The following is a 59264-nucleotide window of genomic DNA, read 5'->3' on the forward strand; positions in this document are numbered from 1 at the left end:
TTGTAGAAACAGGGGGTCTTGCTATGTTGCCCAGGCTGGTCTTGAACTCCTGCTCTAAAGTGATCCTCCTGCCTCGGCCTCCCAAAGTGTTGGGATTACAGGCGTGAGCCACGGTGCCCGACTCTCAGCCCATGTTAATTATGCACTTGCTTTGTGCCAAGAATGCTCCCTGAACCTCTCCCAACTACAGGATTCCTCCCATCTTACAGACAAGGAAACCGAGGCACAGCCAGAGGCACTCTCTCTTTGGAGGACAGGGTGGGAGGATCAGAGAGAGCGCATAGCAGGTCTCAGGCCAAATCCTGCCTCCTACTTCCTTCCTTTTGAGCTTCGTCCAGTCTGGGCTTGCTCACTGGGGTCTGTACAGCCTCAAGGTCAGGAACACGGGCCCTGGTTCCCTGAATGTCCATCAGGACCCAAGACTGTCCACTGGGCTCAGACCTGCTCCCTACTGCAGTCCGCTGTTACTGCTTCTGTCCTGCCCTCCCCAGCGGGCCACTCTTGCACACCTGCACCAAAGGCCACCCTCCTCCTGGGGCTCCCAAAGCTGCCTGGTACTACTGGGGGTTTTGCCCTATAGTCGGCACTCTTCTAAGTGTGTGACCTCCCGCAGATATCCAGTGAGGTGAGTTGCAGATGAGCTAACTGAGGCTCAAGTCCTGTGCTCAAAGTCACACAGCCAGTGGCGGCCAAGCAGGCTCCTCACTCAGGCTTCCTATCTCCACTTCCTGGCTTCCAAGAACTTTGTCCTGCTCACAGCTTTCTCCCTGCTACGTGGTATACAGTAGATACTCAATGTTTGTAGGTTGACTAATTGCTTCCTCATTGAACTAACAACCTTCCATCACTTTGCTTGGGATGCCCATTCCTAGCTTGCAAACTCCTACTCATACCTCAAAACCCCATTTATAATGCCCCCTCCTTAGAAAGTCTTCCTGACTGCTTGGGAAGACTCCTGGCATCCCTTTCTGGGCTTCTGTAGTCCTCCTCCCTCCCTGTAGCCCACCTCTGAGCCCATGGGGCTGGGGTGTCTGTGTCTGGTTCTTTCTCTCCCAGAATGGCCCTGTACAGGTTGAGCGCAGTGCAGGGAGGGAGGTGCATTAGGTCTCTCATATCCACCAACCTTCTCTTCCTCCCCTCTCTGGCAATGCAAAGGATACTTCCTGGGGCAGGAAAAGGTTTCGTTTTTTATTTTATTAGAAAATAAAGTGTTTATTCAAAGAATGTTAAAAGGCCAGGACCTGTGTGGGGTTGGCATGAGGGGGAGGAGCGAATCTCGGGCTCAGCCAGGCTGGGCATGGTGCTCCTCTCCGTGGAGTCTGGGCCTCAGGGAGGCTGGGGTGGGAGGCCCCAGGGTCCGGCAGGAGGGCAGGGAGCGGTCAGCCAGCACCAGGGCGCAGTGTAGAGTTGGGGCGGCAGCATTTGCAGGTTCAGCAGCTCACCAGGTACATCCCTGTGGGGGCGCAGCTGTGAGGGGGAGGGGTGGGGAGGAGGGGTACGGGAGGGGTTCCCCGGCTCTGATCCTGGGATGCTTCAGTCATCCTTGTCCTCTTCAAAACACCCCCGTAACTCATAGTCCCTGCTGCCACTGGGCCCCAGGAGCCCCTTGGTGGGGGCAGGAGAACAGGGCGGGGCTGGAGGAGGGAGTGGCAGGGGGACTTCGGGCTCCCTGGCTCGGATCCTTTCAAGGACGTCCTCCAGTGGCCAGCCCCAGATACACAGGGCCCTGACTCCTTGCCCACCTGTGCCCCCATCTGGGGTCTCCTGGCCCCAACACCCACCTATCCTTCCCAAGGATCCCCATACCCCAATCCCTCCTCATACCCCGGGGCTTGCCCCCGTAAGGTCCCGGCTCCTGAGGTCACCCAGCAGCAGGGCTGGGGAGTACCTGTGGCAAACCTCCTCTTCACCAGCGACATGCGGTAACCGCTGCCCACCAGTTCCAAGTCCACGCCCGACAGAGTGGCCCCCTCGCTGGTGAACTGTGCGGCCACGGGGCTGGGTGTGCTGGGCCCTGAGAGCGGCTCCCAGCTGGCAGAGAGGCGGCCAGAGCCTGGGGAGACCTGCAGTCAGCTGTGCCCTGGCACCGGCCCCCATCCCAGCTGTGAACCATCCTCTTTGGCCCACACCTGAAGCCCTTTGTTCTGTGGCCTTCATGTACCCCATCAGACCTCCCTTCAATCCCCTGCATCCATCTCTCCTGGCATCATTGGGCTTTGGCTGGCAAGGGAGTCCTGCCTCAGGGCCTTTGCACCTGCTGTGCCTGGCCATTTGTCCCTGGGACACCCTCTCCTCCAGTTTTTTTTTTTTTTTTTTTTTTTTTAGAGACAGGGTCTGGCTCTGTTGCCCAGGCTGGAGTGTAGTGGAGCCTCCAACTCCTGGGCTCAAGTGATCCTCCCACCTGGGCCTCCCAAAGCACTGGGATTCCAGACCTATGCCACTGTGCTCGGCCCTCCTCCAGCCTTTTTTTTTTTTTTTTTTTTTTTTTTTTTTTTTTGAGACAGAGTCTCACTCTGTCACCCTGGCTGGAGTGCAGTGACACGATCTCGGCTCACTACAACCTTCACCTACTGGGTTCAAGCGATTCTCCTGCCTCAGCCTCCCAAGTAGCTGGGATCACAGGTGCATGCCATCACACCCAGCTAATTTTTATATTTTTAGCAGAGACAGGGTTTCACCATGCTGGCCAGGCTGGTCTTGAACTCCTGATGTCAAGTGATCCACCCGCCTCAGCCTCCCAAAGTGCTGGGATTACAGGCATGAGCCACTGCACCTGGCCTTTTTTGTTTGTTTGTTTTTTAGAGACAGGGTCTGGTTCTATTGCCCAGGCTAGAGTGCAGTGGTACGATCATGGGTCACTGCAGCCTCCAACTGCTGGACTCAAGTGATCCTGCAGCCTGGGCATCCCAAAGCACTGGGATTACAGACCTATGCCACCCAGCCCGGCCCCACTCCAGCTTTTTAAAGACTCCCTCAATGCCCATACTTGCCGGCCCTCAGTATGTCCCCAATTCTTCCCCAACATAAATAAGTGCCTCCCACCTGACCCCAGTCCCTCCCACCCAGCCCTCATGCACAACCACAGCTCACCCCCTGCCTCGGACACATCTGGAAGCCTCCAAGTGAGCCGCTTCTCCTCCAGGTTCCTGGCAGAGAAAGAATCTTAATCAGGGCTTCCCCAGAGAGGATGCTGAGAGCCCACGGTCCCACTTCAGCTGCCTCCTGGCTGTGTGACCCCAGCAAACCTTCTCCCCTACTTCACCTCATTTCCCCATCTGTGAAATGAGGGTGAGATATGGAACAGCTGTGGAGCCACACAGCCTTGCAGCACTTTTATGTGTGTGTGTTTTGTTTTTTTGAGATGGTGTCTCCCTCTGTCACCCAGGCTGGTGTGCATTGGTGTGATCTCTGCTCACTGCAGCCTATGCCTCCTGGGTTCAAGCGATTCTCCTCCCTCAGCCTCCTGAGTAGCTGGGGTTACAGGCGCCCACCACCATGCCTGGCTAATTTTTGTAATTTAGTAGAGACAGGGTTTCACCATATTGGCCAGGCTGGTCTCGAACTCCTGACCTCAGGTGATCCACCTGCCCTGGTCTTCCAAAGTGTTGGGATTACAGGCATAAGCCACCATGCCCGGCTTCCTTGCAGCACTTTTAGATGACGCATTCTGTCCTATAAGGCTTCTTCACAGCAGACTACCTTTTTTTTTTTTTAATTTAATTTTTGTTTTTTAAGAGACAGTTGTCACCCAGGGTAACTCCCTGAAGCCTCAACTCCTGGGCTCAAGCAATCCTTCTGTCTCAGCCTCCCGAGTAGCTGGGACTACAAGAGCACACTACCACGACTGACTACTTTTTAAAATATTTTTTTGTAAGGCTGGGCGCAGTGGCTCATGCCTATAATTGCAGTACTTTGGGAGGCCGAAGCGGGTGGATCACCTGAGGTGAGGAGTTCGAGACAAGCCTGACCAACATGGTAAAACCTCACGTCTACTAAAAAAATACAAAAATCAGCTGGGTGTGGTAGCAGGCACCCGTAATCCCAGCTACTTGGGAGGCTGAGGCAGAGAAAATCACTTGAACCCGGGAGGCGGAGGTTGCAGTGAGCTGAGATCGTGCCACGGCACTCCACCCTGCACGACAGAGCGAGACTTCATCTCAAAATAAATTAAATAAATAAATAAAATATTTTTTGTAGACATGATGTCTCACTATATTGCCCAGGCTGGTCTCAAACTCCCGGCCTTAAGTGATCCTCCCACCTCAGCCTCCCAAAGCGCTGCAATTACAGGCATGAGCCACCGCACCTGGCACTCATAATATCACCCTTAGTGCTAAGCAGGGTGGGCTCACAGTTAACGCTCAGGCCGAGGGTGCACCCTTTAATCGTTGCATCAAGGAGAAGGTCTGGGGTTATGGGGGAAACTGCTGAGTTTTTCTTGGCCTCCCGCACGCCCTCACCAGGTGGCAGCCGGCTGCAGGCGGACGTTGGTCACAGGCTCCCCCACAGGCAGCAGGATCTGGACGTTCGTGAGTGGTGTGGGCACAGCCGTGGCACCAGGCCGGTAGCCGTACTCCACTGAGACCTGGGTGAGGGTGGCCCCACACTGCCAGTGGGCACTGAGCTGCAGAGGCACAGACTGGGGACCCGGGCGGGAGAACTAGGAAGAATGAGAATGGGAGAAAGGACACAGCTTGGGCCATCCCATCTTGCCACACCATGCGCTATTCAACCACCCTGACCCTGCCATGCACGCACCGCCCCAAGGGGGCCTAATCACAGGGAGATTTGATGAACGAGAGGCTGTATTACACCAGGTTTCCAGCAGGGGGCAGGAGAGTGCCTCATTCTAACAAAGTCTCCCAGGGAAGTTCAAGTGTAAGGTTCCCGGGCTGGGCTGCTTCTAGTTCATATAAAGATGCTATCTGCAACAGGGGATGCATGCTCTCCCACACTGCCTACTCCTCCACCGTTCATTCCCGACCCACACTGCCTACTCCCTCCAGCTCATCGGCTCTCACAGATTGGATCTCTTGAGGTCAGGAATTTGAGACCAGCCTGGCCAACATGCAGGCGCCTCCATGTCTGCTGCCGGCTCACCGTGTCCCCAACTCCACCACCTCCTCCCGGCCCCATGCGGGTGGCGCACCTGGTATCGCAGCAGCACCACGTTGTAGTAGGAGGCGGTGGGGTTCTGCTCTGCCTGGCGCTGCAGGGCCTCGGTCAGAGCTGCCATGTTGAGCCAGAAGTCTTTGGTCTCAGGGTCACTCTGGGAGGGGTCACTGCAGAGACCCGGACTGATCACCCCAATCCTCGGGACATGCCCTCCCAGGGCTCCCAGCATTCAATCTACCCCTTCCTAAAGATGCAATTTCCTGGCCCACCCTGGGCCTAGCAAAGCCCTACCTGGGTGGTTGTGGTGGGGGCAGTAAAGGAGGGATGGAAAACAAGGATCAGAGACGGCAAGTTACTTGCCCCACGCCACACAGCAAATCCCAGGAGGTAGCTGGGTGTGGTGGCTCATGCTTGTAATCCCAGCACTTTGGGAGGCTGAGACGGGTGGATCACCTGAGGTCAGGAGTTTAAGACCAGCCTGACCAACATGGTGAAACCCCATCTCTACTAAAAATACAAAAATCAGCCAGGCATGGTGGCACACGCCTGTAATCCCAGCTACTCAGGAGGCTGAGGCAAGAGAATCACTTGAATCCGGAAGGCAGAGCTTGCGGTGAGCCGAGATCACGCCACTGCACTCCAGCCTGGGCAACAAGAGCAAAACTCCATCTCAAAAAATATAATAATAATAATTAAAAAAAAAAAAAAAAACCAAGCCAGGTGTGGTGGCTCACGCCTGTAATCCTAGCACTTTGGGAGGCCAAGGCGGGCAGATTGCCTCAGCTCAGGAGTTCGAGACCAGCCTGGGCAACATGGTGAAACCCTGTCTCTACTAAAATACGAAATAAATTAGCTGGGTGTAGTGGCACGTGCCTGTAATCCCAGCTACTTGGGAGGCTGAGGCAGGAGAATTGCTTGAACCCGGGAGGCGGAGTTGCAGTGAGCCGAGATCACGCCATTGCACTCCAGCCCGGGTGACAGAGCAAGACTCCGTCTCTACAAAAAAAAGAAAAAAAAAAAATTCCCAGGAAGCGGGAATTCAGAGTCCAGAAGCCCCTGACCCCCAGCAGCCTCCGAGGCCCTCTCCCACTGCCCATCCATAGTACCTGAAGAGCAGATCGGCGTTGGGCTGGAAGTGCTCAATAGGGGTTGTGTGTACAAGCCGGAAGCTGAGGACAGGTGGGGGTGGGGTCCCGCTGAACACACGCACGATGCCAGCAGGGAAGGTCATGGTCAGCTCCCCAGTTACTCGAGCCAGGCAGCTGGGGAAGGATGAGGGGACTGGGTGTTGGCTTAGGGCTCTCCCTGGTGCCTTATCCTCCCCCTTCTCCTGGTTTCACTGGTGCCTGTGGCTCCCCAGACTCCTCGGATCTAGGATGGCCCTGATGATCCCCCGTATCCTTTCCCCCAACCTCCTCTTTCGTTCCTGCCTGGACAGGAAGAATCCACCCTGGGCTGAAGGAGGCAGGAACATCTCCTTCCCTAGTTCCTTCCCTTCTAGGCCACCAGGAAGCTCGAATTAAAATGTTCAGTTTTTTAGCTATCCTTTGCTTGGATTTTTGATCGGACACTCTCCTCTTCCTCATGGTTTGACTTTCAGATCTTTTCTGCTGAAGGCCACCCCAGTATATATACCTGCCCTCTGCTTGTCCCTAACCCACTCCCTTACCCCCTTACTGGGCCTAACTTCTAGTATTACTCCCTTCATCTCAATGCCCACGGCAGCCTTGGAGTCTACAGCAATGCCTAGCCCTGCTTAAATGCTCTCCTATGGCTGGACACGGTGGCTCATGTCTATAATCCCAGCACCTTGGGAGGCTGAGGCAGGTGGATCACTTGAGGCCAGGAGTTCGAGACCAGCCTGGCCAACATGGTGAAACCCTGTCTCTACTAAAAACACAAAATCAGCAAAGTGTGGTGGCATGTGCCTGTAATCCCAGAATTACTCGGGAGGCTGAGGCAGGAGAATCTCTTGAACCCAGGAGGCAGAAGTGGCAGGGAGCCGAGATCATGCCACTACACTCCAGCCTGGGCAACGGAGTGAGACCCTGTCTCAAAACAAACAAACAAACAAACAAAAAGTACAATAATTTAGTTGGGTGCAGTGTCGCGCAACTATAGTTCCAGCTACTCGGGAGTCTGAGGCAGGAGAATTGCTTGAACTCAGGAGGTGGAGGTTGCAGTGAGCTGAGATTGCACCACTGCAATCCAGCCTGGGCAACAAGAGTGAAACCCCGTCTCAAAAAAAAAAAAGGCCCTCCTATGGCTCCACTGCCCTCAGGACAGGGGCCTGGTCACTTGGCTCAGTGTTCAAGGCTCCTTCACCATAAGACACCATGAAGCACATCTGAAAGCTGTCCCTGCTGGACCTCCCCAACACAGACTCCCCACGGGCCCTGTCTGCCCATCACCAGGTACCTGGGGCTGTGGCCACGGAAGTAGGCGTGGACATACTCTGTGAAGGCTGTGGCTATGGGCAGGGCATCCTGGGAGCCCAGGACCACAGGGCTCGGACCCCGGGAGACTCCTGGGGATGGTGGGGAGGTGATGGGGAACAACGGATAGACAGCATGAATATAGGCTCCAGGCTCGAGACTCCCCCAGCCCAACCACACCTCTGCCAACAGAGAAGCCACCCACCCAGACCAGAGAAGGTGACACTGAGGCCCAAAGCCAGGCCCAGGACCGCCCTCACGTACCGTGTCCTGTCTGGGATAAGAAGCTGGGCCGTTCCAAGGCAGTGCTGGGGGCTGAAGAGCCCAGTGGGGAGGGGCTCAGGGAACGAGACTGAAAGGGAAAGAGACAATCTAGGCTGTGAGTGCCCCAGGACCAGTGCCCAAAAGCTGACCCCAGAGGCGACCCCTAGCCCAGCTCCTGCCATGCCCCCTCACCTACCAGGTCCCCGTTGCTACGTGTGAGAGGGCAGGACACCTTCCTAGAGCGAAGTCTCCTGGGTGGGGCTGCCAGGCCCTCCCTGGCTGTGGGGTCAGCAGGTGCAGGCATCAGGTCTGGGAGCGAGTACAAAGAGGCACTGCTGAGATGCTGCCCGGAGCCTCTGGGGCCTCCCCAGGGGCACAAACTCGGCCAAAATCTTAGGAGGTGGGCTTTTCTGCGGAGACCCCCAATGAGTCTGAAGTCCTGGGGTTGCAGAAAAGGTGCTAGACAGGACTACGGATACTGTCCACACCCCTGACCCTCCCAGAATGGTGGCCCAATAAGGGGTGAGCTCCCCATCACTGGGGGTATGCAAGCAAGCACTGAAGGCTTAAGACGCAGGCATGCTGTAAGGGGGATTCAGCAGAGGATTTTTAGCCAACATTCAGCCATTCTGTGACCTCTACCCTTTCCGAGAACCTGACTGCAGCCACCTACTGTGGTCTGTGTCTGAGTCTCATGCCTTTAACACCCAAGCTCCCCTCCCTCTCCTGCTTCCTCAGGGTCCTGGTTCTGTTCCATCTATGAACGTGCTCCCTTGCTTGCCTACCTCCCCTCCCACCTACCTCCCCTCTCACCTGTACCCCAGGCTGTGCTCCCCCCTCTACCCGACTTTCTCAGCCTCAGCACTGCGGGTATTTGGGGGCTGGACCATTCTCGGGGGTGGGGGCTGCCCTGTGCACTGCAGGGTGCTGAGCAGCAACCCAGGCCTCCACCCACTGAATGCCAGGAGCACCACTCCTGCCTGGTAGTGACAACCAAAAATGTCTCCAGACACTGACAATGTCCCCTGGGGGGCAGAATTTGCAGGGTTGGGTAAGAGCCTCTGCTCAGGCCGGGCTCGGTGGCTCACACCTGTAATCTCAACGCTTTGAGAGGCCAAGGCAGGCAGATCACCTGAGGTCAGGAGTTCGAGACCAGCCTGGCCAACATGGCGAAACCCCATCTCTACTAAAAATACAAAAATTAGCCAGGTGTGGCAGTACGCACCTGTAGTCCCAGCTGCTTGGGAGGCTGAGGCAGAGAATTGTTTGAACCTGGGAGGCAGAGGTTGCAGTGAGCCAAGATCACACCACTGCACTCTAGCCTGGGCAACAAGAGCAAAACTCCCTCTCAAAAAAAAAAAAAAAAAAAAAAGAGCTTCTTCTGCCCCCACTCTGTGGTCTCCACCCACTCAGCTCTCCCTTGAACGGGCTCCAGCCTGGCTCTTTCCTTTGGAGGGTGCCAGGCGCCCTTGTTGACACTACTGGGGACCTCGGGTGGTCACAGCCCACAGTCCCTCTGACTCGGGGGCTTCCCATTCTCCTCAGGCAGCCCCCAGGAGCCCATCCCGCCACTCTCCCCCCATCTCCTGCTGTCCTCTTGTCTCCAACTCCTCTGGGCTCCCCAGCTCTGTCCTCTCCTCTGCTCTCTCTGGGCGGCTGCACCTCCTGTTTTGATGTCGTCTTCAGGGAGGGGGTGCTCTGACCTGACCTTCCCCACACTCAGGGTCCACTGTGCACCTGACACCTAAAGGCCCAGCCTCAACGTCCTCCACCCCTCCCTGACTCCACCCCTTCCCCATCCCCCTCCCTCCCTTGACTCTGCTCCTTCCCCATCCTCCTCCCTCCCTTGACTCCGCCCCTTCCCCATCCTCCTCCCTCCCTTGACTCCACCCCTTCCCCATCCTCCTCTCTTCCTTGACTCCGCCCCTTCCCCATCCTCCTCCTCCCTTGACTCCGCCCCTTCCCCATCCTCCTCCCTCCCTCGACTCCGCCCCTTCCCCATCCTCCTCCCTCCCTGACTCCGCCCCTTCCCCATCCTCCTCCCTTCCTTGACTCGCCCCTTCCCATCCTCCTCCCTCCCTGGACTCACTCCTTCCCCATCCTCCTCCTTCCCTTGACTGCACATTCCCCATCCTCCTCCCTCCCTTGACTCCGCCCCTTCCCCATCCTTACTCCTCCGCCCTCTCCCCTGCAGCGACCTGTCCACCTGCTTCTCCCACTGCCACCCTTACCCCCATCGCCTACTTGCCTCCCTGGTTGCCTTCCCAGTCTCTGGTTTCTGACCTCACTCCCGAAGCTGCCAGAGGGAGCCTGTGACCCCTGAGTCAGGTCCCGCCCCTCCCCTGCTCATGGCCCTCAGCGTTACTCAGGGTTAACATTCACAAGCCCTCCCTGGGCCCATCAGGCCCTTCCTGGTCCCTGCCTTCTCTTCTTCCTCCTTCCCTCATCACCCCGTTCCAGCAGGCAGACCTCCTTCCTGTTCTTCAGACAGGCCTAGCGCGCTCCTGCCCCAGGGCCTTTGCAGGGGCGTGCCCTCTGCCCAGCACGTCTTTCCCCTCATGTCCACGTGGTTCTCTCCTCACCTCCCTCAAATCTCAGCTCAGATGTCCCTTCCTCAGGGAGGGCCCCCACCTGGCACCCGCTACCGCCTGCCTTGCTAAATGTCCATCTCATTGTTGTCTCTGAAACGGCGGGAGGTTCTGCCTGCCTGGTCCTGGCTGTGTCTCCAGCAGCCTGATCAGGCCCTGCCCACAGCAGGCGCTCAATCCCCCGCCCAGGGTTCCAGCAACTCTCAGGCCTAGGCCCGCTGGACTCACCTCCTCCGGCCAAGGCCTCCAGCCCCCAGGGGCCTGGAGACGGGGCGAGGGGCTGCGGCGAGTCTGGCAGAGGCGGTGCCCGGATACCCCTGGCCTCTGGGGGTGGCGCCCTACAGCTGGGCGGGCTCTGCGGGGTGCCTGGGCGGGGGACCCAGGAATCTGGGGAGGGGCCAGGTGCCGCGTGGGACGGAGAGTCCAGGCCGGAATCCTCCACGTTTTCGGGCGACGAGGAGAAAGGGGAGGGGCTGGAGGTGAAGCCCAGGCTGCTAGAGCCTTGGGGAGGGAAGCGGGCGGTCAGCTCCGACCCTCGCCCACTCAGAGTCCCTGCCCATCCTCCTGCAGGCCACGGCCACGTCGAGGGAAGGTCAGGGGGGCCCCCATTCAAAGTCCTTGTGCACGCCCCCAAGGCTACACCTTCTGGTGACTTCCCTCTCCACAAATGTCAGGCCCATCCACCCGGTCACCGCCCACTGGCCAAGGCCCCGCCCTATCTATGGCCCCTCCCACCCGCACTCTGGCCCCGCCCACCCCTACACGGACTAGTCCTCCCTCCAGCCTGGCCTCCAGGGGACCTGATTGGCCTAACTTTGCAATGGCCCCACCCATCCTCCCTCCGGCCACACCCAAGCCCTCCAATCCCTTATCCCCATCACCTGTAAAATCTTCGTGGTCAAAGGCTGACTCCAGGGGCGGCCCAAAGAGGTTCTTGGACATCTGCTCCTCTGACTGCAATCTCTCTGCACAGCTAGAGAGGGTGAAGCCAAGAGGGCTGCTTCTATTTTTCCCAAGCCTCATCCCACCCTGGGGCCTTTGCACATGCTGTTCCCAGTTTTTTTTTTTAGACGGAGTCTTGCTCTGTCGGCCAGGCTACAGTGCAGTGGCACGATCTCAGCTTGCTGCAACCTCCGCTTCCTGGGTTCAAGCGATTCTCCTGCCTCAGCCTCCAGAGTAGCTGGGATTACAGGCACCTGCCACCATGCCCGGCTAATTTTTGTATTTTTAGCAGAGATGGGGTTTTACCATGCTGGCCAGGCTGATCCCAAACTCCTGACCTCAAGTGATCTGGCTGCTTTGGCCTCCCAAAGTGCTAGGATTACAGGTGTGAGCCACTGTGCTCAGCCTGTTCCCAGTCTGGAGTTCCATTTCCCCAGCTCTCTTCATAGCCACTTCCTGGCTCCTCTTTGGGGCTTAGCTCCAAGTCACCCCCTCAGGGAGGTTCCCATCCCCACCTCAAGGGAAGTCACCTCCTCCTGTCTTCCCATGTCGGCTTTAGTTTCTTCGTAGCACTTAGAAGTATCAAATATGCTCTAACTTATTTGCTTTTTTTTTTGTTGTTTTGAGACATAGTTTCCTCTTGCTGCCCAGGCTGGAGTGCAATGGCGCAACAGTGGCTTACTGCAAGCTCCGCCTCCCACGTTCAAGTGATTCTCCTGCCTCAGCCTCTCGAATAGCTGGGATTACAGGCATGCGCCACCACGCCTGGCTAATGCTGTATTTTTAGTAGAGACGGGGTTTCTCTATGTTGGTCAGGCTGGTCTCAAACTCTCGACCTCAGGTGATCCACCTGCCGTGGCCTCCCAAAGTGCTGGAATTACAGGCGTGAGCCGCCATGCCTGGCCTTTTGCTATTCTTAAAATCTGAGTCATTAGAATGTGACTCTGAGAAGGGAGACCTGTCTCAGAACCCAGGCCCTAGAACAGCACAGGTACACAGTGGGCACTCAATAAATGTACATCAAATGAATGACTAAATGGTCCCTCAAAAGCCAGCATGGGCCAGGCACAATGGCTCATGCCTGTAATCCCAGCACTTTGGGAAGCCGAGGTGGGCAGATCACTTGAGGTCAGGAGTTCGAGACCAGCCGGGCCAACATGGTGAAACCCTGTCTCTACTAAAAATACAAAAGTTAGCTGGGCGTGGTAGTGGGTGCCTGTAATCCCAGCTACTTGGGAGGCTGAGGCACGAAAATCGCTTGAACTCAGGAAGTGGAGGTTGCAGTGAGCCGAGATCGCGCCACTGCACTCCAGCCTGGGTGACAGAGTGAGACTCTGTCTGAAAACAAAAACAAAAAAACCCCAGCATGATGTCAACTCCCAGCCAGGACAAGAGAACAGCAGGCAGGGACATGGGGAGGCGGAGGGAGGAGGTGGGGACAGCTGCCACCTGCCCACTCATGTGGAACCCACCTGCTGGTTCTGGGGGCAGACCGAGGTCTCTGGGGTTTCCCAGCAGCGTCCCCTACAAGAGATGCACCTCCTTGAGCCTTTTTGTCACCCTGTCTGCAATGCTCCCCACTCCACAGACCAAGGGACCGAGGCTCGGGGGTGTCCACCCAGTTGTCCAAGGTGATCAGCAAATCAGGCAGACATGGATTCAAGCCTGAGCGAGCCTGTCTCCAGATGCTGGCTCCTCCTGGCCCCAGCTACCCCTTTCAGCTCTCACTTAATTTCATAATGACCTCATTTTACAGAAAAGGAGACTGAAGGTCAGTGTGGTTAAGCAGCCTGCCCAAAGTTACAAAACAGAGCTATGATTCAAGCCCAAACCCATAGCCTCCCTTCCTTAGGATCCTCCCCACTCTGAAGACCAAAGGCTACTCACGTGAAGAATGGCGTTTCATGGTGCCCTGTGGACAAAGTGGGCAACATCACACACGAGTGCATCCAGCCAGCCTCTCCAGCAACACCCAGGGCACCCCTCCCATGCCTCACCCCTGGGCCAGGAGGAAGGATGAGGCTGCCCGCAGTGGCCCTGAGCTGTGCCGCTGCTGCCTCGGGGCTGCAGGCTGGAGCCCGGGCCGGGGCGGGCTTGATGTGCACGTAGAACTTGCGGGGCTCTTCATCGTCGAAGTCAGAGTCGCTGGACGAGAAACGGGAGGGCTCGGCCGTGCGTGGGCTGCAGTCAAGGTCCAAGCCAATCCCAACACAAGCTTTCCCCCAGTCAGCTCTCCAATCCAGCCTTGTCCCTCCCTGCTCAAACCCTTTGAGGTCCTGCCCAATCCCATCGCTCACCATGTGCCACCTTCAGTCCTGACACCATGTCCCACCAGCACTCCCATCCCCCAGCCAAGCCTTTGCACAAGCATGCCCAGACCTAACTGGCAAACTCCTATTCAGCTGCAAAACCCCAACACTGGTGCCCCCTCCTCCAGGAAACCTTGCTGGCTCTCCTTTTCTCTCTCCCTCTTGCCCAGTGCTGACCCCATAGAGTGGGTGTTTTCATTTAGGTTGGCTTCATCCACAAGGGAGACTCTCTCCAGGATGTACACAGAGAGAATTGCTGAAGGTGGACTGGTTATTGTAGACTATTTTGTCCTTGCTGTGCCAACAACTGCCCCCAGGGGGTGCCAGAAGGATATTGTTCTGGGTCACATCAGGCCGGACAGTGAAACCTTCTTCATCCACCTCTGGACATGTCTAGGGGAGTGGGGGGCAACAGTGAATCAGGCTCCCCACTATGGAACCTTCCATCTCACCCTGCCAACCGCCCCCCGCCCCGCCCCCAGGCCTTGACTCAGACCTCAAAACCAACCCTGATGGCAACAACTGTCTTCCCCAGGTGTGTGGGCAGGTTCCTGGGACAAACTGAGCTTCGGCAGGGACATTATTCACACCCACGTAGTCCACGGGACTTTGCAGCTGAGGTGGGATATGAACCCAGCCCCCAGGCTCCAGCCTGCCCCTCAATCTCGGCTCTTTAGTTTCCAGTAGGGATCCGGACTCTAGGAGCCAAGAGTGGGGTCAAACTCCTTCCGCTTGTAGCCCAGCCTGACCCCTCCCACATCACTCACCCCTGAATCGGGCTCCAGGAAATCTCTGGGGATGGAGGAAGAGATGTTGGTGTCAGCTTCCGCAGCCCATCTGGTGCCCCCTGTCAGCCCCCAGCAGGGGACATGGAAGCTGGGGCAGCTCCTAGGCTGTGATATTGCCCTGAGCTAGCCCTAGAGGCGGTGGGACCATGGGGCTTGCTTGGGGAGGGGGTTGAATCTGAAGTTAGCTGAGTAGAGAGTGTTCTCAAACAGCCTGGGAGGGAAGGAATCCTGGAACTCATTTGAAGGGCTGCCTTGTAAAGGTAGGGAAAGTCGGGGCTAGCCTTGGCAAACAGAACAATCCTGGGCCAGCTTGGGCAGGGAAAATGCTAGGTTACTCTGGGACAGGCAGTTCCTGGCCTAACCTGGCAAAAGGAAGAATTCTGGACTAGCTTGGGCAGCGGTAATATTGAGCTAGCCTGGGGCAGAGGTACTCCTGGTCTAGCTCGGGTAGAGGGAATCCTGGTCCAGCCTGGAATATGGATACTCCTGGGCTATCCTAGGAGGGGACTTCTGGGATAGCCTGGGCAGGGGAAGGGATCTCGGGCTAGCCTGGGCCAGACCGGGCAGGGGTGCTTCCTCACACAGCTGCAGGTGGCTCTGGCTCCCGCTCCCGCCGGCTTAGTCCCGGAAGGCGAAAGGCCTTGGATCCCCGCAAACGTTTCATCGCTGAGGATAGATTGGGGGGCAGCTGAGCACTGTGAGCCTCCTTTCACATTCAGATCAGCCTCCCTCACCCCCACGGTCCAGCCTGGGCATCCAGGCCCAGACGTACTTGCCTTCCTGCAGGGCAGCCGCACTGTATGCCTCGAAGTCCAGAGGTCCTGAGATGGGAGACGGAAACTCAACTGAGGGGCTGGGCACGGTAGCCCATGCCTGTAATCCCAGCACTTTGGGAGGCCAAGGCGGGCGGATCACCTGAGGTCAGGAGTTGGAGACCAGCCTGGCCACCATGGTGAAACCCTGTCTCTGCTAAAATTACAAAAAAGTTAGCCGGACATGGTGGCAGGCGCCTGTAATCCCAGCTACTCAGGAGGCTGAGGCAGGAGAATCGCTTGAACCCAGGAGGCGGAGGTTGCAGTGAGCCGAGACTGCACCGCTGCACTCCAGCCTGGGCGACAGAGTAAGACTCTGCCTCAAAAATATAAAAAAAAATTAGAAAAAAAAGAGAGAAAGAAACTAAATTGAGGGTGGGGAGACTGGGCTGGAAAGGGTAGTACACTTTTGGCCACAAAATGGCACCTGGATCTGAACTCAAGGTCCCTCAGGTTCCCAGACAAGAACCAGCCCCACATCACCAGGAGTGGGATGGACCAAGGGGCTGGTCTGGTTCCAGCAGGGCAGTGCCACCGTAGGGGGTGACATGAGCTACTTCTACATACTTCCAGCATTTGTGGCTGGAACTTGGGTTGGGTCGGGGGATGGACCATGCATCTGTGCAGTGGGCTGGGCTTTGAGTGACAGGATGAAGAGTGGGAACTCTCTCCCAAGAACAATGGGGAGCCATGGAAGGTGTGTGAGCAGGAGGACACAACAGATCTGGGGCCTGTGAAGGGCAAGAGTGGGGCCCCATGCAGGAAGGGGTGACCTGAGCCAGGGCTGAGCCAGAGAGACAGGAGGGAGAAAGAACAGATTTTGCTGGTTAACAAGACTTGAGGACATAAGTGTATACCAGCATTTAGTGAGTGCCTACTGTGTGCCTGACACACCCTTTGCCCTTTACCTGCATGAAATCACTGAATATTACAACATTATTAACATCCTCACTTTACAGATGAGGAAACTGAGGCTCAGAGAAGTCAAAGCACAGGTCCTAGGTCACGCAGCAAGTGATGAAGACTCAAGCCCGGGTCTCACTTTAAAACTTTTGCTCTTAACTCCTCCCCAGTCCTGCATCTGAGCATTCGCAAATTGTTCTTTTGCTCAACAACCCTCAATGGCTCCCCTAGGCCCTGGGGATGAAGTCTGAACAGCTGAGCCTGGCATTCAAGCCTCCTCTGGGATCTGGTTCAAAGAGATTTACACATAAGATCAGGCTGGAGAGCTGGACTTGTCAGCAGCCCACTCTTCCCATGAAGAAACCAAGGCCTGGTCATGCACAGTGGCTCATGCCTGTAATCCCAGCACTTTGGGAGGCTGAGGCAGGCGGATCACCTGAGGTCAAGAGTTCGAGACCAGCCTGGCCAACATGGTGAAACCTTGTCTCTATTAAAAATACAAAAAAAAAAAAAATTAGCTGGGCATGGTGGCACACGCCTGTAGTCCAAGCTACTCGGGGAGGCTGAGGCAGGAGAATCACTTGAACCCCGAGGCAGCAGTTGCAGTGAGCCGAGATTGCACCACTGCACTCCAGCCTGGGAGACATAGGGGGACTCCATCTCAAAAAAAAAAAACAAAAAAAAAACCAAGGCCCAGGGAGGTTCAGTTTCCTGCCTCTGGAGTCCTGCTCATTAACTGCAGCTGTGGCCCCAAAGTCCAACCCCCAATGGCTGCCCTGACTCACCTGGCTTCTCCCGGCCTGTGCCCTTACTCTCTGCAAACTTCCTGAGTAGCATCTCCACGCTGATGTTCTCGATGTTCTGCTTAAATTCCTCATGCACCTGTGCCAGGTGGGCAGGGTGTGTAACTGGTCAAGGCCCCTTTGCCCAGCAGTGACCCCAGCCTCATTCCTCACACCTGCCTGACTCACCTGCCCAATCTGCACGTGCGTGTCCTCCACCGAGTGAGCATAGGAGCCCAGCAGTGCCTTCATGTGCCTCAGGTGTGTCTCCTCCATGGCTTGGAAGCGCTGAAGCAGGAGGGGAGAGGCAGGTGGAAAGAAGGTCAAGGCCAAGAAGGAGTGGCCATGTGACTCAGCCTGACCAATCAGAACACCCTAAGCCCTTGGCTCAGTGATTGATTTGGGGAAGGGCCAATGAGAGTCTGCCCTAGGACTTTTGTTGAATCTACAGGAAAAGATATTTCCATTCCTGAGCCAATGCACTGATGGAATGTAAGTGGGGGTTGCTGGTGCCCAGTTTGATGCACACATGTGCATGCATGCACACACATGCACACACACACACACACACACACACACACACACACACACAAAGGGCATGTCTGCCTGGGAGTGATGTCCCCAGAGAGGAAAACAGACTTAAGAAGCATAAATGGTGGTCAGATGTGGTGTATCATGCCTATAATCCCAGCACTTTGGGAGGCCAAGGCGGGTGGATCATCTGAGGTCAGAAGTTCAAGACCGGTCTGGGCAACATGGTGAAACCCTGTTTCTACTAAAAATACAAAAATTAGCTGGGCGTGGTGGCACGTGCCTGTAATCCCAACTACTAGGGAGGCTGAAGCAGAAGAATCACTTGAGCCCAGGAGGCGGAGGTTGCGGTGAGCCAAGATCACGCCACTGCACTCCAGCCTGAGTGACAGAGAGACCCCATCTCAAAAAAAAAAGAAGCAGAAATGCACAATTTCCTGCCAGCACTATTTGAGCAAATGGATTCAGCTATGACTGAAACCTCCACAACTCAAAAATAAAACCTTTCAGTTCCCTGAGTTTGTCAGTTTTTTTAATTTTATTTTATTTTATTTTTATTTATTTTTTATTTTTTTGAGACGGAGTCTCGCTCTGTCACCCAGGCTGGAGTGCAGCGGCACAATCTCGGCTCACTGCAAGCTCCGCCTCCTGGGTTCTCGCCATTCTCCTGCCTCAGCCTCCCGAGCACCTGGGACTACAGGCGCCCACCACCACGCCCGGCTAATTTTTTTGTATTTTTAGTAGAGACGGGGTTTCACCATGTTAGCCAGGATGGTCTTGATCTCCTGACCTCGTGATCCACCCGCCTCGGCCTCCCAAAGTGCTGGGATTACAGTTGTGAGTCACCGTGCCCAGCCTTTTTCTTTTTTTCGTATACACCTGTCGGTTTGAATGAAGGTTTCTATCACGTGTAACTTGAAAAAAGTTCTGATTCCTAATCCTGAGTTTCCAATCTGCTTTTATTTGTTTATTTTATTTTTTCAAGACAGGGTTCCACTCTATCACCTAACCTGTAGTACAATGGCTCGATCTTGGCTCACTGCAACCTCTGCCTTCCGGTTCAAGTGATTCTCCCGCCTCAGCTTCCTGAGTAGCTGGGATTACAGGCACCTGCCACTACACCCGGCTAATTTTGTATTTTTAGTAGAGACAGGGTTTTGCCATGTTGGCCAGGCTGGTCTCAAACTCCTGAGCTCAGGTGATCCTCCTGCCTCGGCCTCCCAAAGTGCTGGGATGACAGTTGTGAGCCACTGCACCCTTCCTGGGATTTCTGCGGTCCATAACCTCCAGGGCAAAGGCATGTGTGGGTCTTAAAGGTACAGATGCCTGGTTCTTACCAGGGCTGAGTCCAGCATCTTCTGCTCAAAGTCAGCTCGGGCTGAGTTGTATTTTTCCACTGAGCGCCGCAGGCTCTCTGCTGCCTTCTTGGTTTTAGTCTCTGCCTACAAAGCACAGGGAGGAAACAGGGATGGGAGGGGGACACTCAGGGGGCTTCCCCCAGGTCCCATCACCTGGCAGGTGAACTCCTCCGGGTACCTAGGGTGCGATCACCCACAGGTTCCAGGACCGTCGCTCTGGGACGTGTTTCCACTCTCTGATCAGGCAGCCCCTCTGCCCCACAGCAAATTCCTCAGAACCCCCCGCTTTGAGCCCACCTTGTCCATCTCCTTCTGGCTGGTACTCTCCCTCCGCAGCCGCTCCTGGTCCATGCAACGGTTCAGGTAGTTCTCGCGGGACTTGGGTAGGAGCTGGCTGACGCCCGAGAGTACCTGCACAGCATCCAAGGTGCCCACCACTTCCTCCTTGCACTGTGGGGTAGGAGGGGATTTCATGGGTAGACTGTGAAATTCCTGACCTCCCAAACACTCCATGTGATGTCAGCTCCACAGTCTTTTTCTGTGTGTGTGTGTGTGTGTGTGTGTTTTGTTTTGGTTTTTTTTAGACAGAGTTTCGCTCTTGTTGTCCAGGCTGGAGTGCAGTGGTACAATCTCGGCTCACTGCAATCTCTGCTTCCCGGGTTCAAGCAATTCTCCTGCCTCAGCCTCCCAAGTAGCTGAGATTACAGGTGCCCACCATCACACCCGGATAATTTTTTGTATTTTTAGTAGAGATGGGGTTTCACCAAGTTGGCCAGGCTGGTCTCTAACTCCTGACCTCAGGTGATCTGCCCACCTTGGCCTCCCAAAGTGCTGGGATTACAGGCATGGGCCACCACGCCCGGCCTTCGTGTGTGTTTTTAACAGCAATGGGGTCTTGCTATGTTGCCCAGGCTGGTCTCGAACTCCTAGACTCAAGCAATCCACCTGCCTCAGCCTCCCAAAGTGTTGGGATTACAGGTGTGAGCCACCATGTCCGGCCTGTACATTTTTCATTTCAAAACATTTTTAACTTTTAAAAAAAGTACTATTTACACATGGTTCATATTTCAGAAAGTTGTAAGGGGTAAGCCAGGAAAAAGCCTCCCATATATGGGCCCTCCAGCCTATAAGTCCCCAATTATTACTGTGATACTTCTCTAGAAATAATCCGCATATGGATAAAGATGTTTGTTCTAACCCATGTTTTATGACAAACAGTGGTAGACTGTGTTGCTTAATTCACCGTTTTGTGTGTGCGTGTATGTGTGTGTGTTTGTGTGTGTGTGTGTTTTTTTAGACGGAGTCTTGCTCTTTCACCCAGGCTGGAGTGCAGTGGCACGACCTCAGCTCCCTGCAACCTCTGCCTCCTGGGTTCAAGCAACTCTCCTGCCTCAGCCTCCCAAGTAGCTGGGATTACAAGCACGCACCACCATGCCCGGCTAATTTTGTATTTTTAGTAGAGACAGGGTTTCACCATTTTGGCCAGGCTGGTCTTGAACTCCTGACTTCAAGTGATCTGCCCGCCTCGGCCTCCCGAAGTGCTGGGATTACAGACATAAGCCACTGTGCCCAGCCTTTTTTTTTTTGTTTTTTAAGAGATGGGGTCTCACTATGTTGCCCAAACTGGTCTCTAACTCTTAGGCTCAAGCAATTCTCACACCTCAGCTCAGCCTCCCAAGTAGCTGGGACTACAGGCGTGCACACCACACCTGGCCTGCTTTTACCACTTAAAAATTCACTCCTGGCCAGGCACAATGACCCATGCCTGTAATCCCAACATTTTGGAAGGCTGAGGCAGATATATTAGATGTTTGACCAGCCTGGGCAACACAGCAGGACCCCTTCTCTCTCTCTCTCTCTTTTTGTTGTTTTGTTGTTTTGTTTTGTTTTGTTTTGTTTTTGAGACAGAGTCTCACTCTGTTGCCCAGGCTGGAGTGCTGTGTCACAATCTCAACTCACTGCAACCTCCACCTCCCAGGCTCAGGTCATTCTCCTGTCTCAGCCTCCTGAGTAGCTGGGATTACAGGTGTGTGTGCCACCATGTCTAGCTAATTTTGTATTTTTAGTATAGACAGGGTTTCACCATGTTGGCCAGGCTGGTCTGGAACTCCTGACTTCAAGTGATACGCCCGCCTCAACTTCCCAAAGTGCTGGGATTACAGGCATGAGCCATTGCTCCTGGCTAGCAAGATCCCTTCTATACAAAAAATTTAAAAATTAGCAAAGCCAGGCGCGGTGGCTCACACCTGTAATCCCAACACTTTGGAAGGCTGAAGTGGGCAGATCACCTGAGGTCAGGAGTTCAAGACCAGCCTGGCCAACATGGTGAAACACTGTCTCTACTAAAAATACAAAAAATTAGCCAGGCGTGCACCAGCACGCCTGTAATCCCAATTACCTGGGAGGCTGAGGCAGGAGAATTGCTTGAACCCAGGAGATGGAGGTTGCAGTGAGCTGAGATCGTGCACACTGCACTCCAGCCTGGGCAACAGAGCAAGTCTCCATCTCAAAAAAACAAAACAAAACAAAAACAAAGTATTACCAACTCCCTTTTTAAACAAGAGTTAAAAACATGCAGATTTTGGAACTCTGTAAAGGCAATGCATCTATGATTCTACAATTCTAAGCTTTGGATATTGTGGAATTCTAAGAGTCTAAGACGGTTCTTCCAAGATTCTAGGTTTATAAGAGTGTAAAAATAGTAAATATGAATATCTATCTTCCAATGCTTTAAAACAGCTGTTGGCAAATATTTTCTGTAAAGGGACAGATAGTAAATGTGTTTGGCTTGATAGAAACATTTGACTCTGTAGCTGCAGTGCCAAACAGCCACAGATGACAGGCACATCAATGGGCATGGCTGTGTGCCAATAAAACTTTATTTACTGGCACTGATATGTGACTGTCATACAATTTTCACATGTGGTGAAATTTTATTTTTCTTTAGATTTTTTTCTAACCTTTTAATAATGTAAAAACCAGTGATAACCCATCTCTCTCTCTCTCTTTATTTATTTTTTTTTTTTGAGACAGAGTCTTTCTCTGTTGCCTAGGCTGGAGTGCAGTGGCATGATCATGGCTCACTGCAGCCTCGACCTCCCATGCTCAAGTGATCCTCCCACCTCAGCCTCTTGAGTAGCCGGGACTACCGGCATGTGCCACCATGCCTGAGTAGTTTTGGGTGTGTGTTTTTTTTTTTTTTTTTTTGGTAAAGATGGGGTCTCCCTATGTTGCCCAGGCTGGTCTCAAACTCCTGGAGGATCCTGGGCTCCAGCCATCCTCCCGCTCAGCCTCCCAAAGTGCTGGGATTATAGGCATGAGTCACTACACCAGGCCCAAACATTTTTTAAAAATTAGCCAGGCATGGTGGCGTGCACCTGTAGTCCCAGCTATTCTGTGGGGGCTGAGGCAGGAGGTTCGCTTGAGCCCAAGTGTTTGAGGCTGCAGGGAGCTCTGATCACGCCACTGCACGTGGGTGACAGAGTGAGACCCTGTCTCTTAAAAACAAACAAGCAAAAAAAAACCAAAAACCCTTCTTAGCTGTACAAACACTGGTGGGGGGTGGGCAGGATTTGGCCCATGGGCCACAGTGTGCTAACTCCTGGTCTGGAATTTTGCAAGTTTGAAATTCAACAATGCTCAGGTCCGTAAGACCCTGGGCTTGACGTTGTGGAATTAATGGAATTCTCGGAAGTGGACACCCGCAGGTTATAAGGCCCCAGAAGATCTGGGGTCCTGTGAGCTGTTGGTGTTTCACACCCACCCAGCCGCTGGGCGGCGCCCACGACACACACCTTCTTGTGGGTCTTGAGCTGTTCCTCGCCGTAGCGTAGGACGTCCTTGATGAGATCCTGTAATTTCCGTGTCAGTTCCAGGTGGCACAGCGCCAGCTTGTCCGAGGAGACGCGGAAGACCTCCCAAAGCGGGGCGAAGGTCCTGAGGGCAGGCAAGGTCACACCCAGGGTTTCTCAGGCTCACCCCACCCCGAGACAGCGCTGGCACTGGCTCAGGTATGTGCTGTACGCTGAGCCCTGCTAAACATGAATGAATACTAATTCATTTAATCTCCATGGCAGCTGTAAGAGGCGGGCCTGTGACAGATGGGGAAACTGAGGCATAGGGAGCTCTATAGCTCTTCCCAAGGCCCCTCAACAAATCAACATTAGAGCTGGAATTTAAACCCAGGCCCTGGTAATCCCAGCACTTTGGGAGGCCGAGTTGAGCAAGTCACTTGAGGTCAGGAGTTCCAGACCAGCCTGAGCAACATGGTGAAACCCCCGTCTGTACTTAAAATACAAAAATTAGCTGGGTGTGGCAGAAGAATCGCTTGAACCGGGGAGGCGGAGCTTGCAGTGAGCCGAGATCACACCACTGCACTCCAGCCTGGGTGACACAGGGAGACTCAATCTCAAAAAAAAAAAAAAAAAAAAAGGCTCACGCCTATAATCCCAGCACTTTGGGAGGCTGAGGCGAGCAGATCACAAGGTCAGGAGATTGACAGCATCCTGGCTAACATGGTGAAATCCCGTCTCTACTAAAAATACAAAAAATTAGCTGGGTGTGGTGGCAGACGCCTGTAGTCCTAGCTGCTCGGGAGGCTGAGGCAGGAGAATGGCGTGAACCCGGGAGGCGGAGCTTGCAGTGAGCCGAGATCACGCCACTGCACTCCAGCCTGGGCAACAGAGTGAGACTCTGTCTCAAAAAAAAAAAAAAAAAGAGTGTCTAAGACACCACATGCCCCAACCAAGTCAATTTGGCCTGCCCCACTCAGCAGAAGCCCCGTCCAGCCTCCCCCCACCTTCTCCTCCTGCTGCCTCCACTTCTGCCCTCCCCACAGAACTTTTGCCTCATAGCAGCCACAAAGAAAATTGCAAATGCCATCAGGGGACCACATTATGTGTTTTGTTTTTATTTTTGTTTTTTTTTTGAGGCAGGGTCTGGCTCTGTCACCCAGGCTGAAGTGCAGTGGTACAATCATGGCTCACTGCAGCCTCCATCTCCTGGGTTCAAGCCATCCTCCTGCCTCAGCCTCCTAAGTAGCTGGGACTGCAGGCACATGCCACCATGCCCGGCTAATTTTTGCAGTTTTAGTAGAGACAGGGGTTTCTCCTTGTTGCCCAGGCTGGTCTTGAACTTTTGGCCTCAAATGATCCTCCCACCTCAGCTTCCCAAAATGCCGGGATTAAAGGCTTGAGCCACCACACCCAGGCATAAGGTTCATGTAGAGTCATTTGTGTGTCAGGCCCCTGAGGCCTCGCCCTGCCATCTCCTCTCCTACTTCCTTTCCACGTTCCCCAAGCCCTGCAGCCACGCCAGCCTCCTCACTCTTCCTTAAACATGCCACGCCTGTCAACTCAGGGCCTTTGCACTGGCTGAGCCACTTGCCCGGGTCTCTGTCCCTCAGACATCCCCATGGCCAGCCCCTTTCTATTAAGGTCTCAGCTCAGGGAGGTCGGGCCCACCCAGAGAAAGCGCCAGATCTCTCACACTCCTATCTCATTCCCTTCCCAGCACTTTTTTTTTTCGAAACGGAGTTTTCGCTCTTATTGCCCAGGCTGGAGTGCAGTGGCACGATCTCAGCTCACTGCAACCTCTGCCTCCTGGGTTCAAGCGATTCTCCTGACTCAGCCTCCTGAGTAGCTGGGATTACAGGCACCCACCACCACACTCGACTAATTTTGTATTTTTAGTAGAGACGGGCTTTCACCATGTTGCACAGGCTGGTCTCGAACTCCTGACCTCAGGTGATCCGCCCACTTCAGCCTCCCAAAGTGCTGGGAGTACAGGCATGAGCCACCGCACCTGGCCCCCTTCCCAGCACTTTTTGCCTCAGAAAAAAAATGTTTTTGTTTGTATTTAACATCTCTCTTGTCACGCAACCCAGATGTACATTGCATGAAGGTGGCTGGGGTTTTATCTGTCTGGGTTGCTGCTGGTGCTTGGCACACAGAAGGCACTCAATAAATATTTGTGGAATGAATGAATGAGCTAGTGTGTGAATGAATGATATACGTCCCTCTATCCAATTAGCCCCATAATCGAGGTGGATGACACTCTATTCTACATGCCCCGAGTGTGAAGCGATGTCCACCAAGGAGGAGGCTCCCAATGTCCCCATGTTGGTGACCCCTACCCCACTCACCCCATGGGGGTCCCGTTGCTGGCCAGCTTGGAGAGTTTTGCCATCGCCTTCGAGTAGGTCTCCTCGATGGTGGCCCTGGGGAGGAGAATGAGGTAAAGATGGAGAAACTGCCCGGGTGCAGTGGCTCACGCCTGTAATCCCAGCGCTCTGGGAGGCCGAGGCGGACGGATCACCTGAGGTCAGGAGTTCAAGACCAGCCTGGCCAACTTGGTGAAACCCTGTCTCTACTAAAAATACAAAAATTAGCCAGGCGTGGTGGTGCATGCCTGTAATTCCCAGCTACTCGGGAAGTTGAGGCAGGAAAATCGCTTGAACCTACGAGGTGGAGGTTGCGGTGAGCTGAGATCGTGCCACTGCACTCCAGCCTGGGTGACACAGCAAGACTCCATCTCAAAAAAAAAAAAAAAAAGATGAAGAAGCTTTCAGACACCGTTGAGAGAGGCACTACTCCTCTGGGCCTCAGTTTCCCCATCTGAAACACCTTAGCAGTGACTTTCCATGATGGGGCGAATGACACAACCCTCTGAGGGATGTTTTGAAAATTCATAGAAGATTTTTTCTTACGTAATGTATTTTATTAACAACAGTAGTAGGCCAGGCATGGTGACTTATGCCTGTAATCCCAGCACTTTGGGAGGCCAGGCAGGAGGATCACTGGAACCCAGGGGTTCAAGACCACCCTGGGCAATATAATGAGACTCCTTCTCTACAAAAAAAACTTTTTTTTAAACTTAGATAGGTGTGGTGGTGCACGCCTGTAGTCCCAGCTACTCAGGATTCTGAGGTGGGAGGATCGCTTGGGCCCGGTATGTCGAGGCTGCAGTGAGGTATGATCAGATCACCCTGGGCAACAAAGTGAGACTCTGTCCTCTATCTCCAAAAAAAAAAAAGCAGGGTGCATTGGCTTACGCCTGTAATTCCAGCACTTTTGGAGGCTGAGGCGGACGGATCACCTGAAGTCAGGAGTTTGAGACCCGCCTGGCCAACATAGTGAAACCTCGTCTCTACTAAAAATATAAAAATTAGCCAGACGTGGTGGCAGGCACCTGTAGTCTCAGCTACTTGGGAGGCTGAGGCAGGAGAATCGCTGGAACCCGGGAGGCAGAGGTTACAGTGAGCCGAGACTGCGCCATTGCACTCCAGCCTGGGCAACAAAAGCGAAACTCTGTTTAAAAAAAAACAAAAAACGTCAGATGTGGTGGTATATGCCTATAGTCCCAGCTACTCGGGAGCTGAGGTAGGAGGATCCCTTGAACTCAGGAGTTCGAGGCTGCAGTGAGCTATGATTGGGTCACTGCACTCTAGCCTGGGGAACAAAGCGAGATCTTGTCTCCAAAAAAAAAATTCCCACCGTGAGTAGGTTATATCATCCTCTTTGGAGGAGGGGAGCTTTCGAAATCAGGTGATTGTTGTTTAAAAGGAGATATGGGCCTGACCGGGTTGAGAATCCGTCATTTCCAGGATTTTCGAGCCCCTCTGGTTCCTGGAATCCCCAGGGTTCTAGCCCCTGACCATGCAGGGAGTAGCCATGAGGTGGGCGTGACTACAGTATGGTGGGCGTGGCCTCTGGTGGATGTGGCTTGGGGACCTCACCTCTCCCGGATGAAGTCCGCCAGCTCCTTGGTGGAGATGGGCCCCTGCTTCACGCTGTGGTACAGGACCTCAAAGCCATGATTTTTCTCGCCCTGCAGGGGATGGGAGTAGAGACTGAGAAAGGATGGCGAGGACATCATAGTTGCTTAGCAACGGGGGCGTGGCCAAGGAGCAGAAGTCCATCCCCTTGGCTGTAGGGACTCGTTCAGGCCTGAGCGAATCAGCTTGCTGCATTTCCCCTGGGCCATAGGGATTGTCTATGGACCTTAAATTTGTCCAATCAGAGAGAAGCCTGGGATTTTCTTTTTGTCCCGTAGTTGCTGGGGGGGGAATCTCATTTGTTCCATGTCTTTGTCTCCTTCTGTCTTTGTGTCTCTGTCTTTCTCTCTGTTTTTCTCAGTCTCTCTACCTGTTTCTGTCTCAGTCTCCTCCCCTTTTCTCTTTGTGTCTTTCCATAAATGAGGAATTATGTGGCTACAGGGGATACTGCAAGTCAAATGGAAACCGCGAACCTTAGAAAGAAGCTGACCCAGAGGGCTTTTGTATTTAAAAAAAAAAAAAAAAAAAAAAATGTGTTGAGCTGGGCGCGGTGGCTCACGCCTTAATCTCAGCACTTTGGGAAGCCAAGGTGGGTGGTTCACTTGAGGTCAGGAGTTCGAGACCAGCCTGGCCAACATGGCAAAACCCCGTCTCTACTAAAAATACAAAAATTAGCCAGGCGTGGTGGTGCGTGCCTGTAATCCCAGCTACTTGGGAGACTGAGGCAGGAGGATTGCTTGAGCCCAGGAGGCAGAGGCTGCAGTGAGCTGAGATCCTGCCACTGCACTCCAGCCTAGGTATCAGAGCAAGACTGTCTCAAAATGAATGAATGAATGAATGAATGTAATAAAAATAAAAATAAATTGGAATAGGTCACGCCTGTAATCCTAACACCTTGGGAGGCTGAGGCAGGCGGATCATGAGGTCAGGAGTTTGAGATCAGCCTGGCCAACATGGTGAAACCCTGTCTCTACTAAAAATACAAAAATTAGCCAGGCATGGTGGCGCAGCCCTGTAATCCCAGCTACTTGGGAGGCCGAGGCAGGAGAATTGCTTGAACGCGGGAGGCAGAGGTTGCAGTGAGCCGAGATCGCGCCATTGCACTCCAGCTCTGGGTGACAGAGTAAGACTCTGTCTCGTGGCGGGGGTGGGGGGGTGGGGGGAAGTGTGTATATATATATATGCATGAAAAGAAGTCAAATTGTCTCTCTTTGCAACATGAACTTATGTATAGGAAGGCCTAAACACGCCACCACAAAACTCCTAGAACTGATAAACAAATTCAGTTAAGTTGCAAAATACAAATATCAACATATGAAAATCAGTAGCGTTTCTATACACCATTAATACAATAGCTGAAAAGAAATCAAGAAAGTGATCCCATTTACAATAGCTACAAAAAAGTGTGTTAAATCGAGTTGCTGGATCAAACCAACCCTGAAAGCCATATTCCCCCATAATCATTCGATCTTATAAGCCAATACAGTCCCCGTTGCTTAAGTCACTGTAGTTGTGTTTTCTGTTCTTGTCAACATGGAAATTCCCTCTATGAGAACCCAAAGTAGGGTCCAGGTTTGAGTTCTCTCCCAGGACCCAGCAAAGCCCAGCACAGAATGAGAGATAGAAAGGGCATTTGAGTTTGTTGAATAAATGAACAAATGATTCTGCTGTTACCTGCTAGTGCCAGTGGGAACTGAGCATTTCTACCCTGGTGCCTGAGAATGCCTTGCACAAAATCTCTTTACTCCAATTTCTGGGGTTGTCATGGTCGGGGAGGCCAGGGCTGCACTGTGTGACCCCGGCAAGTCACTGCCTCTCGCTGAGCTTTTAGCAGCTCCTCATTAAGATGGGGCAGGGAGGTTAGGCGCAGTGGCTCATGCCTGTAATCCCAGCACTTTGGGAGGCTGAGGCAGGCAGATCACTTGAGGTCTTGAGTTCGAGACCAGCCTGGCCAACATGGTGAAACCCTGTCTTTACTAAAAATGCAAATTAGCCAAGCACGGTGGCAGGTGCCTGTAATCCCAGCTACTGAGGAGGCTGAGGCAGGAGAATCACTTGAACGCGGGAGGCGGAGGTTGCAATGAGCCAAAATCATGTCACTACACTACAGCCTGGGAGACATCCGCCTCTTACATGGGGATGATACAAGCAGCAAGATAATCCATGTCAATGCTCCCCAAAGCCCCAAAGGCCACTCTAGCTTTTGCTAATTCGTGACATTAGTTATTAATAGTTAGCATTTGTTTTAAATTTGCCTATGTTTCTTCCCCAAAGACATTTATGTAAAAGGGCAACTTTTTCTGCCAATCTCAATGGAAAATTAGGACCCTTTGCCGCATGAAAGGAGTAGGATAAAATGAGGCAACAACTATATCTTAATGCCAGCCAGATTCTGTCATCTGGGAAAGGCATCATGCCTGAACACTACTAAGCTGTCTATTAAAAATGGTAATCAGGCCGGACGCGGTGGCTCACACCTGTAGTCCCAGCACTTTGAGAAGCTGAGGCAAGCAGATTATCTGAGGTCAGGAGTTTGAGACCAGACTGGCCAACATGGTGAAACCCCATCTCTACTAAAAATACAAAAATTAGCCAGACGTGATGGCAGGCGCCTGTAGTCCCAAGTACTGGGGAGGCTGAGGCAGGAGAACCGCTTGACGCAGGGAGGCAGAGGTTGCAGTGGGCCAGAGGTTGCAGTGAGCCGAGATCCTGCCACTGCACTCCAGCCTGGCTAACAGAGCTAGACTCTGTCTCAGAAAAAAAAAAAAGAGGTAATCAGCTGGGGTCTGAGGGAACTAGGGACATTTTAGCACCAAATCAGGTCTTGTAATAACACTGGAAGAGAAGGCTTGTGGAGGGATCTGATGCCATTTAAGTCCCAACACACATCAGTGAAGCCATCCCTCTGGCAGCATTTGGCCGGTTTTCCATAAATGGTAGTTTCCTGTGCCCTCCTCCAACCTGCTGGGTTCACCCTCCCAGGTACCTGGAAGCTTGAAAGTTACATATATTTTTCTATGTTTGAGACAGGGTCTCGCTCTGTCTCCCCAGCTGGAGTGCAGCGGCACAATCATGGCTCACTGCAGCCTCAAATTCCTGGGCTCAAGAGATCCTCCCACCCCAGCCTCCCAAGTAGCTGGGACCACAGGCATGTGACACCATGCCCGGCTAATTTTTTTTATTTTTAGTAGAGACAGGGCCTTACTATGTTGCCAAGGTTGGTCTCGAACTCCTGGACTCAAGCAATCCTCCAGTCTCAGCCTCCCAAAGTGCTGGGATTACAGGCGTGAGCCACCACACTTGGCCAGAAGCTTGAAGGTTAAAGCCAGAAGTCACTGCTAGATAACGTTTTCTGCTGCATCAATGGAGAAACTGAAGCCAAGACTGGGGCAGACCCAGGTCAGCCTCAAGCCCAAATCTCCCAATGGTCACACTTCATTCTAGAATCATCGATGGGTCCCTATCGCCCACCAGATGCTTAAGTCCAAGTCCATGGCCCGGAATTGCCGCTCCAGCCTCATCTCCTAGCTTCTTCCTAGTCTCATCCACAAAACCGCAAAGAGCAAAGACAGGCAGTGCCTTTCCATCACCACATTTTGTCCAGGCTATTCCCGCCATGAGCTCTCCAGCTTGCATGTCCTTCCACCCATTCACATCCTTCCACTTCCCAAGGATCATTGCCACCTGCTCTAGAAACTTCCCTAACCCTGCTCAACCCCCTCCCCACTTCACTGTTGCTCTCTCCAGCTCGCCAGGAATATATTTTCTCTTTTTTTTTTTGAGACGGAGTCTCACTCTGTCGCCCAGGCTGGAGTGCAGTGATGAGATCTTGGCTCACTGCAAGCTCTGCCTCCCAGGTTCACACCATTCTCCTGCCTCAGCCTCCTGAATAGCTGGGACTACAGGTACCCGCCATCATGCCTGGCTAAGTTTTTGTATTTTTAATAGAGACGGGGTTTCACCGTGTTAGTCAGGATGGTCTCGATCTCCTGACCTTGTGATCTGCCTGCCTCGGCCTCCCAAAGTGCTGGGATTACAGGTGTGAGCCACTGCACCTGGCTTTTTTTTTTTTTTTTTTTTTTTTTGAGACTGGGTCTTGCTCTGTCATCCAGGCTGGAGTCCAGTGGTATGATCTTGGCTCACTGAAACCTCTGCCTCCCAGGCTCAAGGGATCCTCCCACCTCAGCCTCCCAAGTAGCTGGGACCACAGGTGCGCACCACCACACCCAGGTAATTTTTTGTATTTTTAGTAGAGACAGGGTCTTGCTATGTTGCCCAGGCTGGTCTCAAAGTCCTGGGCTCAGGCGATCCGCCATCTGAGCCTCTCAAAGTGTTTGGATTACAGATGTGAGCTACCGTGCTCTGCCTATATTTTCTCTCTTCTTGTGTTTGGAATTGTACTTTCAAAGTTCAAGTGTCCAATCTCCTTATACGCACAGGGTCACTTTGGGTTGGTGACTTCGTCTCTCTGGCCTCAGTTTCCTTCCTTATGTGACAAGTGGGGACAACAACAGCACCCAACTCCCAAGGGTCTTGCTGGGATGAGGCTGGCACAGTGCTGGCCCCAGGAGATCCTCGGGTGAGGCTGCACCAGGCACCACCGCCCAGGCCAGCATCTGGGTCTGACTCAGAGCCAACTGCTGGCCCGTTTCCCAGACCTGGCAAACCCCCAGCGGCGTCTGCCTCCCTTGGACTAGGCTGGCAGCCGAGGGTCCTAGGAGGGGCTGTCTCAGGTCTGTCTCTCCCACCAGAACTTCTAGACTTCAGACTTGCCTCTGTGCCAGCCAAAGTGTGGTCTTTTTTTTTTTTTTTTTTTTAAGACGGAATCTCACTCCATTGCCCAGGCTGGAGTGCAGTGGCACGATCTCACTGCAACTTCCACCTCCCAGGTTCAAGCGATTCTCCTGCCTTAGCCTCTCGAGTAGCTGGAACTACAGGCTCACGCTACTATGCCCGGCTAATTTTTGTATTTTTAGTAGAGATGGGGTTTTGTCATGTTGGCCAAGCTGTTCTCCAACTCCTGACCTCAGGTGATCCACTTCCCTCGGCCTCCCAAAATGCTGGGATTACAGGCATGAGCCACTGCGCCCGGCCAAGAGTGTGGTCTTTGTAACAGCTTGTTTATGTCCCTCTCCTGCTCACACTTCCCCCATGGCTCCCTAGTACACTTCATGCTTCGGCCCTGCCCTGGCGCGATGAGACTGGGGCATCCCTGTCTGGCTTAATCTCCGCTGATGAGAGCCTCCTTTGAGCCATCAGGGCCCCAGCATCACCCAGCAAAGAACCAGGCTTCTGTGGCGGCTTCAATACTAGCAACTGATGACAGATGTCACAGGAGGCCTCCCTGAGTCTGGGGGTGTGTGGGGTGTATGGGTTGGGAGTGGCGGTGCAGGAATTTCATCCCTTTTTCCCAGATGGGGAAACAGAGGTTCAGGCAGGCAAAGTCATTTGCTCAAGGGCTTCCAGCAGAGTCAATTCGAATCCTGAACTCAAAGCTCTTAACCATTCTCTACCAGGATATCTTTGGGTGGGGTGGGGAAGTCGGGGGCGGTTTCTATTTTCTCTTTGCTGATCTGAATTTTCTGCAGCGAGCCTGCACGCCTCACGCAATTAAAAAGGATTTAAAATAAATGTAGGTGCCACTGTCAGGGTTTCAAAATGCAGGTGACTTTTGATCCTCAAAACAGTCACCTCCATTACACAGCAGTACTAACAGGAGCTCAGAAATGGGTAGCCCCTCACTGGGGTCACACAGCCTTTCAGGGGCAAATCGGGGAGTCTGACCTTTGGAGAGAGGGCAGAGGTCACACCTCTGCAGGTGGCAAGGGAGTGCGGCCCCTTTAAGAAAGCAAGTGCTTTCAAGAGGAGCCCCAGCTGGGGAGGGAGCAAGGGCAGGAGTGGGGCTTGTTGCCAGGGGCAACCAGTCGCCTAGCAACAGGCTTCCTCACTGCAAGCTCAGGGCTTGCAACTGGGGAAGGGGCTTTCGGACCTGGTCCTTCCCTGACTCCTGGGCCCTCCCCGTTCACCCATCCTCTGTGGCACCCTGTTAGCCTGGCTCTGCAGGAGGAGTCCCTGTTCCCTGAACTTGCCACTCAATGTCACATCTCTGGTCTTTTGCCCAGGCTTTCTCACAGCAAACACGATTCTGTGTCCTGGTTCCCACTCTAGGACCCCCAAGGCTGGGTTCAGCCCTGGTCCTGCAGGGCTGAAGGTGTCTAAGCTGGCTCTGGGTCCCCCAGACTGGGGACTCCTCCCTTGGGGCTGGGGCTGGGATGGATTCTCTTGGAGGCCCCAGCATCTCCTAGAGCTGGCAGGGGATGAGGTCACAGTGGCAGGGAGAGAGGAAATGAATGAATGAAAACAACTCTGTCTTACTCAGCAGCCCTTGGGCTACAGTAGGTGATCTCCAGCCTGGACAGTGGAGGGGTGCACAGGCCATGAGAGGCCAGGTCAGGAAAACCCCCCAATTCTCCAGGATGGGAAGGGGGTGGAAATTCCCTGGCTGGAATGACCCTGGGTCCTGGAAGTTCAGTTCGGCCCTGGGTTTGAGCACTGACTCTGCACGTTTTCATGGGGCAACTTCAGGTTGCCCAGATGTTCCCACTCTGGGCCTTGGTCTCCCTATGACTTGCCCAAGGTTGTAAGGCCTGTGAGGTCTGGGGTGGGTGTGGATTCAAACCCAGCCTGACTCTTCTCACTTTAACTTCCATCCCTTGCAGACCCTCTACCTGTCCAAGGCTCTACCCACAACTCACCCAGTCCCCCCATCTCCATAAAAGTCCCCACAGCCCTGCCAGCATCTCCCGCCAAAATAAGAGTGGGTCTTACCCAAAAATGCTCCCCAAAATACGACATCCTGATGGTCTCTGTGGAGACCCCTGCAGGCCCCGTCCAGTGCCTGTGTGAAGAGAGAGGCAAGTTTGAGCTACAGAGTCATTGCCAGTGTGGGCTTAGTGGGGGGAAAGTCCCTCCCTGTAGAGGAAGCAGAGAAAGGATGAAGGAGGAACTGAAAGCTCCAATGCTAAGAGCATGCCAGGACCCCTGAGATAATTCAGCCCCAGTGCTGGTCCCAAGTAGCTCCAGTAGAGGGGAACAGAACAAGACACAGATGCCCCCAATTCCACAGAGTCAGAACTGGACTAGGTGGAGGGACAAGAGCTGAGGGAGTCTAGATTGGAGGAGGGGGCATGGAATGTGGGGTTTTTAGGTATGTACAAGAGTTCATAGCAGTGGGTAGGAGCAGTGCTGGATGACCCCTAACCTTGACAGGAAAGCTCTGATCCACTTCACAGATGGGAAAACTGAGCCCTCCCCTCCCCAAGAGGGGAAGCCACTTGCCAAGATCACACAGCTAGGAAGGGACAGTAGATTTGCACTCTGGACTGGCTGAGCCGAGACCTGAGCTCTCAGCTCCACTCCAGGCGGCTCCTGCAGGAAAAGGGTTTGAAGAGAAATAGATGTCGAGGCTGTGATCAGCCATATGGGGGTTGGGGTCCCTGAAGTGTCCCTGAGGGTCCCTTGGGGTCTTCTGAATTCCTCTAGGACAGTCCCCACCTTTTGCACCCTCCTGGGAGTCAGAGCTCACTCCTCACTGTGATGACCCAGCTGGCAGTGCTGCCCCCACGAGTCCCAACCCTGCCCTCAAAAGCCAGTGTTCACCTGGTGTCTGAGTCACTGTCCAGCTCTGTGCCTCAGTTTCCCCATCTGCAAAATAAAAAGGAATGCTTAGAAGAGATCTTGCCGGGGAGCCCCAGGTGTCTCTGCACAAGAGGCTGGGTCAGGCCGCCCGGCAGGGGATGGACAGGCAGTGTCCTTGGCATGTTCTAGAGGCCAGGCTTGTCACTGGAGCCTGCAGGCCTCATGCATAATTCATGACCCCACAGGCAGCTTGGTAGCATCTGGGAACCTGGGAGGCACAGTGGCAGGAGTGACAGGGACCTGCGACCACAGGATGGGGAAGCTCCCAGGGCCTCCCTGGGAAAGGACTGAGCAAGACCTTGGGCAAGGCTGCCCCTCTCTGCGCCTCAGTTTGCCTAATCTTGAAAGTTAGTTTAGGCTAGGAGTGGTGGCTCACGCCTGTAATCCCAGCACTTTGGGGGACTGAGGCGGGCAGATCACTTGAGGTCAGGAGTTTGAGACCAGCCTGGCCAAAGTGGTGAAACCCTGTCTCTACTAAAAATACAAAAATTAGCCAGGTGTGACGGCGGGCACCTGTAATCCCAGCTAGTCGGGAGGCTGTGACAGGAGAATCGCTTGAACCCGGGAGGCGGAGGTTGCAGTGAGCTGAGATGGCGCCACTGCACTCCAGCCTGGGCGACAGAGTAAGACCCTGTCTCAAAAAAAAAAAGAAAGAAAGAAAGTTAGTTTAATTGGACCCATTATCATTGAGCCTCCAACCCCGGGACTTCTGTGAGTCACCCAAGACCTCCCACTTGCTCACCCAGACTAGAACAATGTCAGGGTACCTGAGGTGATTCAGCCCCGGGCCTGGCCCTGCAGGAGTCCCCAGTCTAGAGAGACAGAGCTGGACACAGATATCCCCGTCCTGCATGGTCAGGGCTGGGCCAGATGAAGGGACAAGGTCCAAGAGAGGCTAGACTAAAGGAGGGCTCATGGGAGTTGGGGTTTTAAAGCATGAATAGGAGTTCACTGGGCAAGGAATTATTTGTTTCAACAAACATTCCCAACCCTGCACTAGTTAATGACAGGGCCCCTGAAAAACTTCAGTCCCCACTGCAGCCCCTTAGGAAACCTAGTTTGGTGGCAGGGGTAGGGTGGTGAGCATGCTACATTGACATCCCGAGGGGAAAAGCCCTAAATTTCTGTATCATTTCTTAGCTTCTGTCCATGACCAGGACCCTAAGCATCTCCAAATCTCTTAGAGCTGTGCTGACTGGCATGGGAACCACTAGCCCCATGTGGTGACTTAATTTTTTTTTTTTTTCGGAGACAGGGTCTCGCTCTGTTGCCCAGGCTGGAGTGCAGTGGTGCAATCATAGCTCACTGCAGCCTCGACCTCCCAGGCTCAAAGGAGCCTTGAATAGCAGCCTCCTGAGTAGCTGAGACTACAGGTTAACACCTGAATACTTTTTGTATTAAGTTTTTTAAATTTTTTAATTTTTTAATTTTTTTTGGAGACAGGGTCTTGCTCTGTCACCCAGGCTGGAGTGTGCAGTGGCACGATCACAGCTCATGGCAGCCTCGACTTCCCAGGCTCAAGTGATCATCCCGTCTCAGCCACCTGAGTAGCTGGGACTACATGCCCAATTAATTAAAAATAATTTTTTTTTTTTTTTATAAAGACTAGGTCTCACTAGTGTGGCCCAGGCTAGTCTCGAACTCCTGAGCTCAAGCCATCCTCCTGCCTGGGACCCCCAAAGTGCTGGGATTACAGCCATGAGCCACAACCCCTGGCCTTAATTTTTGTATTAATTTTTGTATTAATGTTAAACCAAGTAAAATGAAATACAATTGGCTGGGCGCAGTGGCTCATGCCTGTAATCCCAGCACTTTGGGAGGCTGAGGTGGGTGGATCACTTGAGGTCAGGAGTTCGAGACCAGCCTGGCCAACATGGTGAAACCTCATCTCTACCAAAAACTACAAAAATCAGCAGGGCGTGGTGGCACACACCTGTAGTCCCAGCTACTTGGGAGGATGAGGCAGGAGAATCGCTTGAACACGGGAGGCAGAGGTTGTAGTGAGCCGAGATTGCCCCACTGCACTCTAACCTGGTTGAAAGAGTGAAACTCTGTCTTAAAAAAAATAATAATTGAATAAATAAATACATAGATACATACAATTATATGTCCAGCTCCTCAGCTGTGCCAGCCTCTCTTCCAAGGCTCAGTAGCTACAAGGGGCTGGTGGCTGCTGTATGGGATGGCACAGATGAGAAAGTCCTACGGCCAACATTGTTCTAGAAGATCCCAGGAACCAAGGAGCCCAAGTTCCCCAGAAACCAAGAATCTCACTACTGTTTTTACAGTTTCAATTAGGTTGCCTCACCCCACCTCTGGCAGACAGATACACACGGAGCACCAGTATGTGTGCGACCCTGTACCCAACTATTCACACGTATCTGCTTATCCAGTCTTCATGCCATGTCCTCAGAGGCAACCCCAACTTTATGAGGGAAACCGAGGCACAGAGAGATCAGTCATTAGTCCCGGCTGACTGTGATTTTGCCCCTGGTCTGTCTGCCAATGACCTCCTGTTTGAAACCATCATGCGTGGCTCTCTGGGTTTCCAAGCCCCCCCTGCTGCCCCCCTAACCCAAACCACCACTCACAGCTGGAGTAGGGGACGGGGGGCACGGCAATGGGTGGCCCCGTGCAGGCTTTGGCCAGCCCAGGAAGTGACACTTGCTACTTCTCCTGAAACCCAGGCTCCGGGCAGGGGGGCCTCCCCTCTGTTCCTGAGGGGGGCCAAGGAGAGATGATGGGTATCTACTGGCCAGGGCTCAAACTCACCGGACAGGGTAGCGAGTGGGATGGGGCCCCTGTCTGATGGGGCAGGCGCCAGGAGACAGCCACGAGGCCACTTCCGTCAGCACCAAGTTGGAGGCTTGTGTGCATGGCGGGGGGGGGGACAGGAAGCTCACCCCGCCCCGCCTACCATCCAACCGCCACCTTTCCTCCCCCGCCCGATCAGCACCCGTGGGACCTCCCTGGAACCACGTAGGCCATGGGTGAGTAAACAACAGGCGCTTGAACCTGGAGCCCCCCAGCCTGAACCTGGAGCTGTTCTTACCAAACAAATATTAATCATGGCAATTGGGAAATAACTGAGCACCAACCCTGGCCCAGGCATCCAACATCTCGCCATTCCGTGGTGGGCCGATACCCGCTTCACAGACTGGGCAAACTGAGGCTCAGAGAGGGAAATGCGCTCAGAAAGGGGAAGACATGGCCAGGCGCGGTGGCTCACACCTGTAATCCCAGCACTTTGGGAGGCCGAGGTGGGCGGATCACGAGGTCAAGAGATCGAGACTATCCTGGCCAACACGGTGAAACCCCATCTCTACTAAAAATACAAAAATTAGCTGGGCGTGGTGGCCCATGCCTGTAGTCCCAGCTACTCGGGAGGCTGAGGCAGGAGAATCACTTGAATCCGGGAGGCAGAGGTTGCAGTAAGCCAGGCGTTGCAGTGAGCCGAGATCGCGCCACTGCACTCCAGCCTGGTGACAGAGCGAGACTCCATCTCAAAAAAAAAAAAAGAAAGAAAGAAATGGGAAGACATTTTTGTATTCATGAGCCCTTTCCTTCACTACAAAAGAAATTTAAAATTATATTTTAGGTGGTAGCTGATGCCTGGAATCCCAGCACTTTGGGAGGCCGAGGCAGGTGGATCGCTTGAGCCCAGGAGTTCGAGAACAGCCTGGGCTACGTGGTGAAACCCCATCTCTACTAAAAATACAAAAGTTAGCTGGGTGGGGTGGTATATGCCTGTAATCCCAGCTACTTGGGAGGCCGAGGCAGGAGAATCGCTTGAACCCGGGAGATGGAGGTTGCAGTGAGTGGAGATCGAGCCACAGCACTCCAGCCTGGGCGACAGAGAAAGACTGTCTCAAAAACAAAACAAAACAAAACTATATTTTACAACTACATTGACATAAAGACAAAAATATTAATATTATACACAAAAATGTTTCCTTCAACCCAAAAGTTCATTTTTTTTCCCTTCGGATTTTAAAAGAAGTGAAAACATCAACCTAGGGACCCCTAAAAGCACTGTGAGCCTGAGACATTGGGCATTTTGGATCTGATGGAGAAGTCAGCCCTGCTAGAACCCAAGTCTCCCAGCCTGTACAGCACCAGCGCAAAGCCCAGAGATGGCCGGAGATTTGCCCAAGGTCACACAGCACATTGCCAGCTGACTCAGAGGTCCCCATCCTGCCTTCCCAGCACCAAGTCTTGCAAACCTGGCGCTGAGACATGTGAGCAGCCCCAGAACAGATAAAACAAAGCAGGAACCACATCAGCAACAAAGGCAAGACCCGAGCTCCCATCCTGGGAATCGAGTGGTGCCTGGCTGGGTGGCCGGAGCCACTGACGTCTTGCCTGGTGACCTTGGGCCACTCCTGACCTTCCAGGATCTGGCTTCCAGGATCCTGGGAAACAGGATCTCACATTTCCCTCTCTCTTGGACCCCAGTGTATGTACAGTAAGGCCAGTAGCAAGGGTTTTCTCATCCTTCCCACGGACCAGTCACTTGGTTCAAGCAGGTACCATGCTGTTTCAATGACCCACTATGTCATGTCTCTCCTCTTGGCCTCGCCACCTGGGCTGCGATCATTTAGACAATCTGGCTTGATTCTCACCACCGCACCTCAAGGCAGTGTCTTATCTCAACCAGCACCACGATGGGGAAACTGAGGCACACGCACCAGGTCACACAGTGACTTGGGCCGCCAAGTGGGAATCTGAGCCGGGGATTCTCAGGAATTTTCTGTCCTCCCCATGGGTCCCCTCCCTCTTCCTCAGTTCATTTGGCAAACATCTATTGAATGCCTACTGTGTACCTAACTTTCCCGGGTGCTGGAGCCTCCTCCTGGTCAGCTGTAACCCGATTTAAAGAACACTAATACTGTCATTAATATTATAATAATCATGTCTGTATTTACAGAGCTTCCTCCTCCCACAGACTCCTCCAATCTTCCCAGAGGAATTCAGCCCATTTCACAGAAGAACAAACCAAGGCACCAAGGGAAAAACACACACACAGGTAGAGGCAAATTCAAACCTGGGGGTGTCAGACTCCCAGTCCCGTGCCCACCGCTGGGAGGGTGCTCCAAGGGACAGGGGATGAGTTGGCCTGGCAACTCCTACCCCCTCCTGCCCAGGACCTCGCCCGAGAACAGGTTCGCCCCTGGCGTGGGTGATGGTATGTGGGTCAGGGTGTGCCCTAGGTGGCCCCACTGGTGAGAGCAGGGCAGCGATGCCCCGTCCCAGCCACTGCAGCTTGGTCCTATGTTTTACTCCCTGCCCCCATGCCCTCAGCCCCAATATCAAGAGTGTCATCATCAATCCATTTTGCAGTGCAGTAAACTGAGATTGAGAGGATAGCAAGGCACTGTGGGAGGGTCTCCAAACCCAATGCTGTCTTGACCCCAAACCACCCACGTGTTAAGCAAAAGAGTGAATCACCATTGGACAAAATGTGGGCTGGGTGAGTTCAGAATCTGTAAAATGCAGGGTCTGAAGCTCCCAACCTCAATTTTCAAAAGAGGAAACCGAGGTTCAGAAAGGTGCTGTCACCTGCCCAAGGTCACCAGTGAAGCAGGTCCATTCCACACTGCCTCCTGGTCCCCAGTGTGGCTGGGGCAGGTGACTCGGGGGATAAAAGGCAGATGGAGGGGCCCCCCACCCCCCAAGCCTCCTCCGCACCCCACTCGCAGCCAGCCTCTGGCAAGATCCTAATTTACCTCGATTTATTTTAATCCCCAGGAACAGATGCTAGCTGTACACCCCGCCCCTCAGTAAAAGAGGGACCCCCCCCAAGTCCAGGCTCCAGGCCCTTCAAGGCCTGGCCTGGATGAACCGTGCCAGGCAGGGGGCCCCACACTGACCTCCTCCCAAAATTCCAACCTTGGGGTCCCCACAGAAGATGCCAGTGAAACGCCCCCCACCCCATCCTTCAGGTCGGGGACTGGGATGAGGCAGGTTAGAGGAGGGGCCAGGTGACCCCCCAGCTCCTCCAGCCACCAGGCCTGGATAGGGGTTCACAGTGGAGGAAAAGGGAAGTCTCGGTCCCCGGTGGTCTGCAGGCCGGAGCTGGGAAGAGGGAATTTGGGGGTGGTCCCCATCTCAGCCACCGCCCGGGGTTCCAGGCTGAAAGGGGAGCGGCGCCCTCATCTTTGCAGCCCCAGAACCCAGACCTAGGCTTAGAATAAAAGAATTTGGGGAGGGGTCTCGCGTCGTCGCCGCCCCCGTGCACGCTCGGTTCTAGGCCAGGAGACGGGGGATTTGGGGAGCGGTCCCCATTTCCGCCTGCGGACCCCCAGTTACCACTTGGGGGGGAAGCCGGGGCGCCCACCGCATAGCCCCCACCTCCTGCTCTCCATCCCTCGCGTCCCGCCGCGTCTTTGCCCTCCGCAGCCGCCGGGGCTGCAGGGCACGGTGCGCGTGGGAGGCTGCGCGGGCCAGGGTGTCCCGGGGGTTCCAGGGGGCAACACTCACCTCCTGAGCTCGGGCCAAGCCCCGCGCTCGCCGCCACCTGCGGCTTGGTCGCTGACACCCGAGCCCGCCCCGCCCCTCCCTCCGCGGATGCGGCGCGGCTGCCGGCGGGCTCCGCCCCCGGGGCGTGGCCCAGAAAGTCCCCACCCCCCCCGCGACGGCGCCAGGAGGCAGGGCGGGCGCTGATCCCGCGCGGTCCCCCATTGGGCTATTTAGGCGGCCAGCTCCGCCAGCCCAGCGCGCTGATTGGTCCAGCCGAAGACCAGGCTCCTCTTTATATTCCCCCCACTTACACCACCCGCAGTCTATTTGCATAATTTAAAGAAACAGGCGCCACTCTTTCGCCCTGAGACTCAGTGGTAAGGGGTAAGGAGAGACCAACGTTTATTGAGCACCCAGGCAGGGCTCATTTGATGACCCCCCACAAGCCTGTAACCGGGACATTATTGGTCTTTATTTTACAAATGGGAAATCTGAGGCTCAGAGAGGGCAAGGTCTTGCTTGGAGGCCACACAGCAAGTCTGCAGCCAGCCTAGGGCAGCCCCGCGATCCGGCCTCTTGCAGAGGACGTCATCCCCTCATATGCCATATGACAGTTCTTTTTTGGAGCTCGAACTCGATCGCTTGAGGTTAGGAGTTCAAGACCAGCCTGGCCAACATGGTGAAACCCTGTCTCTACTAAAAATACAAAAATTAGCTGGGCATGGTGGCAGGCGCCTGTAATCTCAGCTACTTGGGAGGCTGAGGCAGAAGAATCACTTGAACCCGAGAGGCGGAGGTTGCAGTGAGCCGAGATCACATCACTGCACTCCAGCCTGGGCGACAAGAGTGAGACTTCGTTTTAAAAAACAAACAAACAAACAAAAACAAAGAAAAAGAAGAAATAAACTTACACAACACCCGCCAGTCCCCCATCCTACCCTCTGCTTAGGGACAGAGCACCTGGCTGATTTTCTTGCCCCTCCACCAGCCTCCCAGGCTCAGTCAGGGCAGCCCAGGAGCACAGACCAGAAGCTTGGGAGGCCCTAAGGATCTTCTCTTCCCTTCATCACCAGCATTTCATCCTGTGGATTCAGTGTCTCTGAAACAGTTCCAAATTGTCCATTTTCCTACACCCCACAGCGGTCCCGGCGAAGACCCAATTATCTTCAGCCTGGATGCTGTCTCGGTTTCCTATTTGTGTTTCTTGTTCCCTCCATCCCAGCCCTAGACAGTCCCTATTCTCCAAGACAACTATAGTTGTTCTTTCTTTTCTTTCTTTTTTTGTTTAGAGACAAGGTCTTGCTCAGTTGCCCAGGCTGGAGTGCAGTGGCATAATCATAGCTCACTGCAGCCTCGAACTCCCAGGCTTAAGCGATCCGCCTGCCTCAGCCTTCCACAATGCTGGGACAACAGGCGTGAAGCACTGAAACTGGCCAGTTCCTTTTATTTCTAAAGAAACCTTTTATTTTAGAGCAGTTTTAGAATTATTGTGAAGAGAGTACAGAGAGTTCCTGTATACCCCACACCCACCTTCTCCTATTATTTTTTTCTGTAATTTTTTTTTTTTAACAGAGACAGGGTGTCCCTATGTTGCCCAGGCTGGTATCAAACCCCTGGGGTAAAGCAATCCTCCCACCTCAGCCACCCAAAGTGCTGGGATTAACAGTCATGAGCCACTGTGCCTGGTCTATTATTATTAGTAGTAGTAGTATTTGAGATGGAGTCTCGCTCTGTCACCCAGGCTGGAGTGCAGTGGCACAATCTTGGCTCACTGCAAGCTCTGCCTCCTGGGTTCACACCATTCTCCTGCCTCAGCCTCCCAAGTAGCTGGGACTATAGGCACCCACCACCACACCTGGCTAATTTTTTGTATTTTTAGTAGAGACGGGGTTTCGCCATGTTAGCCAGGATGGTCTCGATCTCCTGACCTCGTGATCCGCCCGGCTCGGCCTCCCAAAGTGCTGGGATTACTGGTGTAAGCCACCGTGCCTGGCCTATTATTATTATTATTATTAATTTATTTGGTGAGACGGGGTCTTGCTCTTGTCACCTAGGCTGAAGTGCAGTAGTGCCATCTCAGCTCACTGCAACCTCTGCCTCCCGGGCTCAAGCAATCCTCCCACCTCAGTATCCCGAGTAGCTGGGATTACAGGCATGCACCACCACATCCAGCTAATTTTTGTATTTTTTTGTACAGACGGAGTTTCACCATGTTGTCCAAGCTGGTCTTGAACTCCTGAGCTCACTCCATCCTCCCTGCTCATCCTCCCAAAGTGCTGGGATTATAGGCGTGAGCCACTGTACCTGGCCTGCTTCCCCCATGATTAACACCTTCCATTGGTATGTCCATTTGTTACAATGTCTTTTTTCTTTTTCTTTTTTTTTTTTCTTTGAGACGGAGTCTCACTCTGTTGGCCAGGCTGGAGTGCAATGGTGCCATCTCAGCTCACTGCAACCTCCGCCTCCTGGGTTCAAGCAATTCTCCTGCCTCAGCCTCCCGAGTAGCTGGGATTACAGGCACACACCACCACACCCAGCTAATTTTTGTATTTTTAGTAGAAATGGGGTTTCGTCATGTTGGCCAGGCTGGTCTCGAACTCCTAACCTCGGGTGATCTGCCTGCCTCCGCCTTCCAAGGTGCTGGGATTACAGGAGTGAGCCACTGCGCCCGGCCCACCTCCCACATGATTATCACCTTCCACTGGTATGGCCATTGGTTGCAATGTGTTTTTTCTGTCCTAGAATCTTACATGACATTTACTCCTTGTGTCTCCTTAGGCTGTTCTGAGATGTGACGGTTTGTCAAACTGTCTTGTTTTTGGGGAGAGTTTTGAGGAATGGTGGTCAGGTGTTCTATAGAATGTCCTTCCACTGAGGTTTCTCTGATGTCTTTCTCACAGTTAAATGAGGGTGATGGATTTGGGGAAGGAAGACCACAGAAGTGAAGCACCCATCTCATCACACCATATCAAAGGTACAAACTGTCAACATGACTTACTCTGCTGGTGTTGACCTTGATTTCCTGGCCGAATGGCATCTGTCAGGTTTGGGGGCTTTTTTTGGTTTTTGTTTTGTTTGTTTGTTTTTTGTTTCTTTGTTTTCTTGAGACAGAGTCTCACTCTGTTGCCAGGCTGGAGTGCAGTGGTGCAATCTCGGCTCACTGCAACCTCCGCTTCCCAGGTTCAAGCGATTCTTCTGCCTCAGCCTCCATAGTAGCTGGGATTATAGGCGCCCGTGACCACGCCCAGCTAAGTTGTATATTTTTAGCAGAGACGGGGTTTTACCATATTGGCCAGGCTGGTCGTGAACTCATGACCTCAGGTTATCCTCCTGCCTCGGCCCCCCAATGTGCTGGGATCACAAGCATGAGCCACCGTGCCTGGCCAATGTGTACTTGTTACTGGGGTGACGTGTCTTGTAGGCCCTGTCTGCAGACAGAGCAGGGAGCTATATGTGTGTGTATATGTATATACACATATCTATACATATTTTGCTGTAACTATCTATATTGGGTTGAACATGAGCTCAGCCTCCTCCCCTTGCTTGTCTGTGATCTTCTACTTTATCCCTGAGAAACCTGGCTCCCACCATCAGCCCTCCAAAGTAGGAGGCAGGACTCAACTCCAGAGGTGGGGCTACGACATTGGACCAAATTGAGGACTAGCTATTATAAAACAGACCCCCAGGGAAGGGGCTTTGCTTAAGACATGCCCACCGGTGTGCCATGTCAGTTTACCATTGCCATGACAACATGCAGAAGTTACCACCCTTTTCCATGGCAACAACCCTGATGACTCAGAAGTTGTCACCCTTTTCCTGGAAGTTTCTGCATAAACTGCCCCTTAATTTGCGTGTGTATATATATATATATATATGTGTGTATATATATATGTGTGTATATATATGTATATATGTATATATATGTATATATGTGTATATTTTTATTTTTTTTTTTTTTTTTTTTTTTTTTTTATTTATATATGTATATATGTGTGTGTATATATATGTATATATATATATAGAAATATTTTTTTTTTGCGATGGCGTCTTGCTCTGTTGCCCAGGCTGGAGTGCGGTGGCATAATCTCAGCTCACTGTAACCTCTGGCTCCAGGGTTCAAGAGATTCTCCTGTCTCCGCCTCCCGAGTAGCTGGAATTACAGGCACACACCACCATGCCTGGCTAATTTTTGTATTTTTAGTAGACACGGGGTTTCACCATGTTGGCCAGGCTGGTCTCAAATTCCTGACCTTAGGTGATCCACCCACCTCTCAAAGCGCTAGGATTACAGACTTGAGCCACCACGCCTGGCCTTCATTTGCATATAATTAAAAGTGGGGGGGGGGGGGGGGGGGGGGGGGGGGGGGGGGGGGGGGGGGGGGGGGGGGGGGGGGGGGGGGGGGGGGGGGGGGGGGGATAAAAAAAAAAAAAAAAAAAAAGTGGTATACATATGAGTGCAGCTGTGCCTGTGAGCTACTATTCTGGGCGCACTGCCTATGCAGAGTGGTCTCGCTCAGCAAGGAACAGCACGTCTGATGCTGCTCTACACGGCCATTTCAGTAAATGCTGCTGTTTAGGGCCAGGCGCAGTGTAATCCCAGCACTTTGGGAGGCCGAGGTGGGTGGATCACCTGAGGTCAAGAGTTCGAGACCAGCCTGGCCAACATGGCGAAACCCTGTCTGTACTAAAAATACAGAAATTAGCCGGGCATGGTGGCTCATGCCTATAATCCCAGCTATTCGGGAGGCTGGGGCTGGAAGATTGCTTGAGCCACGGAGTTGGAGGCTGCAGTGAGCTATCACCAGGCCACTGCCCTCCAGCCTGGGCAACCGCAAGACTTTGTCTCAAAAAAAAAAAAAAAAAAAAAAATAGACAAGACCTAGTGGTGGGCACCTGTAGTCTCAGCTACTTCAGAGGCTGAGGCATGAGATTCACTTGATACTGGGAGGTGGAGGTTGTAATGAGCCGAGATGGTGCCACTGCACTCCAGTCTGGGTGACAGAGTGAGACCCTGTCTCAAAAAAAAAAAAGAAAAGGCCGGGCGTGGTGGCTCACGCCTATAATCCCAGCACTTTGGGAGGCCAAGATGGGCGGATCACCTGAGGTCAGGAGCTCAAGACCATTCTGGCCAATACGATGAAGCCCCATCTCTACTAAGAACAAAAAAATTAGCTGGGTGTGGTGGCAGGCACCTGTAATCCCAGCTACTTGGAATGATGAGGCAGGAGAATTGCTTGAACCCAGGAGGCGGAGGTTGCAGTGAGTCAAGATCATGCCATTGCACTCCAAGAGCTAAACTCCATCTCAAAAAAAAAAGAAGAAGAAAACGTTGCTGTTTACCAGCCTGGGCAACATGGCCAAACCCCATCTCTACAAAAAAAAAAAAAAAAAAAAATACAAAAATTAGGCCAGGTGCAGTGGCTCAAACCTGTAATCCTGGCACTTTGTGAGGCCCAGGTGGGAAGATCACGTGAGCTCAGGAGTTTGAGACCAGCCTGGGCAAAATGGTGAAACCCTGCCTGTGCCAAAAATACAAAAAATTAGCTGGGCTCCATGGCTTGTGCCTGTAGACCCAGCTACTTGGGAGGCTGAGGTGGGAGGATCCCTTGAGTCCAGGAGGCAGAGGGAGCAGTGAGCGGAGATCATGCCACTGCACTCCAGCCTGGGTGACAGAGCAAGACCCCATCTCAAAAAAAAAAAAAAAAAAAATTAGGTGGGCATAGTGGCATGTGCCTGTGGTCCAAGCTTCTCAGGAGGTTGAGGTGGGAGGACTCCTGGAGGCTTCAATGAGCCAAGATCATGGCATTGCACTCCAACATGGGCATGAGAGTGAGATCCTATCTAAAAAAAAAAAAAAAAAGAAAAGAAAAGCAAAGTTGCTATTTAACACAATTGACTTGCCCTCGAATTCCTTCCTGGGTGAAGCCAAGAACCCTCCCAGACTAAGCCCCAATTTTGAGGTTTGCCTGTCCTCATCACCTTCACGTGCTCAGCTGTTCCACTGAAGTGCACATGTGTAGCGATTCCAGAATGTTTAACTGGGACCCACAGCAGGGTTTCAAACAGAAACTGATCACCTTCTTCTCCAGCTTGAAACACTCCCCAGACTCCCCAGCACTCTTGGTAAAAACTGCAAACCTGTCTCAGCAGCCCATCATGTTTATGGGGTCCAGCCCTCTCTACATTCCTGTCCTCACCTCTCTCTACCCACCTCAATGCAGGGGGCACAAAAACAGTTCCACCTCAGGGCCCATCTGACTGGTAACTTTCCTACCTTGAGCTCTTAGTTCCTGTTTGGTCCCCTCCTCCAGGAAGCCCTCCATCTGGCCTCCCAGGCTCCTTTCCCACCTTTAGCTCTTGTGGTCCCCTCCTCCAGGAAGCCCTCCTTCTGGCCTCCCAGGCTCCTGTCCCATCTTTAGCCCTTAGTTCCTATGTGGTCCCCTCCTCCAGGAAGTCCTCCTTCTGGCATCCCAGATTTCCTTCCCACTTTTAGCTCTTAGTTCCTATGTGGTCCCCTCCTTCAAGAAGCCCTCCAGCTAGCTTCCCAGGCTCCTAAAAACCCATCTGGCTTTCCTTCCAAGCCAGTGCTGATCCCCCAGGACTGGGATGTTATGTTAGGCATTGCCCCCTCCCCCTCCAGCCTGGGAGCTTCTTGGGGGCCCTGGTACCATCCACACCTGTCAGGTGAGGTCTGAACTGCATTCCACACTCCCCCAGACACTCCACTCCCAAGCCCGGGCCAGGGGAAACCGAGCTCGGAGAAAGCAAGCTACTCTTGGAAGTCACACAGCAAACACATGTCAGAGGCAGGACTTGACATGGGTGTGCTGGTACCACAGCTCACACCTGCCCTGGGCCCAGATCCCAAAGGATGCTGTAGGGGGTGGGGAGGACAGGATGACATAGGTCAGGCCTGTCTGGGGTGCCTGGGGCCGAACAGGCCAGGGAAGAAAACTCAGGGGTCCAGTTGCCAAAACAGCCCAAGGCTCCCTGCTCTTCCTGGAGGTTCAGGCCAAATTTCTTATTTCTGAGATTGGGGAAGAGGAGAAGCCCAGAGAGGTTAAGTAACATTCCCAAGGTCACCTAGCAGTGCTGCCAAGCTGGGGCACAACCAACATTTCCCAAGAACCTGCTGTGTGGGTACAGGTACTGGGTCCTGTCCTGGGCAGCGGGCACCCAGAAACAACCAAGATGGAGAGGGTGCAGCTCTCATGGGCTCACAGTTGGGGGAATCGGTATAAACATATTGACATATAAACATATAAACAAGTAAGAGTCTGCTAGGGCTGTGGACTAAAAGGAAATACAACAGGGAGACGTGCTGGTGGACAGGACGACACTTATTTATTTATTTATTTTGAGATGAAGTCTCGCTTTTGTCCACCAGCCTGGAGTGCAATGGCGCGATCTTGGCTCACTGCAACCTCCGTCTCCCGAGTTCAAGCGATTCTCCTGCCTCAGTACCCTGAGTAGCTGGGATTACAAGCGCCCGCCACCACGCCCGGCTAGTTTTCGTATTTTTAGTAGAGACAGGGTTTCACCATGTTGGCCAGGCTGGTCTCAAACTCCTGACCTCAGGTGATCCCAAAGTGCTGGGATTACAGGCGTGAGCCACTGCGCCCGGCCTTATTTGTTTATTTTGAGACAGTCTCACACTGTTGCCCAGGCCATCTCAGCTCACTACAACCTTCGCCTCCCAGGTTCAAGCGATTCTCCTGCCTTATCCTCTCGAGTAGCTGGGATTACAGGCACCCACCACCACGCCCGAATTTTTTTTTTTTTTTTGAGACGGAGTTTTGCTTTTGTCACCCAGGCTGGAGTGCAGTGACACAATCTCGGGTGACTGCGACCTCTGCCTCCCGGGTTCAAGTGATTCTCCTGCCTCAGGCTCTGGACTAGCTGGGATTACAGGTGTGTGCCACCATGCCCTGCTAACCATGTTGGTCAGGCTGGTCTCAAACTCCTGACCTCAGGTGAGCCACCCGCCTCACCCTCCCAAAGTGCTAGGATGACAGGAGTGAGACACTGCGTCCGGCCCTAATTTTTGTGTTTTTAGTAGAGATGGGGTATGACTATGTTGGCCAGGCTGTTCTCGAAGTCCCGACCTTTGGTGATCCGCCTGGCTCAGCTTCCCAAAGTGCTGGGATGACAGGCGTGAGCCACCATGCCTGGCCAGGATACTTTTAAGAGAGGGAGTCAGGAAGGGTCCAGGCAGTGGACTAAGAGGTAGCAAGGAGGGCTACCTGGAGGAGGTACCATAGCAGGCAGGGCTCCACCGCGCCCTGCCCCATCACTGCGTCTCTCTGGGAAGAGCTGACATCTTCCCAGAAATGAGCTCTGGCCACGCCCCACCAGGACCTGGCACCCCCACCCCCACCCCTCTCCCACTGGCCGGCCTCTCCCAAGTCTACTTTAAGCCCGCTTCCCCTGCATCTCCCCTCCCCCAGGGCCCCATGGGATTTGGTCCCAGCTGCTCAGTGAGGCCTCCAGGCAGCTGCCTCCCACACTCTTCCCCCTTTGCGGGGGCTTCAATGTCACCCTTCTCTCGGTTCCTCCAGCAAACTAGGCCTTTGCCTCTGCTGGTCCCTCCTCCAGGAGCACCCTTCCCCTTCCCTAATAAGGCTCAGCCTTTTGCCTCCTTGGGAAGCCTCCTTTAACCCCCAAGGCGGCAGCACTAAAAGGCTTCCTCTGAGCCCTCGGGGTGTGCGTGCCACTTACCCACACCTCACACCATGGGCTGCTGCTTCTTTGTGTTTCGCTCGCCCACTTGACACTGTTTGCCCAGTGGGAGGAACTTTCAACAGTTGTTTTTATTTTGTTTTGAGACAGAATCTTGCTCTGTTGCCCAGGCTGGAGTGCAGTGGTGCGATCTCAGCCTACTGCAACCTCTGCCTCCAGGTTCAAGCAATTCTTCTGCCTCGGAGTAGCTGGGATTACAAGACGTGCACCAGCACACCTGGCTAATTTTTGTATTTTTAGTAGAGACAGGGTTTCTCCATGTTGGCCAGGCTGGTCTTGAACTCCTGACCTCAAGTGATGCGCCTGCTCGGCCTCCCAAAGTGCTGGGATTACAGGCTTGAGCCACTGCACCTGGCCTAAAAAGCTTTCTTGAGAGTCAACTGGCAAGGAAGCAGTAGGTGAAGTTCAAATCTGTCTCTTCAAGCTGGAGCTTGGGGGCAGGTTTCATAGGCAGAGGGTTACCATGGGGGAGATACAGAAATGCAATGAGGGTGATACGACTGCATCACGTTCAGGGGTGATGATGCGTTTTTGGTGCGCAAGTCCACACTGCAATAAACAAGGCACTGCCCTCCCCCTTTTATTTTTTGAGACAGGGTCTTGCTCTGTTGCCCAGGCTAGAGTGCAATGGCGAAATCACAGCTAACTGTAGCCTCAACCTCCGGGGGCTCAAGTGATCTTCCCACCCCAGCCTCCCAAGCAGCTGGGACTACAGGCGTATGCCACCACACCCAGCTAATTTTTGTATTTTTTGGAGACGGGGTCTCACTATGTTGACCAGGCTAGTCTCCAATTCCTGGGCATGAGACACCACACCCAGCTTTCTCTTTTTAATTTGGTCCCCATTCCTTTTTTTTTTTTTTTTCTTGAGATGGAGCCTCGCTCTGTCACCCAGGCTGGAGTGTGGCGGTGTGATCTCAGCTCACTGTAATCTCCGCTTCCTGGGTTCAAGCAATTCTCCCTGCCTCAGCCTCCCGAGTAGCTGGGATTACAGGTGCGCACCACCATGCCCCATTAGTTTCTATTGTATTTTTAGTAGAGACAGAGTTTCACCATGTTGGCCAGGCTCAAACTCCTGACCTCAGGTGATCCGTCTGCCTGGGCCTCCCAAAGTGCTGGGATTACAGGTGTGAGCCATCACGCCCGGCATAGTCCCCATTCCTTGATCTGAGTACTTGGGTTCTACCTGTGGTTGACTTTTTCATTCCACTCAAGGGTTATGAATTGGGCACGCTTTGTTCATCTGTTAATGCTCCAGCGATATGGGACTTGCACCCTGGGGGTCCATTGCACTGAAAAACAACTTATCATTTTGTTACTAACAAAGCTGAACCAGATTGGACTGGTTCTATGTTTATACCACACCCATTTGTTGTAGTCTGTTCAGCCTACAACAAAGGAATTCAGTGGTCTGGACAGACTATATGGCTTACCATACCAACAAAGTTTACTCTTTGGCTTTTTTTTTTTTTCCGAGTCTTGCTCTGTCACCCAGGCTGGAATGCAGTGGCACGATCACCTCACTACAATGTCCTTCCTCCCACGTTTAAGTGATTCTCCTGCCTCAGCCTCCTCTCAGGTAGCTGGGATTACAGGCATGTGCCACCATGCCTGGCTAATTTTTGTATTTTTAGTGGAGATGGGGTTTCACCACATTGCCCAAGTTTGGGGTCTTGAACTCCTGACCTCAAGTGATCGGCCCACCTCAGCCTCCCAAAGTGCTGGGATTACAGGCATGAACCACCGTGCCCAGGCTTTTGCCTTTTGCCTTTTAACTAGAGATTTTTGTCCATTTACATTTGTTGAAATGACTGGCAAATTCTATGTACTTTCCTCATCTTATTTTGGGCTATTTGTACCCCTTCCGTATGAGCCTTAGGTGGGAATATATCTTTTTCATTCTAGTTTTACCCCCTCTATTATGTGGAAGTCATAGAGTAGTTCTGTTCTCCTAGTATTTACTGCAAAATCTTTACTATTTCTCCTATGCTCACCCAAGTAATATGTTAACCTCCCCACAAAGATTTTAAGACCCTCTTCCTCCACTCAGCTCTTCCTATTTGCCATTGTTGTTGAAGTTTAGTTTTTAATCCTATCGCATTGGACATTATAATTATTTTTAATGGCGATTATTTTTTATGGATTCACCCACAAATTTTGTACTTTTCTGCTCGCCGATTCCTTCTGCATGTCAGCCTTCTACCTAGATCACTTTCTTTCTGCCTGAAAAACTTGCTCAGAATTTCCTTCAATGAGGGTCTGCAGGAGATAAATTCTCAGCTGCTGTCTTCATTTCATTCTCATCCTCCAAATTTATTTATTTATTTATTTTAGAGACAGGGTCTCACTTTGTTTCCCAGGCTGCTGTACAGTGGTGTGATCATAGCTCACTGCAGCCTCCTACTCCTGGGCTCAAGCTATCCTCCCATATCAGCCTCCCATGTAGCTGGGAGTACAGGTATGTGCCACCACACTTGACTAATTTAAAAATTTATTTTTGTTTGGGTGCAGTGGCTCACGCCTGTAATCCCAGCACTTTGGGAGGCCGAGGCAGGCAGATCACCTGAGGCCAGGAGTTTGAGGCTAGCCTGACCAACATGGTGAAATCCCATCTATACTAAAAATACAAAATTAGCTGGGTGTGATGGCGCATGCCTGTAATCCCAGCTACTCGGGAGGCTGAGACAGGAGAATCGCTTGAACCCGCAAGGCAGAGGTTGCAGTGAGCTGAGATCATGCTGTTGCACTCCAGCCTGGACAAGAGTGAAACTCTGTCTCAAAAAAATAAATTAAAAAAAAATATTTTCATTTTCATGGTGATGAGGGGGTCTTGCAATGTTGTCCAGGCTGGTCTTGAACTCCTAACCTCAAGCCATCCTCCTGCCTCAGCCTCCCAAAGTGTTGGGATTACAGGGATGAGCCACTGCGCCCAGCCTGGACTGCTTTGAACCATGTTGTCTACTTGAGGACTTTCAGACACCCAGATCATGTGGTTGGAGTTGCAAATTCATGTGAGGTTACATATCCTCAGATAAGATTTCACTCCCTCTTCCTAACAGCAAAGTCTGAGATACCAAGTTTCCTTTCAGTTCTTGGGACATGTGTGTTAAGGAACTTATTTTGATTTCCAGTTCACTTTTATGTTGAGTGGGCACATTTTGAGGCCTTACCAGACTCAAACCCACCTTGTCTGACACCTAAGCTGTCCCCTCCTGGGGCTACAATGACATTTTGGCCTTATTATTCTTTTTTTTTTTATTTTTATTTTTTGAGACGGAGTCTTGCTCTGTCACCCACGCTGGAGTGCAGTGGTGCAATCTCGGCTCACTGCAAGCTCCGCCTCCCGGGTTCAAGCCATTCTCCTGCCTCAGCCTCTCCGAGTAGCTGGGACTACAGGCGCCTGCCACCACGCCTGGCTAATTTTTTTGTATTTTTAGTAGAGACGGGGTTTCACCGTGGTCTCAATCTCCTGACCTCGTGATCCGCCCGCCTTGGCCTCCCAAAGTGCTGGGATTACAAGCATGAGCCACCGTGCCCGGCTGGCCTTATTATTCTTTATTTTCTGGTTACCTTGCTGATAAATTAATAAAAACTTGTTTTAACTCAGAATTTTTGGTTGTTTTTATTGGTTCCATGTTTGGGAAATTTATCCAGCTCCATCTTTCAGTTCCCCAATTTTCTCTTCAACTCTCTCAAATCTACTATTAAACTATTAAACTATAAAATTAAGAATTAAAAAAAGTCTTTTTTCTTTTCTTCTTTTTTTTTTTTTTGAGACAGAGTCTTGGTCTGTTGCTCAGGCTGAAGTGCCGTGTGCAGTGGTGCAATCATGGCTCACTGCAGCCTCGACCTCCTGGACTCAAGCAATCTGCCAGGCTCAGCCTCCCAAAGTGCTGGGATTACAGGCATGAGCCACAGCACCTGGCCCAGCTTCTTCGTTTCTCTATTTGCTCTTCATCTTGAGAATCTAGTCCACCATGTGGTCAGAAGCTGAAATTCATGGCACTTCTCATCCATGGGTTTAGGCCCCCTCCATGGAGATTGTAGAACTCCAAGAGGAATCAGGATGTGGAAATAGCTGGAAATGAAGTTCTTCTTTCATAAATAAAAGGAAGGAGAAAGGATGTGCCTGACAAGATATTAAGACACATAAAGCGGCCGGGCCCGGTGGCTCACACCTGTAATCCCAGCACTTTGGGAGGCTGAGGCGGGCGGATCACGAGGTCAGGAGTTTGAGACCAGCTTGGCCAATATGGTAAAATCCCATCTCTACTAAAAATACAAAAATTAGCTGAGTGTGGTAGCACGTGCCTGTAGTCCCAGCTACTCAGGAGGCTGAGGCAAGAGAATCAGTTGAACCTGGGAGGCGGAGGTTGCAGTGAGCTGAGATTGCGCCATTGCACTCCAGCCTGGGCAACAGAGCAAGACTCTGTCTCAAAAAAAAAAAAAAGACACGCAAAGCTAGGCTGGGCACAGTGGCTCACGCCTGTAATCCCAGCACTTTGGGAGGCCAAGGTGGGCAGACCACTTGAGGTCAGGAGTTCGAGACCAGCCTGGTCAACATGGTGAAACTCTTGACTCTACTAAAAAAATACAAAAACTAGCTGGGTGTGGTGGTGCATGCCTGTAATCCTAGATACTTAGGAGGAGGCTGAGGCAGAAGTATCACTTGAACCTGGAAGGCGGAGGCTGCAGTGAAGCAAGATCATACCACTGCACTCCAGCCTGGCGACAGAGCGAGACTCCATAAAAACAAAACAAAACAAAACAAAACAAAACAAAACAAAACAACACACACAAAGCTACACCAAGGAAAAGGAAAACAACAAGGACTTGGCCAGAAAAGTTGGTGATGGATTAGAGCAGATTTGGAAACAGATGCAGACCCACAGGGGACCTTATTTAAGGAGGACAAGGCATTTCAAATCTGTATACAGCAAAGGACAATCAAGGAGCCCTTGGGGTGAGTCAACTTCTATCCCTCTCTTCAATCCCAAGTAAATCTTAGGATAAAAGTTGAAATTATGAAAAAGAAAAAAAATAGGAGAATTTGTACTAACAGCGGGAAACACCTCTCAAAGCACAAAAGAGAGACATTTAAAACTGCAGTTTGGGCCGGGCGTGGTGGCTCACGCCTGTAATCCCAGCACTTTGGGAGGCCAAGGCAGGCGGATCACGAGGTCAGGAGTTCAAGACCATCCTGGCTAACACGGTGTCTACTAAAATTACACACAAAAAAAGTTAGCCGGGCATGGTGGTGGGCACCTGTAGTCCCAGCTACTTGGGAGGCTGAGGCAGGAGAATGGCGTGAACCCAGAAGGCAGAGCTTGCAGTGAGCCAAGATCGCACCACTGCACTCTGGCCTGGGCGACAGAGCGAGACTCTGTCTTAAGAAAAAAAAAAAATTGGGCCGGGCGCGGTGGCTCACGCTTGTAATCCCAGCACTTTGGGAGGTCGAGGCGGGCAGATCACGAGGTCAGGAGATCGAGACCATGGTGAAACCCCGTCTCTACTAAAAACACAAAAAAATTAGCCGGCGTGGTGGCGGGCGCCTGTAGTCCCAGCTACTCGGAGAGGCTGAGGCAGGAGAATGGCGTGAACCCGGGAGGCCGAGCTTGCAGTGAGCCGAGATGCGCCACTGCACTCCAGCCTGGGCGACAGAGCGAGACTCCGTCTCAAAAAAAAAAAAAAAAAAATTGCACTTTGGCCAGGTGCAGTGGCTCATGCCTGTAATCCCAGCACTTTGGGAGGCTGAGGTGGGAGGATCACTTGAGGCTAGAAGTTCGAGGCTGCAGTGACTGTGATCCCACCCACTGCACTCCAGCCTGGGCAAAACAGACTGTCAAAAACATATATATATCTCTACAGCAAACCCATGCCTAAACAAAATGGAAAAGTACATTTGGAAAACATTTACCACATAAGTTTATTATCCCTAATTTAAAAGAGAAAATTGTGCAGGAATAAGAAAAAGACAAATACCCAGTGAGAAAAATATCAAACCAGCTAATTAGAAAAAGGCCTGTAAGCCAGGCACAGTGGCTTATGCCTGTAAATCCCAGCACTTTGGGAGGCCGAGGTAGGAGGATCGCTTGAGCCCAGGAGTTCATGATCAGCCTGGGCAACATAGTGAGATCTCATCTCTACAAATAATAAAAGAAATTAGGCGGGTGTGGTGACGCACACCTGTGGTCCTAGTTACTTGGGAGGCCGAGGTGGGAGGATCACTTGAGTCTGGGAGGTTGAGGCTGCAATGAGCCATGATCATGCCACTGCCCTCCAGCCTCAGCAACACAGTGAGGCCCTGTCTCAAAAGAAAAAAACGGGCTGAGCGCAGTGGCTCATGCCTGTAATCCTAGCACTCTGGGAGGCCAAGGTGGGTGGATCACCTGAGGTTAGGAGTTTGAGACCAGCCTGGCCAACGTGGCAAAACCCTGGCTCTACCAAAAATACAAAAAATTAGCCAGGCAGTCCCAGCTACTCAGGAGGCCAAGGTGGATCGCTTAAGCCCAGGAGGCAAAGGTTGCAGTGAGCCAACATTGCGCCACTGCAGTCTGGTCTAGGTGACTGAGCGAGACCCTGTCTCAAAAGAAAGAAGGAAAAAAGGCCTGGGCTGGGCATGGTGGCTCATGCCTGGAATCCCAGTACTTTGAGAGGCTGAAGTGGGCAGATCACTTGAGGCCAGGCGTTTGAGACCAGCTTGGTCGACATGGCAAAACCCCATTTCTACTAAAAATACAAAAACTAGCCGAGCATGGTGGAACATGCCTGTAATCCCAGCTACTCGGGAGGCTGAGGCACGAGAATTGCTTGAACCTGGGAGCCTGAGGTTGCTGTGAGCTGAGATCGCACCATTGCACTCCAGCCTGGGCAGGAGAGAGAAACTGTCTCAAAAAAAAAAGCCCATAAATAGAAGGAAACCTCTCTGGTAATGGGACAATTGAAATAAGAACAAGTAGGCAGCAGGGGTCACTAGACAGTTTGGCCAAAACAAGAAACCCAGGGGAGTTGTCCTCATGTACAAATGGTGACCCTAGAAGAGGTCCATCTTTACCCTGGCAACAGAGAAAAGGCCATAACCTGAGTCCCAGCTGATGGGGGACTGGGCAGGGCTGGCTTTGCACTGCTGTGTCAACTCGCCTAGGCTGGGGTCTTTCTCCCAGGACTCCCATCCCTGTAAGTTTCTGCTGTGGAGGTGTGGAGGGTGGGTAGGTGGGAGTGGGAGGTGGCTGGCTGAGCTCAGCGATCTTGGCATCGATAGCAGGCATCGGACAGGAGGCAGCAGGCACAGGCAGGGCTCCTCTGCTCCACCTGCCTTTCCTGATCACCTACCCTGTGACCATAAGACTCCGTGAAGGCGCCTGTCATCCCAGCATTTTGGGAGGCCGAGGCGGATGGATCATCTGAGCTCAGGAGTTCGAGACCAGCCTGGCCAACCTGGTGCAGCCCTGTCTCTACTAAAAATACAAAAATTAGCCGGGCATGGTGGCGGGCGCCTGTAATCCCAGCTACTCAGGAGGCTGAGGCAACTCGGAAGGCAGAGGTTGCAGTCAGCAGAGGTTGCAGTCAGCCAAGATTGCACCACTGTACTCCAGCCTGGGTGACGAGAATGGAACTACATCTCAAAACAAACAAACAAATAAACAGACCCCCATGAAGACGGTCAGAGGTTCCCACTCAAACTCCTCATAACTAATCCTTTGTAAAGATCTGCATGCTGTTCATTGGCCTTACACAAGTCTTGAATCCCGAATGTTACGAACTCAATACTTCTGTCTCCCCCAAATTTCTATTTTGAAGCCCCACCCCCTCAATGGGATGCTATTAGGAGTTGGGGCCTTTGGGAGGTGATTAGGGTTAGATGAGGTCATGAGGGTGGGGTCCTTGTGATGGGATTAGAGCCCTTATGGGGAGGGACACAGCAGAGCTTGTTTCTTTCTCTCTCTGTCTCTCTCTCTCTCTACTAGGTGAAGACACAGCAAGAAGGCGACTGTCTGCAAGCCAGGAAGACAGCCCTCACCTGAACCCAAGTTGGCCAGTAGCTTCACCTTGGACTCCCCAGCCTCCAGAACCATGAGAAAGAAATGTCAGAGCTGGGTGCAGTGGCTCATACCTGTCATCCAGCGTTTTGGGAGGTCAAGGTGGGAAGACTGCTTAAGCCTAGGAGTTCAAGACCAGCCTGGGAAACATAGCAAGACCCTGTCTACAAAAAAGTTGCCAGGCATGGTGGCTCAATCCCAAAGTGCCTTGCTCTGTAGCCCAGGCTGGAGTGCAGTGGTGCGATCTCGGCTCACTGCAACCTCCAGCTCCCGGGTTCAAGTGATTCTCCTACCTCAGCCTCCCGAGTAGCTGGGATTACAGGCACGCACCACCACAATCGGCTAATTTTGGTATGTTTAGTAGAGGTGGAGTTTCACCATGTTAGCCTGGCTGGTCTCGAACTCCTGACCTCAAGTGATCCGCCCACCTTGGCTTCCTAAAGTGCTGGGATTACAGGCGTGAGCCACCACGCCTGGCCAGTCTGTGGTATTTTATTATGACAGCCCGAGCTGACGGAGACACTGATGACACCACCAGAGGAAGAAGTCCACAAAATCTCACAGAGCCACAAAAGTGATTCTGGCAGCCGTTTCCAGAGAGCAGGCAGTTTTGCTGACCCACTTAGGATGTGTGATGGATGCCATACTAGTTTCCTGTGGCTGCCATAACTAATAACCACAGACCAGGTACCTTCAAACAGGAATTTCTTCCCTCACTGTCCTGGGGATCCGAAGTCCAAAAATCAGGTCAGCAGAGCCATGCTCCCCACAGTGGCTTAGGGGAGGAAGCTTCCTTGCCTCTAGCAGTGGCTGGTGGCTCCTGGCATTCCCTGGCTTGTGGCCACATCACTCCAATTTCTGCCTCTGTCCTCACATGGCCTTGTGTTTTTTTTTGAGACAGGATATTACTCTGTTACCCAAGCTGGAGGGCAGTGGTTCGATCTTGGCTCACTGCAACCTCCACCTCCCAGGCTCAAGTGATCTTCCCACCTCAGCCTCTGGAGTAGCTGGGACTATAGTGTACGCCACCATGCCCAGCTAATTTTTGAATTTTTAGTAGAGATGGGGTCTTGCTATGTTTCCCAGGCTGGTCTTGAACTCCTGCGCTCAAGTGATCCGCCTGCCTCGGCCTCCCAAAATGCTGGGATTCCAGGCAAGAGCCACCGTGCCCAACCACCTTTTGTCTCTTAGAGGAACCCACGTCACTAGATGCGGAGCCTGCTTGGACAATCCAGGGTGATCTCTTGAGCTTCTTCGTTGAGCAAAGGCTGGGTGCCGTGGCTCATGCCTGTATTTTCAGCACTTTGGGAAGCCGAGGTGCATGGGTCGCTTGAGGTCAGGAGTTCAAAACCAGCCTGGCCAACATGGTGAAACCCCCTCTCTGCTAAAAATACAAAAATCAGCCCGGCGTGGTGGCGGGCACCTGTAATCCTAGCTACTAGAGAGGCTGAGGCACAAGAATCACTTGAATCTAGGAGGCGGGGGTTGCAGTGAGCCAAGATCGCCCCACTGCACTCCAGCCTGGGTGACAGAGCAAGACTCCATCTCAAAAAATAATAAAACTGTATCTGCCAGGATCCTTTTTCAAAGTAACATTACATTCACAGGTGTCAGGAGTCAGGAGTTGAATGTGTTTTGGGGGCTGGCTGCCATTCAACCCAGTACAGACGACATTGTATCTAATAGTAAACCTAAGTGCTTGTATTTGTGCAGAGGGGTCAGAGTGCA

General features: G+C 52.7%; 1 protein-coding gene across 5 annotated transcripts; it reads right to left on the reverse strand.

The window, feature by feature from the left end:
- Positions 1–1175: 1175 nt before the first annotated feature.
- Positions 1176–40877, reverse strand: FCHO1 (FCH and mu domain containing endocytic adaptor 1). Of its 5 annotated transcripts, none has more exons than XM_030820453.1 (29): positions 40780–40877; positions 34261–34305; positions 34000–34029; positions 33430–33499; positions 26563–26654; positions 24970–25044; positions 22622–22763; positions 19125–19277; positions 18807–18911; positions 17128–17226; positions 16942–17038; positions 15218–15262; positions 15023–15107; positions 14421–14445; positions 13989–14046; positions 13342–13520; positions 13232–13256; positions 12817–12868; positions 11284–11375; positions 10631–10903; positions 8011–8123; positions 7815–7902; positions 7534–7642; positions 6222–6377; positions 5150–5282; positions 4461–4660; positions 3091–3146; positions 1889–2053; positions 1176–1453 (listed from the first exon to the last, which is right to left on the reverse strand). In XM_030820453.1, exons 4-29 carry the CDS (start codon positions 33454–33456, stop codon positions 1431–1433), a joined length of 2667 nt encoding a protein of 888 aa, XP_030676313.1. In that variant the 5' UTR covers positions 33457–33499; positions 34000–34029; positions 34261–34305; positions 40780–40877; the 3' UTR covers positions 1176–1430. The 5 variants fall into 5 exon arrangements, with proteins under 5 accessions (XP_030676313.1, XP_030676316.1, XP_030676311.1 ...); XM_030820456.1 differs by having other exon boundaries at positions 10631–10789; positions 33940–34029; XM_030820451.1 differs by having other exon boundaries at positions 33940–34029.
- Positions 40878–59264: the final 18387 nt, after the last annotated feature.

Source organism: Nomascus leucogenys, chromosome 10 (assembly GCF_006542625.1).
Source record: "Nomascus leucogenys isolate Asia chromosome 10, Asia_NLE_v1, whole genome shotgun sequence".
Lineage (NCBI taxonomy): Eukaryota > Metazoa > Chordata > Mammalia > Primates > Hylobatidae > Nomascus > Nomascus leucogenys.

Excerpts from the sequence above, each read along its gene's own strand:
- FCHO1 (XM_030820455.1), bottom strand. The coding sequence starts at position 33,456 with ATGTCGTATTTTGGGGAGCATTTTTGG. Across the intron at positions 17,227-18,806 it reads AGATGCTGGACTCAGCCCTG|CGCTTCCAAGCCATGGAGGA; the intron begins GTAAGAACCAGG and ends CTCCTGCTTCAG. Across the intron at positions 13,257-13,341 it reads TCCTTCCTCCTGGCCCAGGG|GGCACCATGAAACGCCATTC; the intron begins GTGAGGCATGGG and ends CTTTGTCCACAG.